The sequence below is a fragment of the Gossypium arboreum genome, chromosome 3 (genome assembly GCF_025698485.1).
Source record: "Gossypium arboreum isolate Shixiya-1 chromosome 3, ASM2569848v2, whole genome shotgun sequence".
NCBI classification, from domain to species: Eukaryota; Viridiplantae; Streptophyta; class Magnoliopsida; order Malvales; family Malvaceae; genus Gossypium; species Gossypium arboreum.
The window spans coordinates 135,829,560-135,901,128 of record NC_069072.1 but is presented as its reverse complement, the minus strand read 5'-3'; the positions used below and the strand labels follow the sequence as shown (position 1 = coordinate 135,901,128).

Sequence of the window (71,569 nt, the reverse complement as noted above, 5' to 3'; positions counted from 1 at the left end):
TCATGGTAATATAAAATATGGGTTCCTATATTATAGGAATATGATGAAATTAGTTCCTCTATTATTAAATGGATCAATTTAGTCCCTATATTATTAAAAATTTAATTAAATTCAAATTAATAAAATTAACATTATAATTGGAGGCCCACTCATGATGACCTAATTGAGTTGGGAGAATTTGTAGGTATTTTTGGCAACAATTCATTGGAGAATCGGGAACACAACTAACATTATGAATTTTTCATACCACGGAGTATTTACAAGGACATCACAAACTCTTTTTAATGGAAACATCAAAGTCAACGAGGATTTGGTTCATCTCACATGTACGTGTCATGGACATCTACTTTTTTATGTTATATGAACTTGTATGTAATTAATGAGAGCAAAGATATTATACATAAGGCAACTTTTCCACCAAAAAGTTTTTTTTTTTTTGTTCAAAACGATTAACATGTAAGACAAGAACAAGTTATTGCTGAGATTCATGTGGGAACATATATTTTAAATTTGAAAAAGATGGCTCGACAAACATATTTATTCTCGTATAAAAAAATTTTGAAAATACAAAATAATAAAAACTTTGAAATATTAACTTTGAAAACAATAAATGATATTTTTAAAAACAACATGTTAAATCAATTCGATTTAATTTTATTTGATTTTTTAATAATAGAAAAATTAAATTAATTTTAATGAACACCTCTCAAATACTTTCACCTAAAAAAAAGGCAATTTATTATTTCCATAAAATATAAGGTGGCACATAAATTCTACAGGCGTTAAACACCATATGTGAGAGCTTTACTCTCTTTCAAATAACCATACAAATCCCAAATTTCATTAATAAAAAGGAAAATAAAATAAATAAAAATGCAAAGCAAATTGTAGTGCAGCCAGGGCTAGCCAACATGAACATTAGAACCTTGTTTAAGCAGAGATACTATGAAGCACCACGGTCTCAACAGTGAGCCCTGGTCCGAACCCAAACAGGACACCCCACTCGAGCCCTTCACCCGTGGTTCCAAGTCCATCTTCCTTTGATTTCTTCCTCATCTCATCCAATATGAACAGCACACAAGCACTTGACATGTTCCCATATTCTGAAAGCACGTGCCTCGTGGCTCGGAGTTTTTCGGGTTTAAGGGCTAGCTTCGCCTCAACCTGATCCAATATGGCTGGACCACCGGGGTGAGCGATCCAAAAGAGCGAGTTCCAATCCGAAATGCCCAAAGGTTGAAATGCCTCAGCTAGGCTCTTTTCAATGTTCTTTGAAATTAGGCCGGGAACATCCTTGAGAAGGTGAAATGTAAGTCCAACTTCACGAAGGTGACCGTCAATGGCACCATCGCTGTCTGGCAAGATCGTTTGGGCCGCTGAGACAAGTTCAAACATAGGCTTCTCGATTTCAGGCAATGGATCCGCACCTACTATAACAGCAGCAGCACCATCACCGAACAACGCTTGGCCAACTAAACTATCCAAGTGAGTATCATTGGGCCCACGGAAAGTAACCGCGGTGATTTCCGAGCAAACAACAAGCACGCGAGCGCCCTTGTTGTTCTCAGCCAAGTCCTTGGCCACACGGAGCACAGTACCCCCAGCGAAACAACCTTGTTGATACATCATGAGACGCTTAACTGACGGGCGAAGGCCCAAAAGCTTAGTGAGCTGGTAATCGGCACCGGGCATGTCGACACCACTGGTGGTGCAAAACACGAGGTGGGTGATCTTGGATTTGGGCTGACCCCATTCCTTAATAGCCTTTGTGGCGGCTTCTTTACCTAGCTTTGGTACCTCAACTACCACCATATCTTGTCTTGCATCTAGTGATGGTGCCATGTATTCACATACATTGGGGTTCTCTTTCAAAATCTCTTCCGTTAGATACATGTAACGCTTTTTGATCATTGATTTTTCGCCTACAAAATTTAAATACCAACCCAAGATAAATATTATGTAAATATGATATAAATACATCGAATTTATTAAAAATTAACCCAACAAATTATTATTATTATTTTTTTACTTTTTACTTTTTACACTTTGTGGTTGGTAGCCGGCTGACCTGCCGGTTCAGTTTACATGCAAGCATGATTTTTATTCTTAGTGGACTAAACTCTAAAGCAATAAATATTTCTTGTCCCTTTTTCTATCTATCTTTTTCAAAACCGACTGAAAATGACAAAAGGCACAAAAAAGTGAAAGGAAAAAGCCTTTCTAAGGTTTTGCATAAAAATATTTCCTAATAAATTTGTAATTTAATATTATAAAAATATACCCAGAATAAAACTAAAATTTAGCACCGTTAGATCAAATTTTAAGAAAAAAATTAATCTATTATAATATATGATATAGCATATCATATTTACATATATATAATATTAATATATTTTATTATATACTAAAATAATACATAAAATATTATATTTCTAAAATAAATAAATAAATAAGGTCAAAGAGAACCAAGCGGTATATTTTATGAAACATAATTTTAAAGTTTTGTTTTATTAAACTATTATTATGAAGCATCTTACAGTTTTCATTATGAAGTGTCTTAAAGTTTTTCTAAAATAATTAATGTATTATTGTATTATAATATTAATATACAAATACAACAATTGATTTTATTTAAAAAATACGTAAATTAATCTATGGAGGTTAAAATGAGCTACACCTGACATGTTACGTGTCACAATTTGGTTATTCCATTAGTCACACTCAGAGGCGATTCCAGAAGGGCTGACATGGGTCTTGGCCCCCTTAAAATGAAAAATTACCATTTAGGCCCTTTAAATTTTTTTAAAATTTTAAATTAGTAAAGTAAAATTGCACTTTACCCTCCTAAAATTATAAAAATTCGATTTAATCCTTTAAAAATTATAAAGATATAGACTATAAAAATTTAAAATTTTATTTGGCCCCTGTAAAAAATTGTTCTAGCTTCGCCCCTGGTCACACTAGTTTTTAATTGTATAAATGAATGAAATTTTTCACAGAAAAGACTAATTTATTATTGATCTAACATATAATGACTAATTTGTCTATTTTAGTAGAGGGGGCAAAAATGTAATCTAACTCTTACTTAATACATGAGTTTTCATAATACTTTTACCTAATTATGTAAAGTTTTTATTTTAAATCTTGAATTGTAATGTTCTAGAAAAACAAAATGAAGCCGATCGAATCTTAACTCAGTTGGCATCATATTATTGCCAGTATAGGAGGACGCATTGTATCAAAAAATAAAGGTTAGAATCGTGGTGCTACACTCAATATTTTTTATTATTTTTTTTCCTAACTTTCACATAAATTTAAATTGATGATATGAGTAAATATTTTATTTTTTAAAAATCACAAAATTCAATTTAACAAACAACCTTATGTAAAAAAACTAAAGTTCTTTAAAAAAAATTAAAGAAATTAAATTTTAAATCCACAAAGATCACGGGGACTGACAGCAGAATTTAACCCTGAGAAATTTGTCGCAAATAAGAAATGAACAAAATTTTACCTTTTTATTTCTAAAGATTTTTGCATGAAAATGATACAAAGCCATGCGCATTTCATGCAAAAATGACGTACGAAACACCAAAAATGACCTTAAAATCTCATGAAATAAGCTAAATTTCTTCAACAAATATATATATATATTCTCAGGAAAAGAGATATTAAAAAGAAAACTTACACATGCGCTTGAATTTCTCTTTCAGCTCAGTCTTGTGCTCACTATTTGTGATACGGAAATAGTAATCAGGGTACGTGCTCTGATCCACACAATTCGGTGGAGTCGACGTACCGATCGCCAACACGGTGGCCGGCCCTTCGGCTCGTTGTGCCTTACGAACTTCCTCCACTGTCACCATTTTTTTTAAAGCTTCAACAAAAGGAAAAAGAAAAACAACCCAAGAGTTAGTACACAACGGCGGAGGAACTGGCGGCGGTTGTGGTGGTGGCTAAGGGTGATAAGAAGAAGTGTTTTGATTGAAGTTCGATAAAGAGTTTGGCTCCTATAAATAAGATGAAGAAGAGAGGTAGCTGAGACTCACGTGCGTAAACGATGCTACGACTCACTTTGTTGAGACTAGCAGGCACGTGACATTGGAGTTTGGTGCAGCTATCGATCGCTCTCCGCTTAACATGTATGCCAAACAATCATTTTATTTTTTAATTTATTAATTTTTAATGGTGAAAATTTTCATACGATGTTAATGATATCATTTCTTAAAATCAAATAATTCTTTTTTAAATACCAATAAAAATTAAATAACCAAAATATTTTTATGCTGGGTATCGATCGAAAATCAATCGAGAAATTAGGTTTATTTATTTTTTTAGTACAATACCTAAAATTAACTATAGTTATTCTTTAACTCATAAATAAAAAATAATATGCTTAAATATATTTAATCTCGTGTCCTCTTATATTAACAACAATATTTATACCAATCGAGTCTAGATTCCATTATTAAATTAGGTGTAATTAAAATCCTTTATTTATAAATATTTTTTTTGGAAGTGACGACTACATTAGACCAACTTGTAATGAATTTCCTTTTAAATTTGATTTGTGGAATCAAAAGGCACGGACGTCAATGCATTAAAAAATATTTATTAAAAATGGAAAAACAGAAAAATAACTAAAATGATCAGCACCATACAACCTACCAACCACTCCACACCAATTAGATGAATCTCAAAACAAACCCCCCTAACACCTAAGTCCAAAAACTCATCAATAAAAAGTAGGAACAGCATTACAACAGAATTAAAAAAAAGGGTAAATTGAATTAATAGTCATTCAATTATATTTTTTAATCTTTTAATTATGAAAAATTATAAAATGGCTATTCAAGTATTTAACTATCATTTTTGATCGTCCAATTATATTAATTTTTTAATTTTTTCATTTTATTGTTAGTTAGTTAGTGATAAAATAAATAAATTTAAATAATTAAATAATTATTTTATAATTTTTCCTAATTGATTGATTTCTAACATAATTTACCCAAGAAAAACAGCGGACTATAAGACAATAATAACCCAACATTCAAATAAAGCCCAGCGTTACAACTTACAACGATAAAGAAAAGCAGCAAATTACCACATTTTAGCTATATGTGGCTATTTACTTGTCATTTGTGTCGAAAAAATTCAACCATGAATTGGTTAAATTAAGAATTAGTGTTTTAAATATAAAATGATTAACGTTTATATTAGTTTTACTGAATACATTCGTGTGATTCCAAATCCGAATCTATTGAGATACAAATACAGGTAACAAATACAATATATTTTTTTTATATATATATTTTAAGAATAAAGTTGTGACAAGTTCAATGACAAGGAAGGATGAAAATAAAGTACAATACAATGTTAAATACATACCAAAAAAGTACTATTATTTTTAAGTGATAAATATTAATCATTGACATCCTATTCAATCATATGGCAATAAGATATTATTTTGGGGACTTTTAATTTTTATATTATTTTTAGGAAATTGTGCATTTAAATTATTGGGACTTTTAGGTAAAAAGCATGACTAGTTTTCTTTATCTAAAAATAAAAAGAAAATACCATTCAAGAAGGTTAGAAATTATTTTTAAAAATAAATGATTAATTTAATGGTTTTTTAATTTTAATTGAGTTGGTGTAATTAAATACATATATTTATTAACTAATTATGGTAAATTTTATTTTTTTACACATAATTCCTCACCAAACCCTTAAATAAGAGGATAATGTGTTTCAACGTCTTCGGATCCATCAATGCCAATCGAACTAAGACACAATCGGCAATTATGATATATTTTATACATTTGAAGAATTTTTATTTTCATTTATACTTTTAATATTACCGTATTCTAATTTTTGTTTTTGTTTTTCCTTTCATTATGAGCATAAATGAAAAATATTAATAAAATAATTAAAATAAATGTATTAGTTAAAACGGTAGAGAAAATAAATTATTAATTTCTGAGTAAATTAAAATTACTTAATTATTTATGTAAACAGAATTTAACTACTAACTATATGGTAAAATATATAATACTCTAGATCCATATAAGATTCAAAATTTATTGTAAATAAAAAATAAAATTATATTAATAAATTTAACGGTTATATTATTAAAATATTATCGCCATGACACGTTTATGAATAATTTCTCTTCTATCTCTCATATATCTATCTATTTTTTAGTTATTATTATATGAAAAGTTATTAAAAATATAAAATTATTAAGCTTTTTATACAAGATATATAATTATTAATGTAAGTGGATTTATTCCGGTATATAACATATTGGTTAAAATGTGCTTATAGTCTCTGTTCTTTATGAAAATTAGGAATTAGTCTCTTTACTTTTAAAATTTTAAATTTAGGTCCAACTGATAACACATCTATTTTTTGTTAAATTTATTGTTGTGACATTTTGAAATAAAAACTACTTATTCGATAACCATGTAATTTAAAAAACATGTTGCAATTAACCCGAATTTAACAAAAACATTTTAGTAATATTAATAGTTGGACCTAAAATTTAAAATCCAAAAATAAAATGACTAAATTTTAAAAATATAAATACAATAACTAAATTCTAATTTTCAAAAAGTACAAGTACATATTTTAACCTAACATGTATTAAATGAAGACTTGAAGTAAGTAGCATGTGTGGTCCGTGTTTTTCTAATTTTCTTTTAATGTTTTATTGAAGAGTAGAGAAAGAGAAAGAAAAAATAAAAAAATAAAAATTTATTTAAAATTTATAAATATCTACCTATATTTTTTTGGACAAAATATCTATCTAGATATTATTAGGATTATTATTGTTATCTATACTATTTATTAAGTGATTTACTAAGTGAATTAGTGTTATTTTCAATCAGGTTACCAACTCAATTAAAAAATTACAGAAATATCATTTTGTAATTAAAATAAATCATACTATTTAGAGGTACTTTAATCTTTTATTTAAAAAAACAATAAAATTATAAATAGAGTAGGATCTCGAACCTTAAATATATCACTTAATTAAAACTTCATTTTAATGCGTATTTATATATTTTTATATCAATATGATAATCGAAGACAATATCATAATAAACAATTGTAATACATATAGTATTGTCAATTTAATGTATTTATCTGTTTCAAATTTTGGTTTACTCGAAATTTAATCTGATTTTCATTTAATATTATACATATTTAATGTGTTATTATAATTAATTAGTTTTAAACTATATGCATTATAGATAAATAATTTTTTTATTTTTAATATTATTTGTAACATTAAACTCAAGCATTTTGTAATAACACAAATATATAGAAATGAATATTTATAATGGAATCTTACAAAATTAATAAATTAATCCCAAAAAAAATGTCAAGTAGCACATCAAGGAGTAGGTATATTGATTTCCCAGACAAGATCAAGGGCTACAATTCATTGGGCACCACGCAATGAAGGTTAGCCATTGGATCACATTGATACCACTTTTTTTGTATTTAGGTAGCCAATGCATGAAAATGATACTAATTTATTTGAGTTAACATCCACCTTTCCCTTCTTTCTTTTCAACTAAAGGTTTAAATCCTTGAAAGCGAAAGCATTTAAAGCATGTATTTTATTTTCTAAATTTTAAAGGGTAAATTGTAAAAATAGTCACTCTTGTTTAGCTGAGATTATATTTTAATTATTTACGTTTGAAATATTACGTTTTAGTCACTTATGTTATCATTTTGTTACAAAGTGGTCACTCTACCGTTAAGCTCCCTTACTTGCGTAATGGCGGTCCTACGTGACGTCTAAATAGATTTTAAATGCCAACTTGGATGTCCTACGTGACAATCCAAATTAAATTTATTTAATTAAAAAATCTATTTTCATCCCAACAACTGGACATTCAAGTTGGCATTTAAAACCCATTTGGACTGCCACGTAAGACTACCGTTAGGGAGGTAATGAAATTTAATGATAGAGTGATCACTTTGTAACAAAACGATAATGTAAGTGACTAAAATGTAACATTTCAAACATAAATAACTAAAATGTAATTTGAGGCAAACTAAAAAAAAATGACTATTTTTAAAGTTTGCCCAAATTTTAAACATAAAAAAAAAAAAGCATTCCAACCCTTCTTGTTAACCCATAATTTCATTTACTTTTTTATTTCATATCAAGCATAATATTTTATTTAACCCTTTAATTTAAAAAAAATTCAATTTAGCCCTTTATTTATTTTTTTGTCTCTTTTAATCCTTGAACTTGCATTTTTTTAATCAAATCACTCCAAAGCAAATGGAAAAATTAATGAGCATTAACTTTATCGATATAGACATACACGTGGACTGCCATGTGGATGTTACATCAACGATTAATTAATTTTTAAAAAAATTATAAATCTTTTTTATTTTTTGCAAGTTTTTAAAATAATTTTATTAACTATATTTTTCAGAAAATAATTAATTATTGATGTGACATTCATATGGTAGTCCATGTGTATGTCCACGTTAACAAAGTCAATGTTTTTTAACCTTTTTCATCATTTTCGAAGTGATTTTATAAATAAAAAAAAACGCAAGTACAATAGTTAAAAGAGTTGAAAATTTAAATAGTGGGTTAGATCAACTTTTTTTTTTTAAGTTGGAGGGCTGAATAAATCATTATATCTTCATATTTTATGTATTTGGACAAATTGATGCACATTTTATTGTTGTTGTTGTTATTGTGGTTTAAATCTCATATATGTGATGTAATTTTTTTTTGAACATTAATCTCATTATAGATTCTTATCATATCTGCTCTCCAACCCCTTAAACAGGAAGATATATTGTTTTTATCTTGGTCCTTGTCCATTTTATATTTATCGATATTTTAAAATATTTTTACACACATATATATTTATAACCTAATATTTAGTTTCTTGATAATTATATATGCATTTAAATATTTTTCTATCTATATATCTATAGTATAATTGTTAGTTTCTTAATAAATTATATATTATATATATGTGCAAATATATCTCAATTATATCTATATCGATATAAATATATTTATATGTAAATATAAAATATAAAATTATTAATTAAGTTCAATAACTTAATTTAATAATTACCAATTTTAAATGGAATTATAAAAAATTGAAATAATTAAGGTAAAAATTTTAAAAATTCAGTTTAAAATATAAAAAATTTGTCCAAACTGATACGAGCTAATACGTACCGGTTTAAGTTGATATTGACCGAAATGAACCAAAACACTCCGAAACTTTAACCAAAACAAAATATAGATTAATTGATACAAATTTAGGACCGATACGGTACTAACTACAATGATCCCTTAGCCTCCCTCTTAGAACTTAATATGTCTTTCATGAATTCATTAAGTTTTTTTTTTCCTAATTAAATAATAAAAAAGGAATTCGAAATGCATAAACAAAAAAAGAAAAAAGGAAAAATTCACAAGAAATAATCAAATTCATAAAGAAGAGAACTTACTTTTTTTTTACTGCTGTAAAAGATTCTGATCTTTGGAAATACCACTTAAAAAGCTGATTGATTTCGACACAAAAGGTAAATCCAAGCTGTAAAAAAGGGTAAAAAAAGGAAATATTTACATCATATTTTTTTTAATTTTTGTATTTTTTTTTATTATTCATGAACAAGGCATTGGAAAATAAAAAGAAGGGAGCTTTGAAGTTTTCTCACAGTACAAAGGGTAATATTTTTAAAATTTCTTACAACATTAAACTGCTGAAAAATAAAAATTTATTTCTTTATTTATGGAGTGGAATAAACCTTAAACCGACAAAAGGAATGTTCCTTTGCTGGATGTTTTTATTTTTGAATAATAAATTATTGAAAAACTTACGTAATTTAATTATTTACCGTTTCTGTTTACTTTTAGTGAACATTATTTACGTTAAAGAAGATATTTTTGCTGCATGTCTTTTAATTTTGCACGTTCTTTTTATTGTGTCGGTTGAGTCCACTTAATGCAATGTTCCTTTGCTCACACTTATGAAAAATAAATACTCCTCAAATAATCAAGATTAAGATGATGTCATCTGGATGGGATCCAGTAAATCAGTTTTTCTATTTCCTACCATCTTAATAATTTTTTCTGATTTCATTGTCTTAGAAGCTTCAATAATGTATGGATTCTCCTTACTATAGCGGAATTGAAATCCCCACTTATTCCATCCTTAATGATGCTAAATGGTGTGTTGTGTCTATGTTTTAGATTTGGTTTAGAATTTTATTAGATATAATGATTTATATAGCCCTTCAACTTTAGAAAAAGTTATTTTAGTTATTATTTATTTTTATTTATTGTTAACTTTATTGATGTGACATACACGTGTATTATTGCATGATCACGTCAAGTAAATAATTAAATTTTAATATTTAAAATTCAAAAAATATTAACAATATTAAAAATTATAAAAACATATAAAATATTTTTAATTTTTAAAATTTAATTGTTGATGTGGCATACACATGGATGCCATATCAATAAAGTTAACATACAATAACTTAACAAATAATGCAAGCTCAATAGCTAAAAGAGGTAAAATTTTAAATGAAGGACTAAAATATTTTTTATAAAGTTGGAAGGACAAATAAGTTATTCTACTTTTTTAATAAAATAATAAATGTAAGAGATATAGTTATATGGTTTGAATACGTGTTAAGATTCGATTTGATTTAGATTCAAACTTAAGATGGAATGTCAATAATGACTTTAAATAAACGTATCACAACATCGTTACCTAATTGATAAATAATGATTGGATTCAAGTATATGATATGAAAATGTTTAGCGGGAGACGTAAACTTTTTATATTAAAGGTAGTACAAAGATATAAACTTTTTTTTTGAATAATCTCATTATAGATTTTGATCATTACTGTTCTTTTTGACATAATGTCTAGAAGTACCGATAATCCTTCCCCAGCCCATAAATAGGAGAAAAATGTGCTTTAGCGCACTTGAACCCACGTCCTCTTATATTGACAACAATACCCATACAAATCGAGTTAAGACTCAATCAATATATATAAACTTTTAGAATATAAAAATATATATAATTTTTAAAATCAAAACTACAAATTCATATTAAAATCACTTAAATTAAAGTCATCAATATTTGAAAGAGACCAAAACATACATTTTTTTTTTCAATTTTAAGGGGAATCCAAATCCCTACCTACTCCTTTAGAATTCCTTAGATATTTACAACTCTTTTGCGTGCATATATTACAACTTACAAATAAGGAGAGGAGATAATATGTCAAAATTTGCTTATTAGGCCCTTGTAGATTTAGTATTTATATTTTAATTTAATCAATTTTAGTCTTTGTACTTTTCTAATTTATCAAATTTAGTCCTAACTAAATGATAACAATTAAATCTATTTGGTTAAATTCTGTTGTCGGTTATGTATTATGCATAAAATTGTAGATTTAATCTATGTTCTCCAACTAGATCATTCTTTGTCACTCTTTTTTCAAATTTCACAATTTCAATCTTAATAAAAATGACAAACATTTAATTTATTAACTATTTTTTTTGAGTAATATGTGGAAATAACAATGGCATGGCATTACATATGTGACAATATATTTGCTGCATCAAAATTTGAAAATAAAATAATGTAACTTAATGAATTTAATAACTATCATTTGTTCACGACTAAAATTTTAAAATCCAAAAAGTACAATATTTAAAAATAACCAAATTAAGGTAAAAGGACTAAATTCATAATTTATGCGTAGAGACACTAATAATAAAATTTAACTTGAGATAATAACAATGGGGTTTGAATCTAAATCTTTGGGTACTAACAAAAACCTTTACCTACTGTTCCATTAAAATGTCGGCAATTTATTAAAATAGTCTAAAATATTAAACTCTTTATCATTATTTTGTAAACAAACCCCTATGTTGTCATTATATCTTTGTAAACGAGGCTTTAGCTGTGTTGACAAATATCGAAGCTTTGGAACTTAAAGTACTCCGATTCAAGTTTGGTTGTGTTTATGTGTATAGGTTTTCTTTCAAATTTATTCTGATGAATTAGCTAGTTAGGTCGAAAAGATTTAGTTATCGAATTAGTTATTCAGTTCAATGCTTGTAAATGATTAATCATGAATATCTAAATATATGTTAATCATGAGCAGGAGAAGTGAATAAGTGTTTTAATACCAAAATTATCTTAAGCCAATAATATTACATTTTTAATAGTACCAAAACTTCAAATTATAAAAAGTAACTCAAAACCAAATTTTCTTTGGATAAATATAAAATTTTGGGGATAATCTTCATTAATTACTTTAACATTAAGTTGACCATAAATAGGAGGATAATGCGCTTCAGCGCACTCGAACCCACATCTCCTGTATTGACAATCATACCCATACAAATTGAGTTAAATATTCAATCGGCTAATATATAATTAAATATATATTTTGTTTAAGATAAAATTGTTTTAAGAAAATAATATAAGTTTTGAAAGAAAACTCAAATCCAAAGTCATTAAATTTATTCATACACATTCTGTATACAGTAATATAAATAGATATTCGAAATATCTATCCACATTTGTTCTTAATTCATCATGGATAAAATATTCAAATCTATAATATCTGAATTAAATATTCACAAATATTCAAATCAAACCGAATTACCATCCTAATTAACATCTCAACAAATATTCAATTCTAAAAATATGATAAAAGGTGTTAATCTTTATCTTTTGGACTAAGTCAGAATGTGAAAGCAATGGGGGTATGATTGTATCATTTCCAAACTGTTAATCTATATATCTTTGGGAGTAGTCAAATTTGGGAGCATGGGGGCATGATTATTTTAGGGTTCATTGTGTTTTTTTCCCTATTTTAAATGGTCAAATATTGGGTTGATATGGGTGACACAAGTTCTGTCGGATTTTGTAATGTATTTACATGCAGTCCTCCCACCATTAACAAATTTTGGGTGATTACTGCATTCTTGTCTTCCAGTGTTTCTACATTTCAATAATGCCATGTTTTAATTAGAATAAGAAAACATCGTACTGGACTCACAGTCAAATTTGAACCATTCAGAAGTTATTGCATCAGCAAACTAAGTCAATACTATATATAAATATATGGGTTATATGCATCAGCAAACTTAGGTTGTTGGAGACAAAAAGAACGAGTCTTGATTAAGTCAAAACACAGTTTTTAAATATATTTTAATTTACTTGCGATAATTATATATATATATATTATAAGGTTTAACAGAAAAAGTTGGTAGGGATAGTTTATCATGGTGACACGTGGATTTTTTACTGCTTTACAATATATGTTATTTCATGAGCAGTCTCCAAGACAGTTCAGTTACATTGCATTTGGTGATCTTCTTAGATTTCTGCACGTCAACTCCACAAAAAATGACATATACAGGTTTGGAGTTTGCATTGACTAGTTTTCTTCCTCAACGGTCTACTGAACTTCTAGCTTAATAACCCTTCCATTTTCAGTATTCATTTTGGGTAGCTCTCATCCAGTCAGTACAGTTAGGCGTGTTTAGTCGGTTAACCGATCAGTTAACCAACTCGAAATAACATTAATCAAATTAATTAACCTTTCAAAATTTTTAACCGTTAATTGAACCGAAATTTTTTCGGTTAATTCGGTCGGTTAATTGAATTAACCGAAAATTATTTTTTATTTGGTTAAAATAAGTATAAAATTAACCGAATGACCCGAATTAACCGAATTAACCGAATTATTTGTATAAAATTATATTTTTTATTTTTATTTTTAGTTTTAAATTTTTATTTTTATTTATTAAATTATTTGTAATTTTTTATGATTGGGTTGGGTACTTGAGTTAATAAATATTAGATTGAGTATTTGGGTTTATGTTGGATTTGGGTTTGAATAAAGAGTGTACTATTTATATATTATAATTTTATTTATTATTTTTCGGTTAAACCCAAAAAATCTGGTTAACCGACCGGTTTCGAACCGAATTAACTGTTAACCGAGAATTCAAAAAATTATTAACCGACCCCCTACTGAATTAATTCGGTTAACCGACCGATTAACCGAATTCGGTCTGTTAACCGATTTTTTTCGGTTTTACCCGAATTTTGCACACCCCTAAGTACAGCTCGTTAAGCCTTTTTATCAATGGACTTAATGTACGCCTTCATGTGTGCTTTTCAATATGCATAATTGCTAACATTTAAGATAGGAGGACGAGAAGTAGATGTACCTTCCATAGCTTGAATCTAGAAACATTAAGGATATCCACTAGTTACGTTACGTGACATGCTCTAATATTAAATGTTAGATCAAAACACTTGTTGAGAAACAAGTGAGGTGCTTGAAAGGAGTGGATAAGGAAGTGGACACTCATTCATACACTGCAATAACATGAAAAAAAAAATAGGGGACAAAAAGATTGTTTACACAATTTGATTTTCCTGCTGTATAGCCCAAATTTTGCCCGGGTTTAAACCCATTTCCATACCCCAAAATTTAACCCAAATAACCAACACCCTATTAGCCCAACTAATGCCTAAACTAACTTAAACAATTAACCCAACAGAAGCCCAAACCCCATTTTACAAAACCCACTTAAACCCCAACCCGTTAGCCCAATAACACACTAAAACCCAACATTAGCCCAAACCCAATTAAAACCCTAAACCCAATTCAAAAAAGACAAAGCCATCACAAACTCTAGCCCCCTAGCTTTTTGGCACAGCAACCACCCCTTGACCTTCGGCCACCTACCCCTCTGCCAAAAGCCTGCTCCGCCGCTCCACCGGTCACGTCTCCACCGCCTCTCCAACAACTTGCATCTGCAAGGGATTAGAAAGAAAAGACAGAAAATAATACAAAATCAAGTGGTATGGCTATAAAAGCCAAATTTAAACATTTTGTAAGGGTTCGACCATTTTTCATCAATAAAAAAGAGATTTTTACTCAACAAACTTAGCAAAGGCATAGATTAACACCAAAATAGTAAGAACAAAAAAGGAATCAAAAGCACCAAGCCAAATCAGAAGTGATTTCTTATTTAGTATTTTTTTTTATATTTCGTTTCGAATCTTGGTTACTTTATTTATCTTTCGTTTCATATATATATAGACATAGATAAAAAAAAGAATAAAAGTAAAAAAATTATTTTTTCGCCACCAGTGCACGGTGGTTTGGCCGCGACAGTGGATTGACTTGTCGGCGAGGCGAATTTCCCACCGGAAATCGCCCAACTCTCCCTCTCTCCCCCCTTTTTTCTGATTTTGGTGCAAATGACTTTTTTTTTTTTTTTGATTTTGAACTATTTATAGTGCTAAAAAACGACGCCGTTTTGGCATTAAAACTCAGGGCATAAAACGACGTCGTTTTGCCCTGGGTCGAACCGACCTAACCCGCTTCAATTAGGATCCCCGTGTTTTTTAAACGGAAGGGCTATTTGCGCATTTAGCCCTTCCGCTTTTTCATGTATTTACAATCAGGTTATTTTTACTTTTAATTCGGCCCTGGAATTTGTCGCGCTTTTCAATTTAGTCCTCGGCCAAGCGCTGTATTTTAGGATGGGGAATATTGCATTTTGAGTACCTCTACATTACGCGCATGTTGCAATTTGGTCATTTTCTCTTTGTTTCTTTTCAAATTCGCCCCAAATATTTTGTTTTTTAGTTCAATTTAATCTTTTTTAGTTATTTTACTGTTTAAATTAATAATTTAGTATTATTATTCTTATTGTATCTATAATTAATATTATTACTATTATTAGTCTTATTATCTATTTTGATTAATACTCATATATATATACGCTTGTTATATAGTAATAAATTATTATTTTCAATATTTTCAATATATATATTATATATTAACTTCCATGTTTTATCACTATCACTATTATTTTATACATTTCTATATTATGTTTAGCTTTTATATATCACGACTTACTATTGTATATATTATTATTATGTATACTTTTAGTATTTATATATATATATATATTTATGAAGTATTATCAATAGTTGTTTTTAACATTATTATTATTTTTAATATGTATATATTATGTATATATTTTAGTACTACATTATATATATTTTTTATGTTACGTATATATTTCTAATATCATATATTAAGTATTTCTAAGATCATTATTATATACGTGCACGTATCTATGTAGCGTATTAATAAGTTCTTTTACATTATTATCATTTCTAATGTATACATTATATATCATATATGTTTTATATATATATTACGTATGTATTTTAATATTATTAGTTATATTTTTTTATATACTATTTCATGTATATATTGGTATTATCCTTATTATTTTTATTAATATTAGTATGCGTTTTATGTGTATATCTTTAACATATATGTATATATTATTTACATATTTTTAATGTTATTAGTTACATATATTTCTTATACTTTTCCATGTATGTATTTTTATCCCTATCATGTTTATTGTTAATACTAGTACATACATTTTATTATATGAGTATATATATACCTTTATATATAGTATTATTTTTTTACATCATTATATTTATTATTATACCTATTATTTTCACTATTATTACTAATTATTTTATTTTAAATATTATTATGTATATATTTTTCATATATGTTATGTACATACATTTTCAATATTTATTTTATATATATATTATGTATATATTTTAACATTACTAGTTATATATTTTACTATCTTATGTATATACTTCAAATACTATATAGTATATTTCTAACACTATTACTATTTATATATATATATATATATATTACGAACATACTCTTAATATCATTATTATATATATATTCATTGTTTTTATTTAGTGTTTGATGCTATTATTACGTTTAATATATCGCATGTGTTGTAGGCCAATTTTAGCCCATTTACATCAAAACCCAATTTAGCCTTACCTAACCCACCAAAATTAAACCCAAAACCAAAATTTTAACTACCCAAAGCCCAATTTACATCAAAACCCCAATGGCCCAAACCCTAAGCCCAAATCAAAATAAAAAAACCTAGCCCACAACTTAAACTTTTCTCAACTAGCCACTCCTTTTCCACCACCAACTCCACTAGCCACACCTTGTCCACCACCAACTCCACTAGCCACTCTTTTTCCACCACCAACTCTACTAGCCACACCTTCTCCACCACCACTTGTACCTACAAATGAAGATATAAACAATAAAAAAATATTTTGTAAATGGCTATATAAGCCTTCTCATATTTTGTACATGAGAGGGGGATTTTTTTTTGGGAGAGTTTTTGGGAGAGAAAGTTATTGTAAAGGATTTTTGGAGAGGTTTCTTTTTAAAGTAATTAAGGAGAAGAGTTATTGTAAAGGCTAGTTTTTGGAGAAGCTAGTTTTTTTTTTTGAAGATTAATCAAAGATCAAAGCAAAAGAGGTTTATTTGTCTATTCTCATTTTAAGTTCTTTGTTTACTTATTGTTTTCCTTTCAATCTTATTTTGTTTCTTTTATACGAAAGTAAAAAAAAAAAAAAAAGGAGGAAGCTTACCCATTTTTACCGAAAAAGTTTTTTGAGGTCCCATTTTGTATGTCAGATCAAGCTTGGCGGGTCCGTGACCAGACGATGGCCGACCTTGTGGCCGAAAATCATCCACCCTCTCCCTCTCTCTCCTTTTTTTTGTTATTATTATATTTCTTAATATTATATTATATATATTCTTTTAATATATTAGGTACATTTTAAATTCTATATTACGTGTATATATATATATATTTTATACTATTTTATGTATATATCTTTAATATTATATTATTTATATATATATATATTTTTTACATGTTATCTTATGTATATATCTTAACTATATTATGTATGTATTTTTAACACTATATTATGTACATATTTTTAATATTATCACGTATTTATTTTTTTATATATGTACATATTGATGTAGTATTATTAATAGTATTGATTTTTAAACATCATTATTATTTCTAATATATATATATATATTATGTATATTTTTTATTTCTATTTTATTTTTATTTGTCAATATTAATTATTATTATTCTAATATTTTGATATTTTAATATTTTATATTTTATATATTTTATTATTCACATCATTATTCGTATTTTTTGACAATAATATTCTTGGATTTTTTTAACTATCATTTTAAAACTTTTTACATTTTAATTTTAAGAATAAGGCAATGTACCGATTTTAACATTAAGTCATCGATTTCATCGCTATGTTGGGTGAAATTAATCGGCTCGTGTTAAAAAGCGGACGCCCTTCTAAAAACAAAAAACTTGCAACTTCTCATTTCCTTCAATCGGATCACACTTAAATGTCAAATTAAATTCGTATTTTTGAAAATCAAGACAATATGTGTTTAATAAGATACCAATTTTGGGCGTCGCGAGGTGCTAATACCTTCCTCAGCAGAATCAACTCCGAACCCTAAATTTTCTCGGATTTTAACGTAGACCTAAACTTAGCCTTTTATTTGTTTTAATAAGAGATCTAATAGGTGTCCGATCACACCTAGGAAAAAGGATCGGTGGCGACTCCCTGTTTATTTCAGAAATCAAACGTCAAATTTCAAACTTTTTTTCAATAAATCGCCACAATTAGCGACCAAGCTAAGCTAAAATGTTTACGTCGCTACAGCTGGCGACTCCACTGGGGACGCTTTTTGAGAGTCGAGTCGAATTAAACTCACGTTGTCAAAATTTTCAAAGTTCCTTGTTCAAATTAACATTTAGTCGTGATCCTCAAATTTTTTGTTTTCAAAAAAATCATTCATTTGCATCATGTTGTATATATTCTAACTTGTTTTATCCGGTTGTTTTTCAGCTTGAAATTTTTGTGATTTTGGTTTTGGTTTAGTTTTTTAAATAAAACGTAAAGGTTTGCAAGTTTCTCCCCATACACTGTGCACGTGCATTTTTGTTGCATAACATGAGCTCTATACCCGGGCTCCGTCCCTGTTAAGTGAAAGTAAACTCTATGCCTTCGTGAGTTAACTCGTTCCTCCGCACAGGCTAGTGAATACTTTCGGGTTACATATGACTTATGCTTTCGTGAGTTAACTTGTCCCTCGCATAGGCATAAGTAAATGAAATCCTCAATTGATCTCGTAAGCCTATGATGGGCCATGACCGAGGCTCAGTACTAATCTTAGTAGATGACAAAGCAGACGATTCGAGTACCCATCTAGAACCAAAACTGCATATAGTGAACCATACGAGCCACCCAACTAGAGCCATGCCAAACCTCCGCTCGTTTAGTGGTCACCGAAATAAGTACACGGGAAAAGCACATCTTACCTTCTATTTCTTTTACATTTGTGCTTTCTAAGCAAGGGAATCGAGTCCACTGGACCAAGTAGCTTAATTTGTTAGATTTTCCACAGTTTTTCTCTGTTTATATGTATTGCGCTAACCAATGTCGTTTTTCTGTATTTCTATTTTTCATCATGCATCGAAGGCATCTTGTTAAGAAGGTGTTGATTAGAGATTGGTTGCCAAAAACGGGTTTCTAATGGAGGAGTCAATTATACGAGTGACCAAAACGTTGTGTAATAGACTCTTTTGATTAAGGAAATGCCTAAATAGGGGCTATCTTGAAATTAACACCAAATTTTTGCATTCCTTGCATAACTAACATTTTGACATTCATGCATTCATTCATGCATTCATTCATACACTGTATATCCCATACTCGGTCACTGAAGATAAAATATACAATTCGCAGTTGTAATACCACAAATCTGGAACCACGCCATTCCTATAAAATGCGTCGACAAGCTAGAGTAATGGAAGCTGAATTCAATGAGAGAATTGAAAAGATGGAAAGGGCTCAAAAGGAATTACAATAGCAACTGGCCAAATCGCAACAAGAGACGAGAGACCTAATGGTGAGATCTCGAGAGGAATCACTCGAGCAAAGAGATCAGATGGAAAAAATGATGGAGATGATGACAACTTTGGTCAAAGGAAAAGGACCCATGCAGAACCCCGATGTTATGGAACATCGGTCAAGAATTCACCACGATCAGGATCCACTCTATCCCCCGGGATTCACTCCACCGTTCGCGTATACAACACAAAAAGGGTATACTCAAGGGGAACCCACAGGCTTGGAACATCGACCTATGCCACCTGCTCCACCCACTAATTTAGGGCAAGGAATATTCGCGTCGAACCCAGGGGCTAGTCCTGCTGATCCACTAGTTCCAGATCTGGATGACCCAGCAGAGGTAGCCAAGTTGAAATTGGATAACCATGACGCAAAATATAGGAGTCTAGAGGAAAGACTCAAAGCAATAGAAGGCTTTGAAGTCTTCTCCGCACTAGGTGCCAAGGAACTCGAGATGGTACCGATCTAATTTTGCCTCCGAAGTTCAAAGTGCCTGATTTTGAGAAGTATGATGGGACAAGGTGCCCAAAAGCACATCTCATTATGTTCTGTCGAAAAATGACCGGTTATGTGAACGAGGATAAACTACTCATACATTGCTTTAAAGATAGTCTAACAGGGTCAGCTCTTCGGTGGTACAACCAACTTAGTAGAGAAAATATTCGATCCTGGAAGGACTTGGCGTCTGTATTCTGTGAGCAGTACAAGCATATATCAGACATGATGCTAGACCGGATGACCTTGCAAATGATGGAGAAAAAGCCATCAGAGACCTTCAGACAGTATGCGCAGAGATGGAGAGACGTCTCAGCCCAAGTGGAACCCCCACTAACAAAAACGAAGATAACCGTTCTCTTTATCAACACCTTAAAGGCGCCGTTTTATGACAAATTAGTGGGAAGTGCCACGAAAGAGTTTGCGGATATTGTAATATCTGGTGAGCTCATAGAGAATGCCGTCAAGAGCGGTAGAATGGAAGGCTCAGAAGGTTCAAAAAGGGCAGCACCTATGAAGAAGAAAGAACCAGAAGCCCACATGATGGGAATGGGAAGCCGTTATGCCTCTAATCCATATCCGAACCAACTCCGACCTAGAAATTATCCACCTCCAAATTTCTATTATCCCCCTTAAAACCCTTACTACCAAGCACCACCTCATTCCTATCCCGTTTACTCCACGAACAACCAAAGACCCATCACCTCATTCTCACAAAACACGATACCCGCTCAAAGCCAACCAAGAAATGAGCCAAGACCAGCAAGGCCTAATCCCGAGAGACCTCAGTTTACTCCCATCCCTGTGTCGTATGGGGAATTGTACCTAAAACTTTTGGAGAAACAGTTAATATCCCCTCATTACATGGCCCCCCTTAAACCTCCATACCCGAAATGGTATGATCCAAACGCTAGTTGTGCATACTATGCGGGGAACCAGGGGCATTCTACTGAGAACTGTCTTGCTTTCAAAAGGAGAGTTCAAGGGCTCATCGATGCGGGCATTTTACAATTTGATGGTACTGACAGTACGACCGGGAATCCATTCCCAAACCACACCGAAGGGAATGTGAGCGCAGTAGAAGAGGAGGATAAACGACAAAGTAGAAGATGGGTTTCTGAAGTAAGAACACTCTGCAGAGAATCTGGGAGGTACTAAGTGAGAAAGGGCTGCTCTGTCGTGTTAACGGAGTATCCGAAGGAAAAGATGCAAAAGGTCACAGTTTTTGTGAGTTTCATGGCATTGAAGGGCACGACATTCATCCTGCGAGGAATTGAAATTTCTCGCAAAATATGATGGATAACAGGAGATTGGGATTTTTGTAAAGCCAAAGAGGCCGACGGTGGAGAAATATGTGCCTCGACAATCAATCATCGGGTTTTCAGTATAAGCAAACCAAACCGTTATTAATTTATTATAACGCGAAGAGGAGTCGGTGAAACCAAAATGATAATCAAGTACCATCTCCTTTCCTTATAAGGACAATAAAGCGATCTGGTGGAAGTACAATGTCAATATCATCGCTTTGAAGGGAAAAGCCAAGCCACAATCAAGACATTGGGAAATAGGTCATTTTACCCGATGGGCGTTATTATTGAAAGAAGTCGAACCAAGAAAAAGAATAGCGATTGGAAGCAAAAAGGAAAGCGGTGATGCACGAAGTCGAAGTCGAGTAAGAAATTCCACATGCAAGAAACCAAAAGCACGTGAATGAGGAAGAAGCTCAGAATTCTTGAAATTTATCAAGCACAATGAGTATAGTGTGGTGGAACAATTGAGTAAGCAACCAAGACGAATCTCGCTTTTATCTCTCTTGTTAAATTTGAGCCACACAGAATACTTTATCGAAGATGTTAAATCAAGCTTATGTGGCCAACAACATATCCGTTGAGAAGCTTGATAGGTGGGTAAATAATCTAAATGCGGACAATTTCATCTCTTTTAGTGATGATGAGATACCGCCAAATGGTAGGGGCTCGGTGAAAGCGCTACATATCACGACTCGCTGCAAGGTTTACATAATACCGAACGTACTCATCAATAATGGGTCACGTTAAATGTTATGCCATTGGCCACGCTTTCCGAATCCGATGGATTTGTCCTACTTAAGGCCTGTCATTCCACGGTAAGGGCATTCGACGAACGAGGCGCGAAGTCATGGGAAAGATCGAAATCCCTTTGGAAGTGGGCCTTACATTTATGATGTCGAGTTCCAAGTCATGGACATTACACCCTCTTATAAGCGCCTTTTGGGAAGACCTTGGATCCATTCTGCTGGGCGGTCCATCATCCTCCATCAAAATTGAAATTTATCATGGATGGTCTGTTTGGTCACAATCGAGGCGAAGAAGACATTGTCGCATCTATCTCTGCTGATCGCCATACCGAAGTAAGCAAGGACGCGATGGAATGTTCCTTTCGATCCCTTGAATTCGTCAATGCCACTTTCGTCGCCGAGGAAGCAGAATTCGATGCCAAAAGCGAGAAATACCGAATGGGTGTCAAGTTGACCGTAGGAAGGGAGCTCGTCGAGAAGAGGTTTAGGGAGACATCTGTAAGGAATAGTTAGGGCTTTAAAGCCAGTGCACCACAGGGCCCGATACGGTTTGGGGTTCCAGCTTGACATGCGTCAAAGAAGAAGACAGTGAAAGAAGGATCAAGAGAGAAGAATTGCAAGAACTTTGGGCTGAAAACCAGAATGGGAACCAATAGAGTACCCTCCTTTGTCAAAAACATTTACATCTGCGGGAATGATGTACCCTGAACAAGATGGTCCACGAAACACGCTATGGTTAATTGAAAAGGGTTTTCAGAATATCAGTATAAATGTCATTGATAAAGGAGCTGACGCGAGTAAAGACGTCTCAAAGATACGCCATTGTCCCCCGGGTTTCATGTTGAACAATTGGACTGCCAAGGATCTTCTTGTAGTTTATAAGTCTTCAGAGTAATGCTCAAACGTTAACATTCTGTTATGTCCTTAGATATAATAGAATTCTTTTGTAAGAGTTTGCATTCGCTCTTTATCATTTAAATGAATATCAATAAAGATGCATTTTGTCACGATTTTTTTTCGCATTATCGCTAATTTCATAATCATTTTCTCATTTCATAGCCTATACTCACATTTACCTCATTGCCATGACATGACATTTCTTTGTTGATTCCAATACTTGGATGCCCCTCTATAGCTTCCTTTTCCATTCAACTTTCAGGTGCTCAAATATTGACGACATGAATAAGCCCGTTACGAATCTTGAAATTGATTTTGAGAAGGCTGTTTGCTTAGGAGAATTTGAAGCCGAAGAAAATACTGAAGATTATGTCTCGTCTCCTGAATTGGCAAGCTCAACTTACCAACCAATGCGACCCAATCTTTCGGCTTCTTCGAAAACATAACCCGGGAGATTAGAATGAGGAATGTCAGGTGGCCTTTGATAAGATAAAGCAATATTTGTCTAGTCCTCCAGTGCTAGTACCGGCAACTCTGGAGAGACCATTGATATTGTATTTGACCGTGTTCAAAAAATTCGATGGGTTGCGTACTGGGGCAACACGACGAGTCAGGGAAGAAAGAAAAGGCGATCTACTACCTCAGTAAAAAGTTCACTGAATATGAGGCAAAGTATTCGTCCATTGAAAAATACTGTTGCGCTCTGGTTTGGGTAGCTCGGAGACTCAGACAATATATGTTGTATCACAAGACATGGCTAATTTCAAAGCTGGACCCAATAAAATACATGATGGAATCACCGGCACTATCAGGAAGAATGGCACGATGGCAGATCCTCCTTTTAGAATATGACATTGCCTATGTAAGTCAGAAGTCGATAAAAGGGAGCGCAATAGCTGATTTCTTAGCAACTCGAACGACAGAGGAATATGAGCCTTTAAGATTCGATTTCCCAGACGAAGACTTAATGTGCACCACAGAAATAGAATCTGAGTCATCAAAAGAGAAGTCATGGAAGATGTGCTTTGATGGTGCGTCAAATGCTTTAGGGCATGGAATTAGAGCAATCCTGGTATCACTAGACGGGAATCATTATCCGTTCACTGCAAGACTGAATTTCTTCTGTACCAATAACATAGCAGAATATGAGGCTCAGTATCATGGGACTTCGTGCGACTATTGAACGAAACATCGAAATCTTGGAGGTGTACGGGGACTCAACCTAGTGATTTACCAAATCCGTGGAGAGTGGGAAGTGAGGACTCAAAATTGATTAAGTACAATGATTTAGTGGTGGATTGATCAAGGAATTCAAAGAAATAACTTTTCATTACTTCCCACGAAGAGAGCCAACTGGTGATGCCTCGCCACTTTGGCTTCAATGTTCAAAGCAAGTAGAGAAGCGAAATAATGCCCTCAAAATGAGCATATCGAGGTCCCCGCACCTTTGTTGTAGCATTGAGAAAGAAGTAGACGGACGGCCTTGGTTCCATGATATCTTAGAATATATTAAGAATCAAAGGTATCCCGAACAAGCGAATGAGAACGATAAAAGAACAATTAGAAGAATGGCGTGGATTTGTTCTTGATGGGATATCTGTATAAAGAGGAAAGGATCGATGCTTTTGAGATGTGTGGATGATGTTGAAGCGAAAAATACTTGAAGAGGTCCATGAGGGAATTTGCGGAACGCATGCCAATGGTTTCAATATGGCCAGAAAGATCATGAGACTCAGTTATTATTGGCTGACAATGGAAAGTGACTGCATCAATTTTGCTAGAAAATGCCACAAATGTCAAATCTACGGCAATAAAATTCATGTAGCCCCTTCACCCCTTCATGTCATGACTTCTCCGTGGCCTTGTTCTATGTGGGACATGGATGTCATAGGGCCAATTTCTCCAAAAGCTTCAAATGGACATCGATTCATTTTTGTGGTTATTGATTACTTCACAAAATGGATTGAAGCCGCTTCGTTTGCCAATGTGACGAAGACTGCAGTGTGCAAGTTTTTGAAAAAGGAAATCATTTGCCGATATGGTTTGCCTGAAAGAATCATTTCAGATAACGCCATGAATCTGAATAACAAGATGATGAAGGAAGTATGCGAGCAATTCCAAATAAAGCATCATAACTCCTCGCCCTATCGCCTAAAGATGAGCGAAACATTGAAGCGACCAATAAAAATATTAAGAGGATCATTGGGAAAATGATCGAGACGTTTAAAGATTGGCACGAGAAGCTTCCATTTGCTTTTTTGCATATTGCACATCTGTCACGAACATCTACGGGAGCAACTCCTTTTTCTCTGGTTTATGGAATGGAAGCTGTGCTACCTATCGAGGTTGAGATCCCTTCTCTACGAGTCTTAATGGAATCAAAGTTAGAAGAAGCAGAATGGGTACAAGCTCGATATGATCAGCTGAACCTCATTGAAGAAAAGCGTCTCAGGGCAATTTGTCACGGGCAGATGTACCAAAAAAGAATGATAGCAGCCCATGACAAGAAGGTACGGCCAAGAGAATTCCATGAAGGAGAACTCGTGCTGAGAAAAATTCTCCCAATACAAAAAGATCTGCGAGGGAAATGGGCACCAAACTGGGAAGGACCGTACGTCGTAAAGAAGGCATTCTCAGGAGGAGCTTTGATCCTTACCGAGATGGATGGGAAAGAGTTGTCGAATCCAGTGAACTCAGATGCTGTGAAGAAATATTATGCTTAAGATGAAAACCCGAAAAGGGTATCTTAAAAAAAAAAAAAAGGATCAAGGCGAAAACCCGAAAAGGGCGTCTTGATTAGTACAAAAAGATTAGGATGAAAACCGAGAGGCGTCCTAATGAAACAAACTTGGCGGTCGAACGATAGGTCAAGCGGTGAGGCTGATGATTTGAAGCATTTCTGAAAGCTCGAAATCTTCTACGCAAGAAGCCGCGCTCGAAAAGATTTTTGATTGAGGAACGAGGAAGAGTTCATGTGTTGAATATCTAGAGCATTTGTATCCATTGAATACGATCCTTTCTTTCTTTTTGACATTTTTTACTCTCATTGTTTAACTTGCTTTGTTTGCCACATTTGAAATAGATGAATATGAAATATCATTTTTGTACCTATCTGACCTTTTTCATGCATCTCATTATGGGTTCATTTACATGATAAATAGTGAAATGACATACTCTAAACAAAAGAAGTGCTAACATTACCCGGATAAGAATTTGATAAGTACAAGAGCCTCAAAGTAAGGACAAAGTTCAACCAGGGGCAAAAGAGCGATATCTGAGAAACGCAGATTAGTCGTGAAGCTAGAGGATGGGTACAGGGCCTGAAGAGAAAGTCAAGAGTCAAAGCAATGAACGCAGATCATCAAAAATCATGACGGAAAGGGACATATGACAAACAAGCCCAAGGCGCATAGCATGATCATGTAGGCATAAAGGCATTTAAGGCAAACATGTGCATATCATGATAACATCATGCATGACATATACATGTATTTCAGCAGAACAAGAGGTTTCGATGATAGCTGTACTGAATCAAAGGAAAAGACACCTGAGTTCCACCAAATGACATCTTTTGGTATTTTGATGTTTTTATTTCTGATTTTCAAAAAAATCAACTCATATTGCGATAGGTGAGTTGAGCCTCAGGACAAGCTGAGGTGGTTTTAATTTATGTTCATAAAAAATTAGCTCATATTACAAGAGGTGAGTTGAGCCTTGGCTCACACGCTGAGGTATTTTTAATTTCTGGTTTTCAATTTCTGTTTTTAAAATCAACTCATATTATGAGAGGTGAGTTGAGCCTCGTGACACGTTGAGGTAATTTCAATTCTGTTTGTCAAAAATCAACTCATATTGCGAGAGGTGAGTTGAGCCTCAAGACACTGTTGAGGTAATTTCAATTTCGTTTGTCAAAATCAACTCATATTGCGAGAGGTGAGTTGAGCCTCGGCTCACATGCCTTTGAGGTCTTTTCAATTCTGTTTTCAATTTCGTTAGTAAAAAAAAAAATCAACTCATATTGCGAGAGGTGAGTTGAGCCTCGTGACACTGTTGAGGTATTTTTAAATTTCGCTTTTCAAAAATCGACTCATATTGCGAGAGGTGAGTTGAGCCTCAGGACACGCTGAGGTAATTTCAATTTCTGTTTGTCAAAAATTAACTCATATTACGAGAGGTGAGTTGAGCCTCGGCTCACATGCTGAGGTCTTTTCAATTTCTGTTCGTAAAAAAAAAAAATCAACTCATATTGCGAGAGGTGAGTTGAGCCTCAGGACACGCTGAGGTATTTTTAAATTTCTGTTTTTCAAAAATCAACTCATATTGCGAGAGGTGAGTTGAGCCTCGGGACACGCTGAGGTAATTTCAATTTCTGTTTGTCAAAAATTAACTCATCTTGCGAGAGGTGAGTTGAGCCTCGGCTCACATGCTGAGGTCTTTTCAATTTCATTCTTCAATTTCGTTCAGTAAAAAATCAACTCATATTGCAAAAGGTGAGTTGAGCCTCGGGACACGCCGAGGTAATTTCAATTTCGCTTGTCAAAATTAACTCATATTGCGAGAGGTGAGTTGAGTCTCGGCTCACATGCCTTGAGGTCTTTTTAATTTCTTCTTTTCAATTTCTGTTTTTTCAATTTATATTTTTCAAAAATCAACTCATATTGCGAGAGGGTGAGTTGAGCCTCGGGACACGCTGAGGTAATTTCAATTTCTGTTTGTCAAAAATTAACTCATATTGCGAGAGGTGAGTTGAGCCTCAGCTCACATGCTGAGGTCTTTTCAATTTCTGTTTGTAAAAAAAATCAACTCATATTGCGAGAGGTGAGTTGAGCCTCAGGACACGCTGAGGTATTTTTAAATTTCTGTTTTTCAAAAAAATCAACTCATATTGCGAAAGGTGAGTTGAGCCTCGGGACACGCTGAGGTAATTTCAATTTCTCTTTGTCAAAAATTAACTCATATTGCGAGAGGTGAGTTGAGTCTTGGCTCACATGCTGAGGTCTTTTTAATTTCTACTTTTCAATTTCTGTTTTTTCAATTTATATTTTTCAAAAATCAACTCATATTGCGAGATGTGAGTTGAGCCTTGGGTTCACATGTCGAGGTATTTTCAAAATCTACTTTTGCGAGAGGTGAGTTGAGCCTTGGCTCACGTGCTGAGCTATTTTCAATTTCTGTTTTTAATGTCTAGTTTTACAGAGTCAATTCATATTGCGAGAAATGAGTTGAGCTCAGGATCACATGCCGAGTAAAGAATCAATATTAGAGTGATTGAAGACACGATTTTGTCTCCCTCAAGTTGCGATGGAGTTAATCGAGGATATCGATCTTGCCTTTCTAAAGTGGCGTAAGAGAAGACCCAAAACCTTATCTCACTGAAGCGATAGAAGAGCATATTGAATTACATTGGAACAGATTGAAGCTACAAGGCATATCTCCGAATTTGCAGTGGATTGAACCAAAGCTTCAAGATGCGATGGACTGGAAAGAGATTACCTGGATGAGAAGAGCACCAAAGAAGTCCATACTTAGCAAGACTGGGAAAAATTGGCCTTTCTTTATATCTTTGCTATATTCTCGTTACACGATAATAAGCAAAGAGGGGCATGTGTTGTAGGCCAATTTTAGCCCATTTACATCAAAACCCAATTTAGCCTTACCTAACCCACCAAAATTAAACCCAAAACCAAAATCTTAACTACCCAAAGCCCAATTTACATCAAAACCCCAATGGCCCAAACCCTAAGCCTAAATCAAAATAAAAAAACCTAGCCCACAACTTAAACTTTTCTCAACTAGCCACTCCTTTTCCACCACCAACTCCACTAGCCACACCTTTTCCACCACCAACTCCACTAGCCACTCTTTTTCCACCACCAACTCCACTAGCCACACCTTGTCCACCACCAACTCCACTAGCCACTCTTTTTCCACCACCAACTCCACTAGCCACACCTTCTCCACCACCACTTGTACCTACAAATGAAGACATAAACAATAAAAAAATATTTTGTAAATGGCTATATAAGCCTTCTCATATTTTGTACATGAGAGGGGGATTTTTTTTTGGGAGAGTTTTTGGGAGAGAAAGTTATTGTAAAGGATTTTTGGAGAGGTTTCTTTTTAAAGTAATTAAGGAGAAGAGTTATTGTGAAGGCTAGTTTTTGGAGAAGCTAGTTTTTTTTTGAAGATTAATCAAAGATCAAAGCAAAAGAGGTTTCTTTGTCTATTCTCATTTTAAGTTCTTTGTTTACTTATTGTTTTCCTTTCAATCTTATTTTGTTTCTTTTATACTAAAGTAAAAAAAAAAAAAGGAGGAAGCTTACCCATTTTTACCGAAAAGTTTTTTTGAGGTCCCATTTTGCCGATGTCTTGGTGGTGTGGCAGTGGTCCCATGACGACGACGAACGACCTTGTGGCCGAAAATCATCCACCCTCTCCTCTCTCTCCTTTTTTTGTTATTATTATATTTCTTAATATTATATTATATATATTCTTTTAATATATTAGGTACATTTTAAATTCTATATTACGTGTATATATATATATTATACTATTTTATGTATATATCTTTAATATTATATTATTTATATATATATATATTTTTACATGTTATCTTATGTATATATCTTAACTATATTATGTATGTATTTTAACACTATATTATGTACATATTTTTAATATTATCACGTATTTATTTTTTTATATATGTACATATTGATGTAGTATTATTAATAGTATTGATTTTTAAACATCATTATTATTTCTAATATATATATATTATGTATATTTTTTATTTCTATTTTATTTTTATTTGTCAATATTAATTATTATTATTCTAATATTTTGATATTTTAATATTTTATATTTTATATATTTTATTATTCACATCATTATTCGCATTTTTTGACAATAATATTCTTGGATTTTTTTAACTATCATTTTAAAACTTTTTACATTTTAATTTTAAGAATAAGGCAATGTACCGATTTTAACATTAAGTCATCGATTTCATCGCTATGTTGGGTGAAATTAATCGGCTCGTGTTAAAACGGACGTCCTTCTAAAAACAAAAAACTTGCAACTTCTCATTTCCTTCAATCGGATCACACTTAAATGTCAAATTAAATTCGTATTTTGAAAATCAAGACAATATGTGTTTAATAAGATACCAATTTTGGGCGTCGCGAGGTGCTAATACCTTCCTCGCAGCAGAATCGACTCGAACCCTAAATTTTCTCTCGGATTTTAACGTAGACCTAAACTTAGCCTTTTATTTGTTTTAATAAGAGATCTAATAGGTGTCCGATCACACCTAGGAAAAAGGATCGGTGGCGACTCCCTGTTTATTTCAGAAATCAAACGTCAAATTTCAAACTTTTTTTCAATAAATCGCCACAATTAGCGACCAAGCTAAGCTAAAATGTTTACGTCGCTACAGCATGCATTGTTATTGTTTTTAATATTATTGTCGTATTTATTATGTGCTTCGATGTATTTCTAACTCTTTTATTTTTTTGTTTCCCGCCCATTTTATATCATTTTGTTATTCACTACTTAAATTTTTTTTATTCATTTCAATAAATAAGGCAATGAACCGATTTAACATTAAGTCATCGATTTCATCGCTATGTTGGGTGAAATTCGTCAGCTCGCGTTAAAAACGGGACATCCTTCTAAAAACTCGAAAACTGAAACTTCTCGTTTTTTCGATCGGATCACGATTAAATGTCAAATTGAATTCGTATTTTTGAAAATCAAGACGACACATGTTTAATGAGATACCAATTTTGGGCGTCACGAGGGTGCTAATACCTTCCTCGTGCGTAATCGACTCCCGAACCCTATTTTTCTCTGGATTTTCGCGTAGACTCAAATTCGGCCTTCATTTTTGTTCAAAAACAAATTTTCTTTTCTAAAAAGATGATCTATTAGGTGTCCGATCACACCTAGAAAAAAGATCGGTGGCGACTCCCTTTTTTAATAAAATCAAAAGTCGGTTTTCAAATTTTTAATAAATCGATCCAACTAGCGACCAAAGCAAAATTTTTTACGTCGCTACACCTACATCTGTAGGGCTTAATTCAATGAGAAGTATCAATTATCTTCAAACACTTACAACAAGTGACCTATATTTATCACACCCTGGTGACAATTTCCTCACTCTTGTACTTTTGAAGACTAGAGCTCTCACCACTAAATTCACCCATGTTAACTTAGCATGTAAAACCACAACACGAAGGTTTAACAATCAAATATACTCACAAATAATGTTTATCACTCCCTCAGGCGCAGTTCTCTAGTCTTTCCATATTTTTCAACAATCTCCTCCTTTAATAATTTGTTAAACAAAACTAATACAACATAAGAAGCTTGATCATTATTAACCTACATTATATGGAACAAAAACCAACCATTGGAAGTAGAAAACCTAAGTTCCAAAAATCAACAACAATCAGTTGTAATATTAACAAATCTAAGGGTGAGTTTGGATGAGCGGTGTTTAGCGTAAAAACAACGGTGATTAGATACTATAGTGATGCTGTAGCGTGAGACAAAAAGTAAGCTAAACGTACTGCACCACACCCCACCGTCTAACCAAACCCACCATAAAACGATAGAATTTGAATCTCCCTCCATCACAAGCAACTCCCTATTGCTCTCAGTTACAATAATATTCTCCGTTGTATGGAAAAAAAACCCTACAAAATAATGTGCTAAATGTTAAAAAATTAACATTATAAAAATTTTTATCCTAGATACCTTAATACCATGTTAATTTTATTTCAAGTGAAAATTCATAATAATACATAAATCAATAAGAAATTACATGTGTTTTTAAACAAAGTTTTAAATAAACCACATTAAAAAAAAACTCTAAAAACCATTTTTATATTTCAAAATTATTATTATTATTATTATTTTGTGAATTAGTGAATTATAATAATAGGACAATGCCCGAATAACAAACGCGACTAGTGTGACTCGAGCCCAGATTGCATCTGAGACGAAAAACACCTTTAACCATCAAGTCATCACATGGGTTCAAATTTTTATCGTTTTAATTATGGATACGAGTATAAAACAATTATTCCTTTTTAAATAACATAATTTATGCTGCATAAATTTTTTGTTTCTTAACATATTTATAAAACCATCCCTCATTTTTATGTGTTGATGATGACAATCCGAATTAAAGAAAGTTTTTGGATTAGAAATCTTTAATTTGTCAAATACTGAAATCGGAAAAAAAAAAAAAACATTCATGCAAGCTTTAATGAAAATTGCATTTATGCTTATCATTTAGAGTACTAAAACTGATAAAAGTATCAAAACATTCTAAAACAATTTATTTAACCGATTTTAATGTAATTAAAGCAATATGATACACAGATTTCGTATCATATCCTTTTATTTACGAAAAGAATAAATAAATAAAATTAATATTCGATAAATATGAATATGAACATTAACATGAACAATTGTCTTAGCTCAATTGGTATTAATATTGTTGCCAATACAGCAAAACGTGAGTTTGAGTGTGTTGAAGCGCATTATCCTCTTATTTAAAGGTGGGGGAGGACTATAGATAGTTCTATGCATTGTGTTAAAAAGAACGAATATTATAAGAACCTATTATGAAATTAATGTTAAAAAACACACAAAAAAAATCGCTTTGACGGTATTTATCATGCACTTCTGGGACTTAAAACTCTTGAAGAATTTTTTCCATTTCTCGGTTATGTATGGAAAGATAGAAATAAAATGACCACAATTTTGGTATTCACTTAATTTTGCTAGGTATAGGTGCTTTTCTTCTAGTATTCAAAGCTCTTTATTTTAGGGGCGTATACGATACCTAAGCTCTTAGAGGGGAAGATGTAAGAAAAATTACCAACTTGACTCTTAGCCCAAGTGTTATATTTGGTTATCTACTAAAATCACCCTTTGGAGGTGTGAATGATGGATTGTTAGTGTGGACGATCTGGAAGATATAATTGGAGGACATATACGGTTAAGTTCCATTTGTATATTTGTTGGAATCTAGCATATCTTAACCAAATCTTTTGCATAGGCTCATCTTGCACTTATATGGTTGAAAGAGGCTTACTTATGTCTATAATTATTAACCTCCATTTTACACAATTAGGGCTTGCATTTTACACCCGTATCAAATTGCGTCCTTATTACATTTTTTTAATACACTATTGATACTCCAATATTATGCTAATTTAAAATCTTTATAAATATTTTAAAACTAACCCTTATTTAACTATTATTCCTTTGTAATAAATATTCCATTCCTAAAATTAGATTTTATAAACAACCTTAATTAACTATAAATATTATAGTATTCACAATATATAGACTATATCTATATGTACTACTTTACAATATTATTAATTAAAGGAAAATAAATTTTAATTATAATTAATATTACCATATGTACACTTTAAATTATTTGAATTTATTTAATAATTAATTAACTTATTATTAGATTCAAATTCCGATAGATCTCAATGGCTTTTAGGACTGATATATAAAGTAAGCTCGTATATTGAACAGGTAAAAAACTAATATTATATTTTATTTTAGTATATAACATTTGGTATTTAAAGTTGTCATTTTTTTTTTAATTTGGTACTTAAATTTTTTTTTGTCTAATTTAGTACTGAAATTTTTTGTCCAATTTGGCATTTAACCTTAGCCTGTTTTGTTAATTCGGACCTAGGTTTTTTTTTGTCCAATTTAATACCTAAACTTGTCAAATGTTATACAAATTATCCAAAAACATTAACAACATTAGTTTTTTTTGTATGATCAATAAGTGGCAAATGACATGAATGACTACATTTATTTGGAGTTTCTTATGTTTCGCTAAATGATACACTATTAATGACAGAAATGATTCAAGGAGGATTACATGCTTAAAGTATGGCCTAACCGTGTTAAAAAATTGTGCTTTGAGCTATGCTTAATGAATGGATATTGAATAAGAAAAAAAGAGTTTTAAAACCCACAATAAAAGAAATTAATTATGTTAAATTAAACTAAAAGTAATTCAACATTTAAAATACAAAAAAAAAAATTCATGACATCTGTCGCATGTGGGTCATATATTGATTAATTTTGTTATCTCTTAAAAGTAACATTGCTAATATATTAAAATAATTTGTATAACATTTGACAAATTTAACTACCAATTTTAACAAAAAGAAGAAGAAGAAAAACAGAGCTTAAGTACCAAATTAAAGAAAAAATGTCTAGTTGAAATATCAGTTTGAACCAACAAAAGCTTAATTATCAAATTTTAAAAAAAATCAAATTTATGCAGCAAATGTTATATTAAGTCATTATTAAATTAATTTGTCAACGTTCATATAATTTTGAACTTGAAAAAATAAAAACAACTTCTTTCCTCGTGATTTGGATATTCGAGCCGTGAATAGACACGTGCAATTCATTAACAACAACAACAACAATATTTTCTATGAATGAATCGAATTTGGATCTTAAATTAACAAGCAAGTGAATTTATGTATGAATCTTTTAAAACATCATCTAAATTTAAAATAAAATAGTTTTAATTAATAAATAAACATAACTCGTGAGTTTGATATATCCAAGCTTTAAATATTAATAAAATTACATTTTGAAAATTCATTTATTTAATTAACAAGCAAACATAAGATAGGTGGTAACTATTACAGTTTTTAATTTGATAATTTTCATTTGAAGTATTTGTTTATATTTTGAATAAATTATTATTTTATTTCTTACCTTTTATTTTTAAGTTATTTCATATCTTTGTTAAAATTTTACTTCATTAATTTAAGAAAAGCAGAAGAACTTGATTTAGGATGTGGTGGTTAGATCGAGAATTTTTAAACTTTTGAGAGCTTCAAATTCGTAAAACAAAACAAATTCTTGATCGTTATAGAGTAATGCGGAGTTGAGATTTTGTCTAATAATATGCTAATTATCACACTTCAAATGTGTAAATTTATCAATGAATTGTCAAAATCAAACTTATAAATGGCGATTAAAATTGTGTTTAGATAACAATGAACAAAAAGTTAAGGTTAAAATTTTTTATTGCTCCCGTATTTTGTAAAAGTTGTGGATTTAGTTTATGTATTTTAATTTTATCAATTTTAATTTTGTATTTTCTAAATTTTAAAATTTCAATTCTCATCGAATGATAATTGTTAAGTTCATTTAGTTAAGTTTTGCTATTTTCAAAATATGATGCGACTAACATATTATGATATGTGTAATGTCATGTCAGCTTGTTATTTTTATGAATTTCTCACTAAAAAATTCAGTTAATGAATTAATGATAATTATTCTTGTCAAGATCAAAATTTAAAAAGTATAGGAGTTAAAATTGATTAATTTGAAAAGCATAGAGATTAATAGTAAAATTTAATCACAACTTTTGCAAATTACAGGGACTCATATCAGAATTTAACCCCCGAAATAAGGACAGGAGCCAAACTTTTTTGTTTGTTTTGTTGTTTCCTTCTGGGTCCAATTTGTTTGTTTGTTGATTATACGTTATAGATAAACTGTAAAGCACGAGCATGATATGTGCCTAGCACAGTCACTTTTTACAAGCAGTAAAGCAAAAGGGTTGCAGCTTTCCTAATCCCCAACTTAAACCCTCACTTCCGCCGCCGCAGCCATGCAAGCCACATTTCTGTCCTCCCGAACCACCGTCCTCCCCGCCACAAAGCCAGCCACCGCTATTCCCAACCGCCGCCAATGTCTTAGCGTTACCGCACAATCCCAAGCAACAGTAACAGCAGAACCTCCTTCTCCCTCAGCGGTAAAGCTCAACAAATACAGCTCGAGAATAACGGAGCCAAAGTCACAAGGCGCATCCCAGGCCATGTTGTACGGTGTCGGATTATCGGAAGATGACATGTCGAAACCCCAGGTGGGAATATCGTCGGTCTGGTACGAGGGGAACACGTGCAACATGCATTTGTTGAAGCTATCGGAGGAAGTGAAACGGGGCGTTGAGGAGGCCGGGATGATTGGGTTCAGATTCAATACGGTCGGGGTCAGCGATGGGATTTCGATGGGGACGAGAGGGATGTGCTTCAGTTTGCAGTCAAGGGATTTGATTGCTGATAGTATTGAAACTGTTATGAGTGCTCAGTGGTATGATGGGAATATCTCTATTCCTGGTTGTGATAAAAATGTAAGCTTTATTATCCAAATGTAGTAGTAGTAGTGTTTTTTTATTTCTTTTGTGTTTCGAGAAAAGTTCAACAATTATAAATTATAATGTGAAATATGTTGGTTTTTTAACAATTTTACAACCATCTCAATCTTATATTAGCTAGTTCTTTAGATGCCAGGTACAATTATTGCAATGGGGAGGCTCAATCGGCCAAGTATTATGGTTTATGGTGGAACCATCAAGGTTTGCTGCTTTGCTTTGTCTACTATAACTGCTGTAGATCAACTGCTCTTTTTTCTTCAGTTGCAAAAGCCTCATTTAGGCTTTATATCTATTAGTTTTGCTCCTATAACTTTCTATTGCAAGTGTTCTTTGGTAAATCAATGCTGCTCTTTAAAATTCTTAAAACAAATACACATTTCACCCTTGTTACATTAGATAAGTCCACAAGGATTGGTTTCAAAGTGGAAAGCATTCATTCGAATGAATGCTTGTTTTCTTTCTAAGTTGCAGTATATATATTATATATGCATGATTTCTCTTATCAATGCATACCCACCATTAAAAAAATGTATGCACCTGGCTTAGTATACCATGTGGGTGTACTGGCAATTTTGTTATAGGTTATATTAAAATTAAGTCTAAACATTCTAAGTGCTAAACAGAAATATATTAGGCCATCACGCAGTAATGTGTTAAATGAAATTTGTACAATCTGTTGCTCTGGTTCTCCCTTTCATTGTCATCGAATTTTCATTTCAATGAGTTATTTATTTTTATACTTCTTTTTTTGCAGCCCGGTCATTTTCAAGGCAATACATTCGATATAGTATCTGCCTTCCAGGTAAGCACAATGATATGCTATAGGAATGTTCTTATGCTAGTTTATTTCTTCTTTCTCTTTATACCTTCATATTAGCTGGATATTTTGCTTGGTTCCAGAGTTGCTGTGCCTCTCTCAATTTAATATTTTTCAGACCCTTGGTGTCTGTTAATTCTTTGATTTTAGGAGTGACAATTGCAATAAAATTTCTTGGATTAGTGTGTGGAACTTGGGAAATTACGAGGATATGATGATCTTTTATGTAGATAATTACACTTAGATATATACATGCAGTGTTTTCCATGATCTATGGTTTTTTTTGGTAAGTACATATGAGGGCATTACAATCTAAGATTAAAATAAAACATATAAAGCTAAATCTACATTTCTAGAATTGGAGGAGTTTTTGTACGTGGACACTGTGTTTGTGTACAATCAACCTCATGGTGGTGTATATCAGATAAGTGCCTACTTTTATACTTTATTTTTTGTTTTGGTTTGTAATGGGTGACACTCTATTTACCTTGTCTTTGGAAGTTATTTTATTGAATAAGGATAACTCTTGCATTTTCTGGTAATAACTAATGTCACATCTTTCTATTTGCTATTACTCCAAAATTCTGCTTGAGAATTGAAGTATTGACAGAGTTTGTAGATTGTGAGTTCAGTTAGTTCATCTCTGGTGCTAACACAGTGAAACTTTGAGGCTCTTTCTTGTTACATTTATTTTGGTTTTACTCTGTCTCTGAACTGAAGTGGTACTCACCCTTGAGGGGCAGAGTTTGCTTTTGCTTTTCACTCTTGTTCTTCTTCCCCTGTTTTCATGACTTTGAGGATTAAAATAAGGCCAACTGACTGTTTGAAGTTTGTCATGATCAAGCAATATCATTAAAATTTCTACCATATGCTAATATGTAAAGATTAACCTTTATGGCATGATTTATCTGAAAATACCAGTATTTTGATAACCTTGTAACTTTTTATTTTTTGATTGGCCATGCAGTGTTATGGAGAGTATGTAAGTGGATCAATAAGTGATGAGCAGAGAAAGAATGTTATCCTTAACTCATGCCCTGGAGCAGGAGCCTGTGGGGGGATGTATACTGCAAACACCATGGCTTCTGCAATTGAAGCTATGGGAATGTCACTTCCTTACAGGTACAACTATGCTCGCACAGGATCATTTTGATTGTGAATTTGGCATTCTGCCGTTTTTTCTTACATTTTCTTTTTCTACCTGACAAGCTCTTCAATACCTGCTGAAGACCCATTGAAATTGGATGAATGCCGTTTGGCTGGGAAGTATCTACTAGAATTGTTAAAAATGGATTTAAAACCCCGGGATATTATCACCCGGAAATCTTTACGTAATGCAATGGTTATTGTCATGGCCCTAGGTGGATCAACCAATGCTGTGTTACATTTAATTGCCATAGCAAGGTAAGACTTTATGGCAGATATCCCTTGGGTCTCAAAATTATTGGAATTTTGTGGAAATGAGTTGTGGAATTATCATGGCAGGTCTGTTGGTCTAGAATTGACTCTTGATGATTTTCAGAAGGTTAGTGATGAGGTTCCTTTTCTGGCTGATTTGAAGCCCAGTGGCAAATATGTCATGGAGGATGTACACAAGGTATAAATAACTGCTTATCTTCTAAATTATTCGTTTCTTTCAAGTTTCATTTTTCCTCCAGAGCTTATGGATCATGACTCTAATAACTTTCCTGGTATATGTTGTCTATTCTTTCTTTTCAACACATGGGAAAAAATAACGTTTTGATAGATTGGAGGAACACCTGCTGTGATTCGTTTTCTTTTGGAGCATGGGTATCTAGATGGGGATTGCATGACTGGTATGCCAGTTTGGATTCTACTACATTTCTTTGTTTATTGCAATATTGGAGCTTTAATATTCAATATTTTTGATACAATGATAATTCCATTCTAGTGACCGGGAAGACAATGGCAGAAAATGCACAAAGCTACCCCCGTTTTCCTGATGGACAGGTTGGTTGTACTGATTATTTTTCACCAAAAATAGACTAGGCTCCTTCAACATATTAAAATCGAGATTTGTTGAATGGAAGATGCAATTAGTCTGATCAATCTTCAAAATTCGTTTCCAGGATATCATAAGACCGGTGTCAAATCCCATCAAGAAAACAGGGCACATCCAAATATTAAGAGGGAATCTTGCACCTGAGGGTTCTGTAGCAAAAATTACTGGAAAAGAAGGACTCTATTTCTCTGGTTCCCTTTTTATTCTTCCTTCTTTCTAATTTTAACTTTGTGCTTCATGTTAATTGTACTGCCAGAACATTTTATAATTCAGAATCTAGTCTACCTGCATATGTAATGATTTCAAAAATTGTTCTTTAGGACCTGCACTTGTCTTTGAAGGAGAGGAAGCTATGCTAGCTGCCATCTCTGAAAATCCTTCAAGTTTTAAGGTATGTGAGTCAAGCAGCGTAGTATTTTTATATAATTAGTTAGGAACGGGAATCTCCATGTGCTGAGTTTTTTTTATTAACAATTGAGTGAGAAGTTTTAATTGCATTCTGTTTCTGATGTGTAAGCTGCTTCATTTTACTTGTTTGCTGTGAGTTTGACTCTGTTGCAGGATTTTCCTCCTCTCTTTTTGATAAATACAAGTTATAAAAAAGAAAAAAAAATTACTATGACTATGAGACCCTGAGTTTTATTGGTGAGCTTAAGTTGATCGTCTTAAAGTGGCAAGGTTGAGGGTTTCTTATTGCACATATATTTTTCACCATAAGCTTTGTTTGTTTACCTTTCAGTCAAGAATGCAAGTTTGAATTTGCATTCCTTGTATATCTATTTGCATTGGCTAAACTCTAAATATTTTATGCTTTGTAAATTTCCAGGGAAAAGTAGTAGTCATTAGAGGGGAGGGACCGAAGGGGGGACCAGGCATGCCTGAAATGTTGACACCAACAAGTGCTATAATGGGAGCAGGTCTTGGGAAGGTATTGTGATTTGAAGTCCTAGTGGCTTGCCACCAGTGACCTACATTTTTTTGTTAATCTGCTCAGATGCTATTCTATATTTTTTCCAAAAATGCAAGATCTCAAATTCTGTGATTATAGAAGCACAGTTAGTTGAATTGGTCTGCAAAACGTTGCAAAACCTGTACCTTTTGGAGCATTCCTTTTACTGTCCTTACAGTTTACTTTCAATTTGAATTGGATCTTTGTAATTGCCGATGTGATTATTCTGCCTTTGAAAATGGTATTTGATTCAAACACTGCAAGCGAATACTGCAGGATGTTGCATTGCTCACTGATGGTAGGTTTTCTGGAGGTTCACATGGATTCGTTGTAGGCCACATATGCCCTGAAGCACAGGTGCAGTAATTTCTCACTCGAACAGCAAGATAATTTTTGCATTCCAATGAAAGTTTAAAATTGTGCATTTTAGTCTGTGTTATCTTTTATGTATTACTTTCTTAGCTATAAAAATATGCCTTATCCTGCATCCCTGACAAAATCAAAGATCTGAAAATTTTAAAATAAACAAGAGTTAACAAATTTAATCTGTACTTTCAATGGAATTAAACTGGTCAATGGTGGAAAGTGTGAAACATTTGACAGAATAGCTTCTTAACTCGAATGTAGGATAGCAAAAGCTCCGGAGTTCTATGTTTCCCAAATGAATCTCATTAACATAAAAGATGTATTTGATTTATATGCAAACGCTTTAAAAAAAAATGGAGTATATCAGTGCTAGGCACACCCTAATGGCTCTAAACCCCGAGTTTGAGTAACATAGATTTTACTAGGACCAGTATGCCCCTGATTATTTTCTGGTTTTTTGTCTTTATCATATAGAATTGCTCTGCTCCCCTAATATATCTAGATGCTGGATATTGGGTTTGCTTTTATAGGAAGGTGGCCCCATTGGTCTTGTTCAAAATGGGGACCTCATCAGCATAGATGTTCAAAAGAGGGCCATAAACGTAGAGCTGACAGATGCTGAATTGAACGAGCGGAGAAAGAAGTGGACTTCACCTCCTTACAAGGCTAACAGAGGTGTCTTACATAAGGTAGTGCTTGATAATCTCTTGCATCGGAACCATGTATTGCTTATGTTATCAATAGTAGGTTGCTAAATGAACATATGTTTTTCCACTTTCAGTACATTAAGAATGTGCAACCAGCTTCAGTGGGGTGTGTGACAGATGAATAGAGGCAATAATAGCCAACCGGATTAAAACAGAGTGAAAATGGACCGGAATTGATGCATGGCGTTGTCGATGCATGAGGAAATTTGCAGGTGGGTTTAGGTGTCCTCCTAGCTCTAGAACTGCAATTTTGTTGTAATAGGTATCAAATCTTTCATTTCTGTAATTTTGTTTCTCATTTAGGGATTGCAATGACTTTCTTTCTAGACAAGCTTTCTATTTTTTTGCTTTCCCAAGTCTTCAAAAAAAAAAAAAAAAAGAACAAGAAAAAGAGTTGGGATATGCAAAGGTACAATTTGGTTAAACTACCTTGGTGGCGTGGTCTTTATTAGCTTAGTAGTGATTTAGTCATTCTGAAATAAAAATGAGCTATTAAGTGATTTACTCCTTTTACATTTAATTTTAGTAGTAATTTAGTCCTCCTGAAATAAAAATAAGCAATTAAGTCGATTTACATTTAATTTTGAAACAAATAGATTAATGTTGGCATGTTGACAAAATTGTAGTAAGGAGTAATTCAGTCAAAGAAAAATAAGCAATTAAGTCACTTTACATTTAATTTCGAAACAAATAGGTTAAATTACTTAGTTAATTCTATGCTGGCATTGTTTGTATTGGCTGTAACATTCCGTTTTGGTAGTAAATTAAAACTACTAATTCTAGTTTTGGTTGTATTATTGTGTTTCCATCTGTACCGATTTTAAACTATTTTTAATAAATTTTATCTCAACTTTTTCTATGATTACTTTTAAAATATAATATAATCATTTTATCATGTTATTCAACGTAATAAATTTAAAATTAATATTTACATATTAACTGAACTATTTTTACATGTATAAATATTTTAAAAATAGTAATAAATTTGAAATTGTATATCCAGGTACAATATTGAGTATTTTATAAACTACACTAATATTGGTTATTCGAAAATCTTATCATGTTGACAATAAATGTGGCTATTTTTCATTGGAGTATGTATATTGAAAATCCATGTCAGCTTTGACAAAAAGTTTTAAAAAGAAGAAATAAATTTATTAAAAAATTGAAAATAAGAAGAAAAGGAAAACCCGAACCCATAGTCTATTTCCTGAGATAGCCAAAATCATACCGGGGAAACCGTAAAACTTTAGTTTTATCTTGGTATACCAGGAGGCCATATATTGGTTTTGCTGAAAGTGGTGTAATAATTAAATATATCATATTGTAACATGATTGAGGGCTAAACGTACTGAAAGGGGTAGACTACTAGTGCATGCTTTTAAGCTGAAGTTAATTACTAGAACACTGGGCCTAACCATGCAAGAACTAAGAAATTTCTTTGAACTTGATTTTGCTGTGCTCCGGTCTCCTCCAGCTTATATTTACTGACTTAACGACTCAACATAATCTTCATAAAGAATCAAAAGTGAGAGAGGGAATGGGCATTTGCATGGCGTTTTGCTTGATCCTACAGCTACCATGGCTAATACAAGCAGCCCGTTCTGATTGTAATGAAACATGTGATGTGGGAGGGTTCGTATTCAGTACCCATTTGGATTAAGAACTGGTTGCTGTCACAATTCGTGGTTTACAGTGAAGAACAATATAATCTCGAAACGTAACCTCCACGGGTCCATGATTAACTGTAATGTCACCATTATCTTTTATCACAATTTCCACTGCTATAAACTCAAAAGACTTGTGCTTCTGGAAAGAAAGGGGAAAATGAAGGGAGGAATACTCAAACTGGGCTAATTTTCATTAATTCAATCAAATTACATCATTGAGCCTTTATCATTTCCATTACGTAATTTTAATGGAAAATATTGAGTCAAACATGAATCCCATATTGATATTCCGAATTTGACTATTAAAAGGAAAGTCATACATGATTTTTATTCATATTCAGACCTATTTTATTAATAATATAATTTGATGAAATTAATAAATCTTTATTTTCCTAAAGATTATTATAAATTCAATTTTTTATATTTGTATCATTTTTTTTCTAATCTTATATGAAGTTTTGTATTTTTATATCAATATTAACAATTTAATAATTTTATATAAATATAAATATTTTTATAAATATGTATTATGATAAAATTTGTATCGTGGCAAAAAAATGGGTTAGAAATTGATTGCCCCTGACCCTACTTGAGGGATAAACCTACTGAAACTGGGTCTACACAACGCAAGAGCTACGAAATTTCTTTGAACATTCGATTTGCTATACGCTACTCTCCTACACCATATAGTTATATTGACCCAACAAAAATCTTCATACACAACCAAAAGTGAGAGAAATTAAGAGAGAGAATGGGCATTTGCATGGTGTTTTACTTCATCCTGCAGCTACCATGGCTAATACGAGCAGCCAGTTCAGACTGTCATGAAACATGTGGGAGTGTTGTTATCCGGTATCCGTTCGGAATAAGAACTGGTTGTTATTACAATCCGTGGTTTAGAGTAACTTGCAACCAAACCACCAATGGACCAAAGCCTTTCATCAGTCGAATCAATTTGGAGCTACTACTCCATTTTCCAAAGATTGGCGACACCGTCTTCGTCAACAATCCGGTAATTTATCTAAATTGTGACAATAAAGGTAACAATGGCACCACTTCTAGTGCTAGTGTCAACCTACAAGGCAGTCCATTTTTCTTCTCAAGCATATTTAACGGACTCGGATCAGTAGGCTGCGGCTATTTGACTGCTGTTTTTCACGACAATCTAACTGATCCAATGGCTAGCTGCCTACAACAAAGATGTAGCGACCAGACGTCTGAGTTCAGTGTTTATCGAAGACGTGGCACTACATTTCCAACATGTTATGCCCCAATTTCTGAAGATATCATTTCCTATACAGCAAGCGTGACGGAGGTCAATAATACGGGACCGGGGAGCAACAGATGCGCATCTGTTTTCATAAATTACAATAACCTCTTGGTGTCGTATATAAGCGAGATGAAGGATGTTGCTGTATCGGATTTTTTATCTTTCCGCCGTATAAGCATCCGCACAACGCATGTTCCTGCAGTGTTGAGGTGGAACCCGTGCGATTTGGGAGGTAACCATTTCCTACTATCACTTTTACAAAATTCATTATTGCATCAATCCCGGGAATATATATTGAAAATATTATGTATATACCACAATAAATAAGTTAAAAAGATATTGCCTAATTGAAAATATAATATATTGAACAGAAATTCGATAATTTTATTTTTATTAGTAATTGATTAATTAATGGGTGCTTCGTTCATTATGTCTATGCAGCTGAACTGTGCGCACTAGCTAACAGGTTTGATGGATGTCTTAGAAGATGTGGGAAAGTTGATATTCCATATCCATTTGGAATAGAATATGGGTGTTACATGAATGAATGGTTTAGAGTAACCTGCAATGAAACTATTGACGGGTCAAAGCTTTATATAAGTAGCATCAACCTGCAATTGCTTAATGTTTCAGTTTTGCAAGGCACAGCTACCATTAACAATTCGATAACTTATTCCAATTGCCTAAAGGAAGATGGAGACACTGATGGGGTTAGTATCAATTTAAAAGGAACCCCGTTTTTATTCTCAACTGAGTACAATATATTCATGTCCGTAGGTTGCGGTAGTTTGACTACTTTTTCTTATAGTCTAACGGATGAATATCCTGTTCGTGCCTGCATGCAACCCATTTGTGCCAATTTTCTAGCCTCCGATACTAGCTGCTCTACGGATCTTCCTTCCGATCTAAGTTCCTTTGCTGCAAACATGAAAGAGATTTATCCTAGTAATGACACCAAGAGTTGTGGATCTGCTTTTATGGTTGACCACCGGTATCTCGATTCACTTGAGACAATAAATTCGAAGAAAACAACGTTGACGCACGTTCCCACAACATTGCAATGGTCCACACCAAAGCGTGGGTTGTGTTTCACAAGTGGTTCAAACACATTTTTGAACGAGGATCGTAAATACAGTTGGAAAAACTTAAGCCAAAGCTATCTATGTGTCTGCACAACGTATATTAATGTCGACGAAAATCTTTTTACTAATTCATGCCAAGGTATTGTATTGATACATATAAGTCTCCGGCTTCAATTCGATGGGCTCCATTACACATGGTTTTGCTACTTGACCTTTTCATATGAAGCATTACTATAGCATTTTTTGTTTAGGATTGGATAAGGAAAACTTGGACAAAAGAAAAGAAAATTAGATATATCACTCACTATAAACTTTTATTTAATTGGTATTTCTATTATATATAAATCCGACTTTATTTTATTCATTTCGTAAATGTTTGCAGGATTAGATGAAAGTCATTGCCATACAGAATACAAGTATTGTTATATGCTTTGTATGGATGCTTTCGGAAGCAATTGTTCATCATCAACATCGTGTCCTGATGGATATGAATACTCGGATGAAAGAGCTATGTGCATGCGCATATCCTATGATCCATCATTCTTTTCGAAGAAAAAATCACAGAAATTTCCGATCATTATAGGTATGTGTTAATTTTAATTTTCTTTTATTTTTTAATGACAGAAAGAGATATGGCTTCATTAAATTTACAATTTTATACTAAAATCGCTATCCCAAGTTAAAACTCAAGCCATGGTTATTTATTTAGTAATATGAATCATGTTACTATATATTTTTAAGTTTTTTCTTAACATAAATTATATTTCCCTTTACATGTATAGGTTGCAGCACTAGCATTGGGACGGTATTTGCTCTGCTTGGTACATGGCGTTTGTACAAAGTTCTAGAAAGAAGAAAAGATATGAAGTTGAAGCATAAATACTTTAAGCGGAACGGAGGTTTACTACTGCAACAGCGATTGTCCAACAATGATGGTAATGTTGAGAACATACATGTGTTTGCTTCAAATGTGTTAGAAAAGGCGACAGATTACTATAATGATAATCGAATTCTTGGTCGAGGCGGCCAAGGAACTGTTTATAAAGGAATGTTAACTGATGGAAGCATTGTGGCAATTAAAAAACCTATATTGATGGCAGAGAAGGTATTAGATGAAAAGAAGCTTGAACAATTCATAAATGAGGTGATACTTTTATCACAAATTAACCATAGAAATGTGGTTAAGCTTTTAGGATGTTGCCTAGAAACAAAAGTTCCTTTGTTGGTTTATGAGTTCATCCCAAATGGAACACTGTATCAACTCATTCATGAGCTGAATGAAGAGTTTTCATTGACATGGGAAATGCGTTTACGAATTGCAAGTGAAATCGCTAATGCTTTATCCTACTTGCATTCAGCTGCTTCCGTTCCTATCTATCATCGAGACATCAAATCTAGCAACATACTTTTGGATGATAAATTCAGAGCTAAGGTGTCGGATTTCGGAACTTCAAAATCAATTGCCTTGGAGAAAACTCATGTAACCACTCGAGTACAAGGAACTTTCGGATACTTAGATCCCGAGTATTTTCGATCAAGTCAGTTTACTGAAAAAAGTGATGTATATAGTTTTGGAGTTGTTCTTGTTGAAGTCTTAACAGGACAAAAACCCGTTTTCTCAATACAATCAGAGGATGAAGTGAGAAGCTTGGTGGCCTTTTTTCTACTTTCAATGCAGAATGATTCGTTATTTGAGGTTCTTGATCGAACTGTTAAGGACGGTCCAAAAACAGAGATCGAAGCATTTGCTAAGCTAGCAAAAAGATGCTTGAATCTTAACGGAAAGAAAAGACCCACCATGAAACAAGTTGCATTGGAACTGGAATGGATTAGATCACCAGAAGAAGCTGATGCCATCGAACAATGTGCCGATGAAGATTTTGATATTGATGATACGATTGAATTTTCAGCTACGGCTTCTTGTTCAACGTCTGGTTTAATTCTGAATGATAGTGTAACTTTGACATTAGATGCATAGTCATGCTTGTCGGAACCAGAGTGGGTTCAATCGAGGAAAAAATAATGTGTTGATAGATTGGACGTACACTAACCGTGATACGTATTCATTTGGAGATTGGGTATCTTGATGGGGATTGCAGGACTGGTATGCCATTTTGGATTATACTATTTTTCTTGGTTTCAGATGTGTAAGCTGCTTCCTTTTACTTGTATGCTTTCGTTTTGCACCCTTTGTTGCAAGAGTTCGATAAATATAAGTTGAACAAATTTAATTTGCACTTTGAATGGAATAAAACTTGTGAATGGTGGAAAGTGTGAAACATTTGATAGAATAGCTTCCCAACTCGAATGTAGGATGGCAAAAGCTATGTAGTTCTATGTTTTCAAAAGAAATCTCTATTAACATGAAATATGTATTTGATGCATGTATCTAACACACATATATATAAATATATATATATATATAATGCTTAGAAATATTGAGTATATCAATATAAGGTACTCTTTTAAGTCGAGTTCAAGTAATATCTGCTTTTATAATTAAAACTAATTGAATATATGAAACACAAAAAAAATTATATATATTGATTATTTTTGTTAGTTTATAAAAAATAATATTGTTAGCATGTTGGAGTACTTTGTAAAACGTTGAAAAGTACCAAATTAAATAAAAATAAATTAGGTACTAAATTAGAAAAAGAATCAAATTCAAGTATCAAGTTAGACCCAAAAATTTTAAGTACCAACTTAAGAAAAATGTCAAATTTAAATATCAAATTAAGAAAAATATCAAGTTTAGGTACCAAATTAGACCAAAAATAGTTTAAATATTAAATTAAAAAAAAGTGTCAAGATGCTAAATATTATATGAATCCAAAATTTTATGGTGTATTGATTGACCCTTACCCTACTTGAGGGCTGAACGTACTGGAAGGGTAGACTACAAGTGCATGCTTTAAAGTCAAAACTAATTGGCTGGGCCTAACCATGCAAGAGCTAAGAAATTCTTTGAACCTTCGATTTTGCTATACTCTAGTCTACTCCTGCCTATATTTATTGACTTAATCCAACAAAATCTTCATGCACAATCCAAAGTGAGAAATTAAGAGAGAGAATGGGCATTTGCTTGGTGTTTTACTTCATCCTACAACTATCATGGCTGATACAAGCAGAGGCGGATTAGGGGTCGCACAGCCTCACACCCATAAAATGTAAAATTATTATTTAAGTCTTTATATTTTTTTAAAAAAAATTTAAATGAGTAAAGATAAAATTGTACTTCGGCCCCCTTTAAAATTATAAAAATTTGATTTAATTTTTTAAAAATTATAAAGGTATAGACTATAAAAAATTAAAATTTCATTCGGCGCTTGAAAATTTGTTCTGAATTCACCCCTGAATAAGAGCAGCCAATTCTGATTGTAATGAAACATGTGGGAGTGTTCGTATTTGGTACCTGTTTGGAATAAGAACTGGCTGCTATCACAATTCGTGGTTTAGAGTAACTTGCAACCAAACCACCAATGGGCCAAAGCCTTTCATCAGTCGAATCAATTTGGAGATATTTGATTTGTCAGAGGATAGCCACACCGTCTTCGTCAACAATCCGGTAATTTATCTAAATTGTGACAATAAAGGTAACAATGGAACCACTTCTCCTGCTAATGTCAACCTACAAGGCAGTCCATTTTTCTTCTCAAGCAGCTTAAACCGATTTGGATCAGTAGGCTGCTACTATTTGGCTGCTGTTTTCCGCAACAATATAACCGATCCAATCGCTAGCTGCCTACAAAAAAGATAGCTGCCAGACTTCCGAGTTCAGTGGTTGTTATTCCCTAATTTCTGAAAATCTCATTTCCTATACAGCAAGCGCCACGAAGGTTATTAATCCAGGAAGAAAGAGATGCACATCTGCTTTCATAACTTACATTGACCTTTTCATGTCATGGTCTAAGGATGTTTGTACAGGGGATACTGTAAATTTCTCCTATATAATTATAGGCATCGATACGACGCATGTCCCTGCAGTTCTGGAGTGGAATCCATGGGATTTGGAAGGTACGTAACTGTTTACTTACTATCATCACTTCTACAAAAATTATTGTTGCAGCAATGCCTGGAATATATTGATAATATTATGTATACTAAAATAAACAAGTGCTTAAATGAAAATATAGTATACATTGAATATCATTTTAATTAATTAATTATTGGTGATTCGTTGTTAAAAGCACTATAAAAGTAAAAATTGATTAACACAAGGATCAATTGCTCCTTGTCTAATGATTAATTTGTCCATTTTTAGTAAATAAGTAAATGCTATTTGACTCTTAATATAAGGCTCTTCATGTTACTTCTACCGTGGTTTATTCTTTATCTTTATGCAGCCGCACAGTGCCAAGAAAGAACTACCTTACTTGCAACTCGGTTGTGTTAGAAGATGCGGGAATTTTGATATTCCATATATCCATTTGGAATAGAAGTCGGGCTTTACATGAATGAATAGTTTAGAGTAACTTGCAATGAAACTATTGACGGGCCAAAGCTTTATATGAGTAGCATCAACCTGCAATTGCTTAATGTTTCAGTTCTGCAAGGCACAGCTACCATCAACAATTCGATAACTTATTTCAATTGCCGAAAGGAAGATGGAGACACTGATGGGGTTCGTATCAATTTAAAAGGAACCCCGTTTATATTCTCAACTGAGTACAATATATTCATGTCCGCAGGTTGCGGTAGTTTGACTACTTTCTCTTATAGTCTAACGGATGAATTTCCTATTCGTGCATGCCTGCAACCCATTTGTGCCAATTTTGCGACGTCCAATGTTAATTGCGCTACCGATGTCCCTTTTGATCTAATTTCCTTCGCTATAAACATGAAATGTATTTATCCTAGTAATGCTAGTAGGAGATCGTGTAGATCTGCTTTTATTGTTGACCACCGGTATCTTGATTCCCTTAAGACAATAAATTCAAACAGCAATGACACTTGGACAGTGACGCACGTTCCCGCAACACTGCAATGGGCCACACCAAAACGTGGGTTGTGTAAGTTTATAGGTGGTTTAAACGATTTTTTCAGCCAGGATCGTGAATACTGTTGGACAAGCTTGAGCCTAAGCTACCTATGTGTTTTCACTTGGGGTAACAATGGCAACATAAACATTTCTACTGATATATGCAAAGGTGTCCTATTATCTTCTTTGGTCAGAAAAGGAACTAGATATCTTTAAACCATAATTAAGATGTATTATATACGGATCTAACTTTGTTTTATTCATTTAAGTTGCAGAATCCGGTGAACATTGCGATATAACATATAGGTATTGTTATATGCTTTGTATCGATTCTCTTGACAGCACTTGTTCTTCACAATCATCATGTCCTCATGGATATGATTACTCAAATGAAAAAGATATGTGCAAGCCATCTCATTTAGTAGACTTTGTGACGGAAAAAATGTCTGAAAAATCACAGTATTTTCCGATCATTATAGGTATGTGTTAACTTCTTTCTTTTTATTTTCAATAATTTTTATCAATACTCATAACTCTCTAGAACCCTTAAATAAGATGATGATGTGTGCTTAAGAGTGCTTAAACTCACTTGCTCAAGTGACTATTAATTCGCTTTCTTATGAGTAGAAAATACGAATTATGTTACTTTATATTTAAAGTTTTTCTTATTTGATAAATTAATCTTCCCATAACATATAGGTTGCAGCGCTTGTATTGGGACAGCATTTGCTCTAGTTGGTGCATGGTGTTTGTACAAAGTACTAAACAGAAGAAAGTATATGTTGGTTGAAGAGAATATGTTGCATGAAATGAGGCTTGAACAGTTCATAAATGAGGTGATAATTTTATCACAAATTAACCATAGAAATGTAGTTAAGCTTTTAGGATGTTGCCTAGAAACAAAAGTTCCTTTGCTGGTTTATGAGTTCATCCCAAATGGAACAATGTATCAACTCGTTCATAAGCCAAATGAAGACTTCCCATTGACATGGGAAATGCGTTTACGAATTGCAAGTGAAACTGCTAACGCTTTATCCTACTTGCATTCAGCTGTGTTAGAATTAAGTGACCCAAATTCTTATTTAAATAAAATACGATGGAAAATAAAATAAAAGTAAAATCCATATAGAACTAGACTTCTTTTATTTTATTTTAGAATAAGGTTTTTAAACCTTATTAAACTCCATCTATTTTATATTGATTAGGATAAGGTGTTTCAATCCTACTAGAATATGGCTTTGCAAGCCTATAAATAGACATAGTCTATTCCTCTTGTATTTGAGTAAAAAATTTTTCGACATAGTGAATTTTCTTCTCCTCTGCCCGTGGTTTTTTTCCCGAAAGGGTTTCCACGTAAAATTTATGTGTTCTTTATTTTTATTTATTTTATTCTATTTTATTTTTCACAAGCTGCTTCCATCTCTATTTATCGTCGAGACATCAAATCTAACAACATACTTTTGGATGATAAATACAGAGCAAAGGTGTCTGATTTCGGAGCCGAGGCTCCTAAATCAATTGCATTGGAGAAGACTCATGTAACTACTCGAGTACAAGGAACTTTTGATTACTTAGATCCCGAGTATTTTCGATCAAACCAATTTACTGAAAAGAGTGATGTATATAGTTTCGGAGTTGTTCTTGTTGAACTCTTGACAGGACAAAAACCCAATTTTTCAACACAATCAGAGGAAGAAGTGAGAAGCTTGGTAACCTTTTTTCTGCTTTCAATGCAAAAGGATTCATTATTTGATGCTCTTGATTAAACTTTAGTGTACGCTCCAGAAGAAGATATAGAAGCATTTGCTAAGCTAGCAAAAAGATGCTTGAATCTTAATGGTAAGAAAAGTTGCACTACAGCTGGAGTGGATTAGATCACCAGAAGAATCTAATGCCATTGAACAATGAGCCGATGAAGATTCTGATACTGATGATACGATCGAACTTTCAGCTACTGCTTCCTATTCAACTTCTGGTTTAATTTTAAACAATAGTGTAACTCTGATATTAGATGCCTAGTCAGATATGTCAGAATTTGAATAAAGAATTAATGCTCCAACCGGTACCATAAAACTCGAGGAGGATTGAATCGATATAAAATCAGTTGAACTGATAAAAATTCGATTGATTGAAAATTGATTAAAATTCGTTTCAATCAGATTTAATTAGTTTAAATATATAATTTTGTTGTTATAATTTATAATAAGAATATTTATGTTTATATTATTATTTATTAATATTTATTTTTTACTTTTTATTTTTCTTTTTAGAAAAATAAATTAGCTCATGCCTTAATAAATAACGAAATTATTGTCTATTGTCTCCTAATCTATTCCATTTACATCTTCCTTGGCTTGACAGTCTGTAACTCTATTGTTATTTCTAACATGATGGAATTTGACTTACCAATCCTTTATTGCTGTTACACTATTCCAAATAACATTAATTAACAGCATATAGTCACTTTCCAACTCTACTTGTTTAAACTTTTGAATTAAGTTAAACTAATAGTTCAATCGATTAAACTAAAAGTTAATATTCTAATCGATTTGACCACTTGTCTGATTCTTGTAATATCATGCGTAATCTTTATAAATTAAAAATTAAAAATACTATCCTCATAGGGGACAATGGTTTAAACCCTCTTGTTATCATTCACCTCCCCCTAAAATGTACCAAAAAAAATAATTTAAAATATAAATTTAGGTTAATTGATTTAAAATATTTTTTAATTTAAGTTTTTTATAAATAATAATAATAATAAAAGAATACCCAATTAGTGGTGGACTCATTCTCTGCTACTCAGCCCTGTGTTAATAAAATGGTCTTTTGAGATTGGCCCAATAAATAAATAAAACAAGACCCATCCAGCAACACTGGAAAGCCCAAATTTTATAGGGCTCCAAATCTAGATCCGACCCGAACCGGGCTATCCAAATTGCTCCAGACCCTGAAAATTGAACGAGGAACAAAAACAAAAGTTGCAGAGGCGAGGCGAGGCGAGGCGTGAGACTTTCTCAGAAGCGTTGATGGCATTGCCTTCTTAGGGATTTCAAGGATTCAAATTCTTTGTATTTTAGGTCGATTTTTCCGATTCCAATCATCGCGAAATCAAAATCTGGTACCGATTTTTTTTGTACTTCGTTTTTGTATTTCTAAATGTCAAAATTCCTTGATTTTGTTTTTGTTTCCTTTTGTGATGCTCTATTGTTTTGTTTGTTTTTTTTTCCTTGATTATTCTTTTTTTTTTTTGTAAATCACTCTCAATACTGGATTTTTTTTAAATGGTACGATTATTTATCTATAACGATATGGATTCTTTTTGTTTTATTAGTATAAGGTAATTCAAAGGAATTTATATTTAATATTATTAGAATTAGAATTTTCTGGAAATTTAACTAATATTTTTATTTTTTAGGATTTATTTTATTTTATTGATAGATTATTTTATTTTATTATGATCAAGTGACTATTTGAATAATTATTTCCTGGGTATAATAATTGAGAAAGGTTTATTTTTCAAGGATTTATGCATCATAGTAAAAGGTTTGTTTTTCAAGGATTTATGCATCATAGTAACAATTAATATAAATATTGTCTCTTTTTATTGTTCATTTATGCTTTTTGATCTTTCCTATCAAGTTTTAAATTTTTTTTTCCTTAAATTTTCCCCTGTTTTGCATTCATTGTGTAACGCCATGCTTCTTTGATTCCATCTTTTCTTGGTATGTGAATGTTTGGTGCGTTCAAAGGTTATATATTAAATGGGACCAAGTTTATGTAATTTTGAGCTATAGATATTGAGTGAGTTTGGCTTCTGTAAGTAAGAAATCTTTATGAAAAACGTACTTTCGCCTGTTGTATAGTGCTGTTGCAAATCTTTATGAAAAACTTACTTTCGCCTGTTGTATAGTGCTGTTGCATTAGTCATCAGCAAGACAATTTTGATGTCTTATATGTTTGGCAGATAACGTTGCTCTTATATTATTATCATGTAAAGGTGAAGTTTCTAGTGAGGGATTGACTTATATGTTTTTTGTAATACAGAAAATGGAGGACATGGACATTGATTCAATAGTAGACATACCTGACACTCCTGAAAGATTATCTTCACATCAAGTGAATGGAGGGAATTTTATTGACAAAGAAAGCAGTCTATCAGTAGCTGGTCATGTGGGAGGTTCTAGTACCACAGGTGAAGAATCTTTGGATAGGCAAAGGGGCAGAGGTAGGCTGCTTCCCACAAATGGGCACAATAGGAAGCATTATGTAAACCCTCTGAAACTTTCTGGAAGTACTGATGAAATTGAGCGTCTGAAAAACACCATTTTCTTATCCCCACCAGAGTGCACTCGAGAAAATGCTCCTTTATTTAGGAAAACAGCAACGGCGAGAAGCCGAAATTGCCTTCGAGAGCAAGAGAAGGATAAAGGAAAGGCTCCTTGCTCTAAGTTACCTTCTAAATCATCTGGATTCCAAGAAGATCACACCTTTCTAGATTTAACTGAACAGAGAATGCACAATCAAATACCTGAAATGGAATTTCTACAAAGTGCGTCAGAAAACTGCTTAACTGAAGGAAGAACAGAAGGTCAGATGCCAACAAATGGTGGTTCTTATGCATCCAGAACTAGGTGCAAGGGAAAGGAAAAAGTTGAAGTTGAACTTAGAAGTATAGGTTCAGATATGAGTAATGGAAAAGGGGTGGATCTTTCTCATGGTTCCCCACTTAGAATAGAAAAGCAATTTCCTGCATCTCATCAGTCTGTTGTCTCACCAAGAGCAGTTGGGAAAAGAAGATTGGTCCGAAATGGCTGCATCTCCCCCCATAATATAGCCATCAGGGCTAAACAAAACGAACAATCGCAAAGCAACTTTAGAGCTGAGCAAAATTTTGACAATGTGGTTAGCAGCAGTCCTTGTATGCTTAGCGAGATCGTTACTGAAGATAATAATAGTGGTAAAGGAAAAAGAGTTGCCCATCCTCACACACCTAAGGAGCATGATATCAATGTTATTAATTTGTCTAGCAGGTAAATTTAAAGTGTTGCTCTCTAGCTTGATTTCTTTTCCTATTGTCTATTAGATGTTTCTTCCTATTATGTATTGGTTTCTTTTATTCTGTAAAAAACTTTTGCTAAAGAGACAAGTACAATCTCTACCAGAACCTTTGGAATAGCATGTAACAAAAAGATTATTTTTTTTTTTTTTTTTCATTCAGAATATACTATATTGATGTCTAGAGAATCTTGGTTGATTAATATTTATCTATCCTTAATTCTAGCTAAAAGGATCTGTACTATTAACTGTGTGCTTTTCCTGCTGCAGCCCTATGAGTAATAATGGAGAAGCTAGTGGTTTTGGTGATGTGAATAGAGATGCATGTTTTGAAGAAAAAGGTGGATGGAGAAGCACTCACAACTTTTCAAAGAATGTAGACGATACAACTGGACATCATTTACGTAGGTTTAATAATGTTGGATGTCAAGCGAGTCAACGAAATGATAATGGAGTTGTGAAAAGAAATAATGCTAGTAGAGGAAAGACCATGATTCAATGTGATTCTCCTCAAATTTTTTGCGCAACTGAGACAGCTCCTGTGATCTCAAACATCGACCAAATAAGTGAATCTTCTCGTGCAAACATGCTGCCTAAAAGGCAAACAAAACATGGATTAACCTCAAGAAATAATGGTGAAAGCTCTAGGGTCAGTCGTAATGATTCAGACATTGTGTTTCTTGGTTCATCTAGGGTATCATCTAGTTCAAGGTCATCTAATTTTCATATTGCGGAACACCTGGATGTTTTGGATCTTGACAACTCACCTGAATTGAGAGGGATAAATGCCAATAATACGGACTCTGTGAATGATGAGGATGCAGAGGCTAAGGCTAGACAACTTGAAGCTGATGAAAAGCTGGCCCGGGAACTCCAAGAACAATTATATCATGAGGTCCCTATGTTTTATGAGGCGATTTGATGCTTTTCTCCCTTCTTTAATTGTGACTTGGTTACTCACATGCCTTAGCTTTAAATGTTTAACAGATTGATGAAAACATTGCATGGACACTTCAGCAGGAGGAAGATGCACTCCATCCTACTTTTCGGACTCTCCATGAGCCAGATCATGTTAGTAAGCTTGAATACGTTTCTTATTTTGAGTTGATGATAACTAGAGAGCCTACACTTAGTGCATGAGATTGACTGTACATCATGAATTCCTTTATGGTTGAAGGTTTACTATAGCTGCTAGGTTTGTGTTTAAACTAGTTGAAACGTGCCTGAATTGGATTTAGTAAAGTTGTCACCGTGGCAAATGGTCCGGGTCATATACAAAAGTTGGTGTCAGTAAAGGTTCCTTAGTTCATTATTATTTAAGTTTTTTGCATGTTTGATTCTGATAATTATTAAAAGCTGAGCTTGATTTAAAGTTGTTTGATTGAGCTTGTGAACACATTTATCATACTCGTCTTGAAACTCTAGTGCCTGCTAGCTTAGGTGGTAAAATTGGTTGTACTGAGGATTGGATTCTTTTTAGTCTTAGCACCTCAGAAGAATACCAAAATGTTTTAGTAAAAGGGGTATGAGATCCCACACCCCGCAAAGAGAGCTTTGTCAAGACTCTTTGATGAAAGGCCACTACATTGAAGGAAACAATGGGCAAGCTTGGGGGTAGTGCAGCTCTCTATATGCGGCCATTTAAGTGACCAATTACCTGGATCTTTTGTAGTGACCAAAATTTTTTGGCTTTTATCTGGTTTGGCATATGCTTCCATTTACTGTCTGCACGTTAACTGTAAATCATGGGTTTTGTACTCAAATAATTTAATCTTGATATGTGGCATAAATCACTGTTTGCATGTTGAGACTCAAGTGCACATCAGCATCTTTGATTTTTTTTTTTTTTTTGTGCATTGATAATTAAATTAATCTTGGTATCTTGTCTATTCTAGTACCAACACATTCAGTCTTGTGTTTGCCAATTATTTTGGTTGTTTCCTAAGCGGTTATTTGTCCCTTGGTTTCATTTATAATATTGAAAGTTATGTTTTCTTGATCATTGCACGTTGTATTTTAAGTTTGGAACTTTCTTTGACACCAATATCCCTTCCTTGCATGTTGTATTTTATGGCCACTATATATAATGTTAAATAAATATCTTTTTTTGTGTTATATACTTTATTTTGTATTCATTTTTCTTCAACCATGTGAAGTTGATATTTTTCTTTTTGGATTTGTATGAGTTCCTTCTGTAATATTATTCTTTGCTTCTTTTGCAGAGAGTCTCAACAAGGCAGTCTCGTATGCAGCCTCCATTGCGGAACTTTCAGAATTCTTCAAATAGGAGAGGAGTGCAGACTCATTTCCCTACTTCTGCTAGAGTTTCAAGGTTAAGGAATCGAATATTGAATCAACCTCGAATGGCACCATCTAGGACAAGGAATTTTCAATTTCCTTTAGACATGGACTTAGATATGGTAAAACTCCCCCAAGGGCGTATCCTGTATTTCCCCTTTTTCTTTGTTTTCGATAATAACTGATTTATGGATTCTGGATACAGAGACTTGATATACTGGAAGCCATGGAGGCTGCAATTGGAGATTCTGATGACATGGGAATGGCTAGTCACATATTCCAAATTCAGCGTGATTTTAATGAGTAAGAATTTCTCTATTATAGTTATTTTTAGAACTGGATATGCGTTGACCATACTAAATGATCATATCATGCATTTGGTACACCATTTAGTTAGAAGTTGCAATGATGCCGTTGTTTGCTGGAATGGCAAATGTATGGTCTGCGTAAGCTAAATGCAGTCTTGACACTTAATGCAGAATTTTTTATGCACAGTTATCCAGATTTGGCTCCACTATGGTATTGCTGTAAAATTGATTATTAGAACCCACATTTCATGTTGTCTATGTAGTAGGACGCCTTTCTGTTTTGATTGAATATATCTATTGCATATGGAATAATTGCCCACTTAGGGTGGTTCTCCATTATTGGCTCTGACATGGTGAAAATAAAGATGATTTGAGTTTAATGTCTTGCAACTATGTAGAGGTTGGAAACATTGATTACACTTAAAATAAACAACTATACTTCGATTCTGGGTGATGTTTCAAACATCATGGTAACTAGCAAATTAAATAACACCTTATAACAGGTCAAGTAATAACATCCAAAATGGTTCATAACCCTCTCTGTAAAGTCATCTCAGCTTCATTCTGGTCGTGTGTAGACCAACCAATTTTTTTAAACTAGCACCCTTGAAGGAAACTATAACGTGGTTTTGTAGAATATCATTGTCATTTTGTGTTGTTTATTTGGTCCAGGATTGGTATAAAGTAACTAATGAGCTTTCCATAGCTTTTAATTTCAATAATTCATCTTTATCTCCTGTAATTTATCTTTCGTTATGTTTTATCACACTTTAGTTTACCCAAATTTCTTATATCTTGTCTACTTCCTGTTGTCTTGCAGAAATGATTACGAAATGCTATTGGCCCTTGATGATAACAATCATCAGCACGGTGGTGCATCTATTAATCAGATTAACAGTTTGCCACTTTCCAAAGTACAGGTATATATGTGAGAAAACACCATATAGATAGGTGTTTTAACTTTTGTTTTCTCACCTGTTTTCTTCCGAATACACTGTCCAACGCTTATGTTTTATTATCCAGATCTAATTGCTGCTACTTTTTTTAATAAATGCAGACAGATAATTTCGAAGAAGCTTGTGCCATATGCCTTGAAACCCCTGCCATTGGAGAAACCATTCGCCATCTTCCTTGTCTACATAAATTTCACAAGGATGTAATGCCCTTCTTTATCTTGGCAATGCTACTTCGTCTTTCCGTTTTCACAGATTGCTTTCAATTTGCTTTTCTCAGGATGTTAACAAATTCGTTTTCTTTATGTTTGTTCGTTATTTTGTCGATGTGGCAGTGTATCGATCCATGGCTGAGCAGGAAAACATCATGCCCGGTTTGCAAATCATCTATCACTTGAACAGGAGTGTTCCAGCACTATATGGATGAATGTAAAAAATATTAAACGGATATTCATCAGAGACAGGTATATTTTCTCTCAATCGACACCTCAAAACCTTTTCTTACTTCACCGATTCCTCGAACTTCCTGAAGAAAAATCGCCTGTTTTTCCAGAGTCCAATGGAAAGATGATTTAATTGGAATAATTCGCGGCCATTGAATTTGTCATTGGATGTTATCTTTTGCTTTGCCTTGCTTTCAGATTTGACTTAATACTGAATCTAACTGTAGGGAAAGGATCGGTATGCTTGATGAGCGAATAAACTCGGAACCACATTCAGAGCAGAGATGGCTTTTGAAGTGCTAATGGAGGATCATAATCTTTCAGTGTAAGCTAGTGTGTAGAAAGTAACAACATGCCATACAATGCAATTCAATGTTTTATGTCAGTTATTTTTGTTGAAAGCAACTATTTTTGGGTACAAGTATGGAAGGGGCCCCTCTTCAATACCAAGAAGTTCATTTTAGTCCTCTACATTTTGGAAAGCAACATTTTAATCCCTGTACCTTTGGTTTATAGCAAAAAGGTAAAGAAAATGCTAGTTGTGCTTTTAAGTGCCGACTTGTTTTTATTTTATATTTTTAAATATGACATGGATTTATGAGTATAGATTGAGGTGGAAAATAAAAAATGATGTGGAATTTAGTGAAACTAGTTGAATATGACAGATTTATGGGTATAATTATGCCCTTTATCACCATTATTTTTCCCAACCTTTGAACCCTAAAATCAATTGTGAAAAACCTAACAATTTACCCAAATTCCTAAAACTATTTTTTTTTATAATTTCTTTTTTAAAAGAAACCCCGCTTTTTATATATTCATTTAGGAAACAATTATTTAATTTCAATTATTTGAAATTCTTGTTTGCCAAAACACAATTATTTAAAATAATGAATATTCATTTTTCTATATACTCAATCTCATGCTAGTGACTTCTTTAAAATCTAATTTTCTTAAAAAAAAATACCATTTAAGTGGTATAACTTAGAGGTGTGCATGGGTTGGGCCGGGTTGGATTTGGGTTAGGCCCATAAAAAATTTTGGCCCGTTTTCAAGGCTCGGGCCCGGCACTGACCGAAATATGGGCCTAGAAATTTGTTCAAGCCCGCCCGAGAAAATATGGTAGGTCTGAGTTCTGGCCAGGCCCGCCATATTAAATTTTTTACTTCTTTTATTAAATAAAAACTTTAAAATATAATAAATCAAATACATTTAAAACACAAAACAAATATTAAAACAAAAATAAATAAAAATAAGACTAAAATAATTCTTAAAATAATACATAAATTAAAAATATAATAAAAATAATTATATTAAAATTGAAACAAATTAGAACTAAATTAAGAACTAAATTATATTAATAGCAAAAGTTTTACAATATCAAAATAACATTAAAAACAACAAAAAGAGTAAAGTAAAAGTACTAAAGTTACTTAAAATTAAAAATAAAAAAATTTTAAAAATAATTTAATATTAAAATCGGGCAGGGTAGGGCCAGCCAAAAAATTCTTACCAAAGGCCCGGCCCGTTTTTTAAACGGGCCTCGTTTTTTGTCCAAGCCCATTTTTCGGGCCTATATTTTTATCTAAACCCTCTCATTTTTTGGGCAGGCCTTCGGGCTGGACCGGGCTGCCCGGCCCATGCACACCTAACTTTTCCTTATAATATTAATATATTAATATGACAAACTTTTCATGTTGCTTTGAAATAAACTCATTGAATGACTGCTAGTTAACAAAAATTTACAACCTCACCAATAAGTGATTGGGTATAATAGTAAGGCACGTTGTAATTTCAAGGGGAGGATCCAGATTCGAACCTTAGAGACGATATTGTTGATTGGGCAATCATGAACCCTCAACGTGGACTGTAAAACAAGCATGAAAAATATCACAAAAAAAATTATAACCTCAATGCAATGTGACTTTTTCTCCATCACTTGGGCTATCATTGATTTAATGTGAATTTGGATGGGCGTTGCGTTTACCTACGGTTAGTATAAAAATAACGGTAACAGTGAAATTAGATACTATAATAATACTGTAGCGTGGCATAAAAAAGAAGCTAAACATACCGTACTGAAATTAATCGTCCATCTAAAGTGCCCTTAGTAAATTTCAAAGCCTCAAATTCTTATATAAAATTTCATGAAATTGAGCATTTGGTTTCTTTACCATATACCCTACAATGGGTAGCCTTTGATCGAACTATGAGGGCGTATTAACCATACATGATGTGTTCCAATTATTATAAGACTTTTCTATTACATTTAAACTTCCATTTTTTTCGATAAATTAATTTGTTTTGGTTGTTATTTGATTTTATCTGTCTGATATGTCAGTCTTTTTTCTACAGAATTTTGTTATGTATACAAACATTTTGTTTTCTATTTACTTCATATTTTTTATGTTTCATGTAAGTAGATCCCTTCGTGTATATTGTTGGCTCGAAACAAAGAAGAATCCTTACCACTTGCTTGCTAGGGTTTATAGTTTCCCCAATGAGCAGTCTCTAGCTAGTTATAAATATAAAATTTACAAACAGATTGACTTCAAAAAGTTACAGGGAATTTTGTAAGTTCTCTTTATATCCATGAATCTATACTTTCTCTTTGTTTCTTTTTTCTTTTTCTATCTGCCTGTCTGTATGTACGTATGTATGACTTACAAGGGAGATTTCCATTTGTTTTTCATCTAATTGGAGTACGCCGTTTGGGTTGCAATGCCGCAGACATTTGGCGCAACCTATTTGTTATCTCTGTAAATGATGGCCTGCTTGCTGGCTCAAACAACCAACACTCTTCCATTAACTTTCTCCATTCTGGATCACAACGTTCCGGTATAGGAGGCCTCAGCGTATTGTTTACAATTCCACCTTCATTCACGGTTCAGAAAACTAATTATTTGTCAATGCTAGCATGATAACATCATGTAAAAAAGCATGAATGTGGCTGAGACATAGAGAGATAGGAAAAGAGTCATAGATGCTGGAATTTGAACGTCACACTTAATAGATATCACCTTTAAAGGTAGTTGCATGACTCGAGTAGATTGTATGAACTAAAGTGAACTAGGCCCCAATTTCGAGATATTGAAGTATCTAACGAAATCGAGTTTCACTGGTGCAAAAGCTAGTTGTAAGCAAGATACTGCTGTATAATATTTAGCCTGAAGTATTGAGGATGTATAGTTATCAAAAGTATACCAATGATTGCACCACAATGCATACTTGCATATGGCTCTTCTCCCGTCAAGATTTCCCATAATGCAATACCAAATGAGAAAACATCAACCTGCAAAAGCAATGAACAAGCACATAATGGTCTTATTTATTCTTCTTCGAATAAGTTATTCATTCCTCTATTTGTGTGTATATAAAATGCACGATTCTAAGTTACAAACCTTCTCCGAAACCCGGGTACTACTGCCATTCAATAACTCTGGTGCCATCCATGGAAGAGTTCCACGCACTCCACCGGATACGAGAGTGTTGCGCTTGATTCTTGACAACCCAAAATCTCCAACCTGCACATCATCAGGTTAATTCAATGTTGCTCAAATGGTGGATTAAGTGATGATTTTGATTCGGTTTCCCATATACTAATCACAAGTTAGTACGTGGAACTTATAGAAAAACTTAGGTATATCTTTGATTCAAGTATGCTACTAATTACCTTGCAAATGGGCCTTTGAGAATCCTTCAAATTGATAAGCAGATTGTCACATTTCAAATCAAAATGAACAATATTTTTGGAATGCAAGTATTCCATGCCAAAAGCTGCATCCAGTGCAAGAACAACCTTTCTACGACGATCAAGCGCTCTGCAGGATGAGATTTGAAGTCCATAAACCTATTTACACAAGAAATGGAAACAAAAGTGTAATGACTTCCTCACCTATCTTTCTTCAGTAGGGCATTCCTCAATGATCCATTCACCATATATTCTGTAACTGTTGCCATAGTTCCTCCAGGTCCATCAGTGACAACCCCATAAAACGAGACCACATTTGGGTGATGAAGTTTTGATAGAATTTGTGCTTCTCTCCAAAATTCATTTGTCTGTACAAAATTTCCAGTTAGGAAAACTGGAAACAACAGAAACCTTTCCCCCAAACAATACTACTTTACTTGGACTCGTGTGTGAGATGGTTTCTTTCAGTTTTTCTAAATTTTTTTCATGTACATATCCCAATTCTTACTGTCCACATGTGAATTAGACAAAGGACTCTGCAAGAGTACTTCACAAAAATTCAAGAGTTGGAGCAACAGGTAGAAAGATATGTTTCAAGTAATTAGCACATTTTCCAATCCATTTTAGTCCCCTTTATTTAGCCCGTGGACTGTTCTAAATGTTGAACAATGTCATTAATGTTTTTGACAACTATGTTTATAAAACTATAACAAATGAAAAGAATTAAGAATATATATAACCCTAATAAAAGACCCACCAACCGCTCTTGCTCTGATGGCCTGCCTGAAAAGCAACCTTCTTTGATTCTCTTAACAGCAACTTCTGTTCCTCTCCATTTTGCATAATAAACAGTTCCAAATGTACCAGATCCTAGCTCTTGAAGTTCTTCAATGTCAGCATTCTTTATAATCTGCATATATATATGAATCAGTATGTATAACAGTAAATTAAACAAATATTGCAAGTTCCTTTTCAAAAGGATGTAACAGAAAAACTCTAAGGAAAGCCAATGTGAGATTAAGAATCTAATCAATGGTGTTCAACACATTTGAAATAATCAAAAGCTTTATATGATGAAAGCTTCATGATCCACTGATACTAGTAAGATCTTACACAGGTAGGAACCAACATGGATCCCTCCTTAAAGGATGTTATAGTTTGTGTTATTGAAACGATGAATCTTGTTCGTATATCAGTGTTTGACACTTGTGTCCAAGTTAGATATGGAGCACGATCCTCCAAATATAATTTTGCAAATTAAAATAGAGAAACATAAACAAAAGGATGAGAAATGTATATAAGGAAAAAGTTCCTTTCAATGCAAAAGGTTAGCTGTTGCATAAGTTTCAATTGAATGTGTTTCTTTTTTCTTTTGATAATTAGGTTCATTGGAATTCATTTACAGATGCTCAGGCAAATCGATAAAGAAGAAAAGCTCGAGGTTTTATTGCAGTTACATGCACGAGTAGATCGGACCTGTAAACCATGGATTCCAGCTTCAATTTCAACCTTTTTTGCATCAATAATAGAACCATCTGCAGTTTTTATACCACTCTTCTTATCCTATAAGAAACAAGAGGAGGTAGCTGAAATTTAATGTAAAGTAAGACATCATGCATTTTGGAACCATCTAGATGACGAAAAATGCTACCTTACGAGTAGATTTTTTTTCTTCCTTTGATCCTCTAGCAGTTTGAGTTTCACCACTGGTCACATGTTGAATATGTGGCACAACAGTTGAAGACGATGGGATGTCAGCAGGTGTATTACTAGTAACATCTTCAATAATAACAGCCGATTCTATCACCTTGCAATCATATGGATTAACTGAAGGCTGTGATTGGACACTTGTCATATCTTCGAAATTTGACCTTTCATATAAGTATAGGGTATCCGTTTCCTCTGCTGACTTGTGGTTGGGACAATTAGCAGCTTCAGCACCATGGAGAAATGCCTGCCTACTTGAAGTATTGTCTGTGGTCAAATTCTGAGAAAGTTTCAGAAACAAGAGGATCATTCTTATGAAAGTTCAACATCATAGTGAAAGAATTTCCAAGTAAGTGGAGCTATACTTACAGAGACTGATATAGAGGGTTCTTGGTCAACTAAATTGTGAGGTGTAACAGGTTGTAGTTTAGAAGATCCATGTGCAACAGGTTGACCGCTCACCAATTCAGTCATGGCACATTGACCATCCCTGGTGGTACTTTGGTTTGTGATATGTAATTCTGGTTTTCTTGTGTTTGATTGATAACCAGGGAGGAGATCCATCATATCTGCTGAATTCGGGGCAACGATGACTGGTAAAGAGAACAATGAGTCTGCAGAGCTAGCTAAGTCTTCCGTAAGAGGAGTAGCACTAGGCACATTCTTATCTGTGATGGAGCTATTGTGTGAAGCGACTTCAAAGTTTCTTCGAGTGTACATTTCTAGAGTGGAAGAATCGTTATACAATGCTAGAGACAGTGATTTTTCTCTTGGACTATTACACTGAGCTTGTGGCAGAACTCCTTTCAACAAGGAATTGTACCTCTCATCATGTCCTTGTAACTGTGAATCAGAAAGTGCCCTTTCCATAAGATTAGTTTGGTCAGGGCCTGTCATATTTTGATGATGCAGTCTATGGTGACTAAATTCTCCACTCGGGCTTCGATTATGAAAATGCTTTTCACGAGATTTGTTACTCAGAATACTTTCTAATAAATGTTGATTATTGTTCTGGTGGTTCATAAGTGGAAGAGGAAAATGAGGATGATTGCTATGATATCCAGTGGCATCCATGTAGTAGGAATTACCACCTGGATGAGTTCCCATAACAAATCTATTGATGCCTTCATTGCTATGGTCAAAACACGATGTATCTACCATAAACTGCAAATTGGACTTAGTAGGATTTCCTTGATTACCTTGAACTGGAGATGGAGGGGGAGAATGATTAAATGATTTGCTTGGTATATGAAGATTAGGTAAAAATTTAGCAGTTGGATGTGAGAACATTCTTGCAGTATTAGGTGAACTCGGAGTATAGTCCTTATGGTCGAAAGCATGAGCAGACGTAGGATAGTCTATATGAAAACTATGACTATAATCTGAAGCATTTCCAAACTGGTTTGTTTGGCTTGCTAAATGCTGCCCACTTGTATCCAGCATGCCATTAACAGCAAAAACATACTGATAATCAATGTCATGCTGCCGTGGAGTACTCCTTCCTTCCAAAGAATTGTGCCTCTCATGTTCATTTAATGGCACGAGAAATAGCCGCAGTCTCTGGTAACCACCGTTTCTTTCCAGCTCGTGATATTCCTCAATCATATGATGAAGATCCTCATCCGAACAAACAGATATTAGAGCATCCAGATCCTCACCAGGGAGCTGGTACTTAATAGTATGAGGTTGGTTGCAAATTGCAGTTGTCTTCCTTGCAAGTTCTTCCCATGTTAAGTTTTTCTTAATCGATATGATCCGTGTCTCTCCACCTACATACCTAAGCTTCCCATCATTTGGCCTTGGTAATATTCTTCCCCCAAAACTGCAAAGAAATTTCATTTTACTCGCAAAAGTACCCTCTGTAACTCCTGCACTATTTGAGCGACCTGATTGAGGGGACTCTGCGACACAGACTGGAGAGACGTTCAGCCTTGGTGTCAATTGATCAATGTAACTTACATCCGAATGCTGAACAAATTTTTGTCCATCAAAACCACCAATTTGCCAGTTATATCTGCTAAAATGATCATGGTAACTATCTACTTCAGCTATACATCCCAATCCCGGAACAAAATTTGGAACATTTGAACCATATTCAGATTCCTTCCTTCTTGACTCTGGACTGCCTTTAAGATCCTTGTAAACCTGCCAACAGTTCTGATTGTTACTAAAACCTGCTTGCCTTGGTTGGCTATGGTCTGCATCCATTGTCACTGCTATTCTTCTTAAAGCACCAGTATGCCTTAAAAACTCCGTCGAAAACTCCTCACCTGTCTGCACACAAATATTATTTGTATCCCCATCTGTAGAGCTTCTGCCACTTGACACAACAGTTTCTTTGCCATGGTATGACTTCAGGCTTGAATCGCTTGCCATGGTTCCGATCAAACCTACTTATTACCGCTACTGTGAACAATTCCTACAGATCAAATCTATATAAATCCTACTTTAGTTTCCCAAAGATACTATGGTAGTTGTGACTCAAACACTTATAAATTCCGTAGACAGCGCATGCTTATTATCAGAAACCAACTGAATCATACCAATAACTCAAAGTACTGAATGCTAGACAGCACTCAATTACCACGGGACTTGACAGCACCGAATGCTTAATCTCGAAAACCAACTTGATTGGCACCAAGAATGAGAAAAGCATAAGAGATGCTACACAAATTTTCTTCATAGAGTAAAATCAATAATCGGCCTAAGTAAACCAAGTCCAAAGCTGACAAAATCTTCATTCAAAAACCCTCAAGACAAATAAACAAACAAATCATCTTCAACAATTAGTCTCAAGAGAAAACTTCCTTACAAGTCATCTTCCGCCATTCCTCATTGTTTTTTCAAATCCAACGTGTTGAAACCACACAAAGAATGGAGCTGAAAAACACAATACAACGGAATCAATGAGGAACAGAAAAACAAAAAGGGTTAAAAAATTCATCCAAAATTCAGAAAACATTGCAGGAGAAAAAGGGTATATTTCAAAACAACCAAAATGTTCAAATTTCATCCTTGGCATAATAACAATAATAACATGCAAAACAGATGTAAAAAAAAAAAATGCAGAGCAGAAACTGGTTACCTCTTCCATTGTTGAAAACCTTGAGATTTAGGCATGAATTTTGAGCATGGAAATGAAAAGGGTACATAGATTAGGGAGAAAATTGAAAAACCCAAAAGAAGATTAGTGGAGATAGAATTCGGGTGTTTGGGATTGAGAGAGAGAGACCGTTGCACAAGGGGCGGAGACTATGAGTGCCAACAAACGGGCGGAATTGGATATTTGCTTAAAATAACGCGGGGACTAACTGCAAACAACTAACTTACAAATATTCTTTTTAGCTAAATTAACAAAAACAAAAATACTTCTTTATCTAAATTCTCTTTTATCTTATTATAAATCAAATGCCCCTCATAATAATTCCAGAAATTTTATTCAAGGGCTTAAATTAAATTACGTTTATACGTCAAAAAAGTATTTAAAAAACAAAAATAAATAAATAAGATGTTTTCATGTGTCGTTAATTAAAATAATTAATTAAGTCATTTTGTTAATAATTTTCGTTATTGATTACGTTGATCATTCAAATAAATTGATGCACCAATCAGATAGTCACATGTGATAGCTTTTAATTTAATCTAATATTTTTCTCATAAAAATATTTAAAAATCATAAAAAAGAGAAATTAGAAAATTTTATAAAATTTAAGAATGATATAAATTTATTAAAATTATAAAATTAATAAAACTTATTTAAAATATTTTAAAAAACATATTAGAATTCTTAAGAAATAATAAAATTTAGGGATAAATACCAAAGCTATACATGAACTATGTTTAATGTGTAATTGTATACATGAATTTTGATTTGATCCAATTCTTGTAAATTATTAACACAATTATTGATATAACATCATTTTATATTTATACATTGTATACATAAATAATTATATTTATCCAATATAAAAATAAATTAATGTATTTATTTCTTTAAATGTGTATGATTAAATCAAAATCAAAGTTTCAAATATACATTTGAATCACGATTAGAGTTTCACATATATAATTACATCAAATTAAAGGTCATGTATACAATTACACATTAAATCAAAGTTTCAGTATAATTTTGAAATTTATTCCTAAAATTTATTAAAAATATTAAAATTGATATAAACTTATAAAAGAATCATAAAAACTTGAATTGAATCAATTAGCCCGAAATCAACAATGGCACTTGGTTCTAAGAAAACCATTAGACCAGTTAACCTAAAACCAAGCGGTTTAATTGATTTTTTATCTTTTAATATTTGTTATCAAACCAAAATTTCATTATCCAACTATTAACATATCGAAATGAAATATTCTAACTAAGGTTTTCAGAATCGGACCGTGGTCGAACCGGTTAGGCCATTAGTTTGCCAAATCAACTGATCTGTACAGTTCATTTAAATAAAACATTAAAAATAAAAAATATTAAACATAAAAAAATTAGTTCAACCATTCGATTTCCAAGGTCTAATAGCATTTTCTGGATTAATACCCTTGCAATTTCGTTCTAATAGGTCCAAATGAAGGATCCAGTCCAATTCAAAATTTTTATAATTTTTTTATAATTTTTCTATGTTAATACTTTTTTATAACTTTTATGACTTTTTTTATATTTTCAATATGTTTTATAAAATCTTAAATATGTTTTATTAATTTTATAAAATTAAATTAAATTTCATTAGAATTCTTATATTTTATAATATTTATAAATTTATATCTATTTTGATATTTTTAATTTTTAATATTTAATAATTTTTCTAATTTTTTGTATTTTTGTAATTTTTTATATTTTTATAATTTTTATATTTTTATAGTTTTTATAATTTTTAAATATTTTTATGGAAAAATATTAAATTAAATCAAAAGTTGTCACATGTTATTATTTGATTGGTTTATCAATTTATTCTAATAGCCAACATGGTCAATGACAAAAACCGTTAATGGAAAGGCTTAATTGATTATTTTAATTAATCACGAGACTCAATTGAGTGCGAATTTAATATAGACTTAATTGCCTTTTTACATTTTTTAAAGACATATAAACCATTAAATTAAAAATTCTAAAAGGATTAAAATTAATTTAATCATTGAATTATATTATAATTTCATAACTTTTTAAGGATTTAAGGATAATTTTACCATCTTAGTCTTTCATCCGCACCATCCATGGAACATAGATAATTGGTTTATAGAATGAACGGTTCATCCGTAAAGCTCGACTCTCTCTTTCTCCTCTCAAAAACCAAAGCAAGAACGAATTTTACTCCTTTGGCTCTTTCATAAAATTGATACTCTAATTTCATTTCCTTTAACCTCTTGGTAAATGGAAAATTTTCATTTATAACCCTTCCAAAAATTAATTATTCAATTTATGCTCTTTAACTTCTTAGTTAAATGAAAAATAAAATGCATTTTTTCAAAATATTCAATTTAAATCTCTCACCGTAAAGTTTTTAAAGTTAGACCCCAATTATTTGATTTTTTATATAAAATTTCTAACTTCACCCATAAGTGAAAATAATAATAATAAATATAGACAAAGTTAACTGTTTCTGTGTGAAAGTTTTGGTAGATTACTACAAAGAAAACTTTGTTTTTTCTCCCAATCAAATGGCATATCAAAAATCATGGAATTCTCATTGTGCTGATTGGAGCGTTCGTAGTGATTGAGGAGGTCAATGACCAAGAAGTGAATTATTTATCAACCAAGTATTTTTCTTACGGCTAGATTTAATCTCCTGATCCGTGCGGAAAGGAAAACGAATTTCACGTTCTTCCTTTCAAGAAGGGAGGATTAGGAAAATCTCATTAATTGCAGCTTTCTTCGAACCTCAGGGAAAAGCATGAAAAAAAGGCTTGAATGGTACGATCCTTCCATCACCCCAAAATGAAAGGGGCGATCTCGTAGTTCTTGGTCTGTGAATATACGTTATTCGGTGCTCCATTTTATTATTCATAAACTTTAAGCCTCATATTTAGTCCGTTCTTCATATTTTTGGAACCCTAAGTGAAACAATAAATCGGGGTCTTTTTAAAAAAAATTATAAAATGTAATACAATAAAAGAACATGTTTTATTTTTCTGCTTGCAATGAAACGTCGATTAGAAGACTTAAAAAGTTAAATATTTTCTTTCCTACGTTAAAAATTAAAAAAAAATTAGGCTCTTTCTAGTCCTAGGCTCTAGGCGGCCGCATTCTTAGATTATCCCTAGGGTTGAGCCTGCGTCTAATTTTACTATGGTAGGAGTCGATCATCATGTACCAAAGGGGTTTCTTCTACTCCTTATGCTTCAACAAGTCTACTTAATTAAACTCGAATAGCACAATTTCAAATTTATTTAAAATAAATTCAAAAAATCTTTTTAATAAAGATAGAATTTATTTATAATAAAATTTTTAAAATGAAAATTTTGAAGAAATTATGTATTTACATTTAAATATGATTATTCATAATTTTTATTTTGGAATCGTATTTGAAATATGTCTTATCAAAATAATTTATCTTAAAACACATTTGTATTATATTTAAAGTGGAAATTAGACACTTTCTAATTTTATATCTTAAATATTCCTTAT

General features: G+C 32.7%; 6 protein-coding genes across 7 annotated transcripts; 4 read left to right on the top strand and 2 right to left on the bottom strand.

The window, feature by feature from the left end:
- Positions 1–714: 714 nt before the first annotated feature.
- Positions 715–4,015, bottom strand: LOC108476011 (chalcone synthase 1). The gene is made up of 2 exons (XM_017778052.2): positions 3,689–4,015; positions 715–1,922 (listed from the first exon to the last, which is right to left on the bottom strand). Exons 1-2 carry the CDS (start codon positions 3,864–3,866, stop codon positions 931–933), a joined length of 1,170 nt encoding a protein of 389 aa, XP_017633541.1. The 5' UTR covers positions 3,867–4,015; the 3' UTR covers positions 715–930.
- A 31,900-nt stretch (positions 4,016–35,915) lies between these two features.
- On the top strand, positions 35,916–41,980 carry LOC108476240 (dihydroxy-acid dehydratase, chloroplastic-like). Its single transcript, XM_017778389.2, has 14 exons — positions 35,916–36,594; positions 36,748–36,819; positions 37,373–37,420; positions 38,403–38,557; positions 38,645–38,839; positions 38,921–39,032; positions 39,183–39,252; positions 39,348–39,406; positions 39,526–39,649; positions 39,779–39,849; positions 40,285–40,386; positions 40,684–40,764; positions 41,304–41,462; positions 41,555–41,980. Exons 1-14 carry the CDS (start codon positions 36,073–36,075, stop codon positions 41,603–41,605), a joined length of 1,821 nt encoding a protein of 606 aa, XP_017633878.1. The 5' UTR covers positions 35,916–36,072; the 3' UTR covers positions 41,606–41,980.
- A 1,795-nt stretch (positions 41,981–43,775) lies between these two features.
- LOC128290445 (wall-associated receptor kinase-like 8) lies at positions 43,776–47,793 on the top strand. Its single transcript, XM_053026029.1, has 4 exons — positions 43,776–44,652; positions 44,862–45,641; positions 45,885–46,085; positions 46,285–47,793. The coding sequence occupies exons 1-4, from the start codon at positions 43,902–43,904 to the stop codon at positions 47,478–47,480; spliced, it is 2,928 nt and encodes a 975-aa protein (XP_052881989.1). The 5' UTR covers positions 43,776–43,901; the 3' UTR covers positions 47,481–47,793.
- Positions 47,794–50,012: 2,219 nt separating this feature from the next.
- On the top strand, positions 50,013–52,249 carry LOC128290616 (LEAF RUST 10 DISEASE-RESISTANCE LOCUS RECEPTOR-LIKE PROTEIN KINASE-like 1.4). The gene is made up of 4 exons (XM_053026340.1): positions 50,013–50,514; positions 50,753–50,962; positions 51,183–51,537; positions 51,961–52,249. The coding sequence occupies exons 1-4, from the start codon at positions 50,013–50,015 to the stop codon at positions 52,247–52,249; spliced, it is 1,356 nt and encodes a 451-aa protein (XP_052882300.1).
- Positions 52,250–53,395: 1,146 nt separating this feature from the next.
- LOC108474364 (uncharacterized) lies at positions 53,396–60,191 on the top strand. Of its 2 annotated transcripts, XR_008280296.1 has the most exons (10): positions 53,396–53,604; positions 54,531–55,516; positions 55,812–56,436; positions 56,529–56,612; positions 57,764–57,961; positions 58,045–58,142; positions 58,968–59,067; positions 59,205–59,303; positions 59,436–59,564; positions 59,771–60,191. XR_008280296.1 is itself a non-coding variant. In XM_053026028.1 (9 exons), exons 2-9 carry the CDS (start codon positions 54,534–54,536, stop codon positions 59,496–59,498), a joined length of 2,250 nt encoding a protein of 749 aa, XP_052881988.1. In that variant the 5' UTR covers positions 53,396–53,604; positions 54,531–54,533; the 3' UTR covers positions 59,499–59,565. The 2 variants fall into 2 exon arrangements, 1 of the variants encoding a protein (XP_052881988.1); XM_053026028.1 differs by lacking the exon at positions 59,771–60,191 and having other exon boundaries at positions 59,436–59,565.
- Positions 60,192–62,015: 1,824 nt separating this feature from the next.
- On the bottom strand, positions 62,016–68,296 carry LOC108475308 (uncharacterized). Its single transcript, XM_017777275.2, has 10 exons — positions 68,027–68,296; positions 65,311–67,821; positions 64,886–65,221; positions 64,711–64,797; positions 63,992–64,144; positions 63,439–63,602; positions 63,217–63,364; positions 62,945–63,067; positions 62,748–62,835; positions 62,016–62,417 (listed from the first exon to the last, which is right to left on the bottom strand). Exons 2-10 carry the CDS (start codon positions 67,315–67,317, stop codon positions 62,233–62,235), a joined length of 3,291 nt encoding a protein of 1,096 aa, XP_017632764.1. The 5' UTR covers positions 67,318–67,821; positions 68,027–68,296; the 3' UTR covers positions 62,016–62,232.
- Between the last annotated feature and the right edge of the window lie 3,273 nt (positions 68,297–71,569).

What these genes read in the sequence shown, in the direction of transcription:
- LOC108476011 (XM_017778052.2), bottom strand. Translation starts at nt 3,866, where the DNA reads ATGGTGACAGTGGAGGAAGTTCGTAAGGCACAACGAGCCGAAGGGCCG. An exon ending in AGAGAAATTCAAGCGCATGT is followed by an intron (nt 1,923 to 3,688) that starts GTAAGTTTTCTT and finishes TAAATTTTGTAG; the next exon opens with GCGAAAAATCAATGATCAAA.
- LOC108476240 (XM_017778389.2), top strand. Translation starts at nt 36,073, where the DNA reads ATGCAAGCCACATTTCTGTCCTCCCGAACCACCGTCCTCCCCGCCACA. An exon ending in ATATAGTATCTGCCTTCCAG is followed by an intron (nt 37,421 to 38,402) that starts GTAAGCACAATG and finishes TTGGCCATGCAG; the next exon opens with TGTTATGGAGAGTATGTAAG. An exon ending in ACATATGCCCTGAAGCACAG is followed by an intron (nt 40,765 to 41,303) that starts GTGCAGTAATTT and finishes TTGCTTTTATAG; the next exon opens with GAAGGTGGCCCCATTGGTCT.
- LOC128290445 (XM_053026029.1), top strand. Translation starts at nt 43,902, where the DNA reads ATGGGCATTTGCATGGTGTTTTACTTCATCCTGCAGCTACCATGGCTA. An exon ending in GAACCCGTGCGATTTGGGAG is followed by an intron (nt 44,653 to 44,861) that starts GTAACCATTTCC and finishes ATGTCTATGCAG; the next exon opens with CTGAACTGTGCGCACTAGCT. An exon ending in GAAATTTCCGATCATTATAG is followed by an intron (nt 46,086 to 46,284) that starts GTATGTGTTAAT and finishes TTACATGTATAG; the next exon opens with GTTGCAGCACTAGCATTGGG.
- LOC128290616 (XM_053026340.1), top strand. Translation starts at nt 50,013, where the DNA reads ATGAGTAGCATCAACCTGCAATTGCTTAATGTTTCAGTTCTGCAAGGC. An exon ending in GTATTTTCCGATCATTATAG is followed by an intron (nt 50,963 to 51,182) that starts GTATGTGTTAAC and finishes CATAACATATAG; the next exon opens with GTTGCAGCGCTTGTATTGGG. An exon ending in TCCTACTTGCATTCAGCTGT is followed by an intron (nt 51,538 to 51,960) that starts GTTAGAATTAAG and finishes TGATAAATACAG; the next exon opens with AGCAAAGGTGTCTGATTTCG.
- LOC108474364 (XM_053026028.1), top strand. Translation starts at nt 54,534, where the DNA reads ATGGAGGACATGGACATTGATTCAATAGTAGACATACCTGACACTCCT. An exon ending in CTCTCCATGAGCCAGATCAT is followed by an intron (nt 56,613 to 57,763) that starts GTTAGTAAGCTT and finishes CTTCTTTTGCAG; the next exon opens with AGAGTCTCAACAAGGCAGTC. An exon ending in TACATAAATTTCACAAGGAT is followed by an intron (nt 59,304 to 59,435) that starts GTAATGCCCTTC and finishes TCGATGTGGCAG; the next exon opens with TGTATCGATCCATGGCTGAG.
- LOC108475308 (XM_017777275.2), bottom strand. Translation starts at nt 67,317, where the DNA reads ATGGCAAGCGATTCAAGCCTGAAGTCATACCATGGCAAAGAAACTGTT. An exon ending in CTGGAATCCATGGTTTACAG is followed by an intron (nt 64,145 to 64,710) that starts GTCCGATCTACT and finishes ATATATATGCAG; the next exon opens with ATTATAAAGAATGCTGACAT. An exon ending in GCCCTACTGAAGAAAGATAG is followed by an intron (nt 63,365 to 63,438) that starts GTGAGGAAGTCA and finishes CTCATCCTGCAG; the next exon opens with AGCGCTTGATCGTCGTAGAA.